The sequence below is a fragment of the Homo sapiens genome, chromosome 2, assembly GCF_000001405.40.
Source record: "Homo sapiens chromosome 2, GRCh38.p14 Primary Assembly".
Classification (NCBI taxonomy): Eukaryota; Metazoa; Chordata; class Mammalia; order Primates; family Hominidae; genus Homo; species Homo sapiens.
Window position 1 is genome coordinate 192,727,548 of NC_000002.12, and position 72,089 is coordinate 192,799,636.

At 33.9% G+C, this 72,089-nt stretch overlaps 1 long non-coding RNA gene and 1 pseudogene across 2 annotated transcripts, besides 2 other annotated features; both read left to right on the forward strand.

Moving 5' to 3' along the window:
- Positions 7,769-8,360: an enhancer, noted in NCBI's record as "NANOG hESC enhancer chr2:193600042-193600633 (GRCh37/hg19 assembly coordinates)". NCBI's record gives its function as "activates a minimal SCP1, AML or CMV promoter by ChIP-STARR-seq in naive H9 embryonic stem cells {active_cell/tissue: H9 hESC(naive)}" and the evidence as "EXISTENCE:reporter gene assay evidence [ECO:0000049][PMID:30033119]".
- Positions 22,298-49,352, forward strand: PCGEM1 (PCGEM1 prostate-specific transcript). 2 transcript variants are annotated; one of them, NR_152587.1, is made up of 4 exons: positions 22,298-22,481; positions 23,242-23,325; positions 26,177-26,298; positions 48,031-49,352. It is a non-coding gene; the product is annotated as a PCGEM1 prostate-specific transcript (long non-coding RNA). The 2 variants fall into 2 exon arrangements; NR_002769.1 differs by lacking the exon at positions 26,177-26,298.
- Positions 45,496-45,790: a silencer, noted in NCBI's record as "tiled region #3165; HepG2 Repressive DNase matched - State 8:EnhW, and K562 Repressive non-DNase unmatched - State 24:Quies". NCBI's record gives its function as "represses a minimal TATA promoter and a strong SV40 promoter by Sharpr-MPRA in HepG2 and K562 cells {active_cell/tissue: HepG2 | K562}" and the evidence as "EXISTENCE:reporter gene assay evidence [ECO:0000049][PMID:27701403]".
- On the forward strand, positions 46,651-46,922 carry RPS17P8 (ribosomal protein S17 pseudogene 8; annotated as a pseudogene).
- Positions 49,353-72,089: the final 22,737 nt, after the last annotated feature.

Here is a 72,089-nt window from a genome sequence, read left to right on the forward strand (position 1 = left end):
ATGAAAACAGTTGAATAAATTGCTAAATGGCAAGATAGGCTCCTTTAAGCAAAGACTATTGTATGTTTAATTAATTGACATGCAAAAATAATAACTGAGGAAGGATTTAGGGGGTCTTAAATAAATGACAGGTATTTTGCTAAGGAGACTGCACAACTTACCTTGTCCCCCAATCTCTCTTCACAATCTTTCCACTTGTAAAGAGCACATGTATTTTTCTGCTCTGTGCCATGCAGGAACAAGTGCCTCTGATCTTTCATAGGTGGGGAAATATATCTGATCCATCTTGTCTATATTTACATTGATTCTGACATCAAGCTGGGGAAAGGTGTGTTGTTTATTTCTCACACATAAAAACAAGAGGGAAAAGATCTTTCCTCCTCCCCGACAAGATAAATGCCCAAACAAAATCACTCTGCCCATGCTCATGCAATCCCAGGTTTACTGCTGAGACGCTGCCTTCAGCAAGGATGCAGCAATGCTGCTAAAGAAGAGTAGAAACATGGCAGCGGTGGTGACCATCCAGTATGGGGCGTGTCTGAAAGCTGGTAAAAGTGTCTGCTGCTTGCAGTGATGCAGTTTTGAGGGTGGTCTGCCACCTAGCCCATCTGGGTTCATGTCCTTCTGGATTTGACTGCTCAGCTTTGACATGTTCTCATTCTTTTGTTTTCAGTCTCTCCTTGCAATGATGTTGAGTTTTAAATCACTTTCTGCTCACACAATAAGGCTAAACCCAAGTGGTTTATGAAGAAAATAGGGTAATTTCAAAGAATGTAACTATAGTGTATGGTAGGCGGTATAATAGAGGATATTCACCAGTTGGTAATTATTTGTGAAATTTCAATTAAAGCAGTTAATCACAGAGAACAAAATAAATTTAGAAATTAGTGGGAATTTTGACCTAATTATCTCTACACTGAAATTAATCTCAAGAAAGCAATAAAACTAGATAAGTAAATTCAAAAAAAGTACCCTTTAACCAAATTTACTTCTATATATTTTAATGAATTTAGTCATAGAAGTTGGTGACAATTGCTATAATTGTACCTACAGGCCCTTTATTTATAACAATTTAACTGGGAAAAACATAAAAGGAAATATATCAGGAAAGTATAATTTTACATTGTTTAACTTAATACACAGTTAGCGTTTTGACAATTGAGAAGAATATTATTTAGTGTCAGAATGATATGACTCTGTTCAATGTCACCTTCAGTATTTGTGAATAAATACCCTATGATATATCTAGAACTTGTTATTTTCACTTATTTTCCACATTTGTACCTTATTAGATTTCTATCACCCTCAACTAATGCAACAGAATATCAGAAAGAGGCATTTCCAAACTCACAATACATTTTTCAAAAGAAATTGAAATGGTCGCTTGTTTAATTCATAAGTATGAAACATGAGGTGAAGTTTCAAAGGCAGTGGTAAACTTAAAGCAAGGAAAATATGAGGAATCCTCCAAGTTTTGACTCTGAAAATGTTTAAGTAATGCAAAATATTAAATGATTCACAAACAGTACCTTAACTTTCTTGTACTACTCATCAGTAGTGCTATTTAGGGCATGCTGTATTTATAAAAAAAACATCTATACTGAAGTTTAGCATTTCACTAGTTTTCTATCCAATGACTATATACTGAATTTAAACTAAAGATAAAGTATTTTAAACATTGGATAACAAAGAAATGACCATTTATTAATACAGATAAAACACGTAATTGTAGTATGTACAAAACTTCCATATGTAAGAAAACTCAAAATTGTAATCAGAGATAAGACAAATAGCGTATCCAGAACCTCTCTCTCTCCCCCAAAAGAATGGAAGGAAGGAAAGAAGGAAGGGAGGAAGGAAGGAAGGAAGGAAGGAAGGAAGGAAGGAAGGCAGGCAGGCAGGAAGGAAAGAAGGAAAGAAGGAAAGAAGGAAAGAAGGAAGGAAGGGCAAAAAGCTTAGACAGTTTCTGACAATATTCACTTCAGTCTGAGAGAACAAATAACCCCCTCTCCCCAGTGTACCCATTTAGAGATACAGATGGCAAGTAATACTCCAGATATGCTTTCCTCTTGGTTTTGCCTTCTGCAATCAATCTGATCAGTGCTGACGGGTACATTGGAGCAGGTTGTACTCCAAACAAAGGTGCCTAATTAGCTTGGCGGAATAATTGAAATCCACACTGTGTTCTACTTGCCAAGTCAGGAACCCTAAATGTGGGCTGTGTTAGTGTGGAGAGGTGGGCTTTCTAGAATCATACCTTTCTAGAATAACACCAGAGCAGTGGTGCTCCTGCGCTTTTCCACAGGCACACTGACTAGCAGTTTTGATATTGTCCATTGGATTATTATAAAGGAAATAATAAATGTGTAGCTCAATCATTTATCCCAGGCTAATTCATTAGTTAGGAACGTACTTTTTGAGCAATTGAGTCACAAATAAGTAGAAGTTCTGCTGTGCATAGGCAAGCAGAAAATATGGGTACTTTGACGGGTTCAATTTTTCATTCCTCTACCTCCAGAAATTCATGCTAATGTTCTGGGGTAATATCTAATAAGACTACAGTAAGCACACTGCTTGGTACAATTTTGTGCTGTGGACCTCAAACCTGACTTAGCCATATCAAGTCCCCTCCCTTAAGTTTCATATCGTCCTCTGTACAATACCATTAGTCCTCACAGCCATATGGGAAAAGAGAGAAGCATGATCCTTTGTTCTGAACACCTTCTAATCCTGTCTTATAACAGCTGCTCCTATAAATCACTAACCAAAGCGCCTTTCATGGAGCATTTGGTCTTTTCTTCCCACAAGTGGAACTTCTCGTTACCCTTCTTGCCTCCCCCAAAATACCTGCAGAGTGAATGCCCCCTGGTCCAAGATCAGCTTCTCAGGAAGGCCTTTCCTGAACATCCTTTCTAAAATTCCATTGCCTCAAAAACTCCCTATCCCACCCCGCTGCTTATTTTTCTCCTTATCACTTATCTTCTAAGGTACAAAATCATGTATTTGTTTATCTTTTTTATTGTCTCTGTCTCCCACTAGACTTGCTTACTACTGAAGCCTGAGGCATGGAAAAGTGCCTGGTATGAGAGGCACTCCAAGTATTTGTTAAATAAGTAAATAAATAAATAAATAAATTGTGAACTCTAACATTTGATGATCCTCAGAATTCACTCACACGCATTAAAAGAAACTGAGTTTTCCTAGATAATTTAGGCTGCATACTAAAATACTACTTCTTTTTACAGCTTTGTTTAAATTAGCATTATTAATAAGTAGAAGCATGAAGGCATATTTAACAAAAGTATTTCAATTACCCAGGAAGAAAAGGAAAACACAGCTGGACATACAGAACTAGCCTACCTTTAGAGCTAGCAAATGATAGTGTGTAGTATGGCTTGCTTGTTTTCAGGCCTTAGTATGGCTTGCCTGTTTTCAGGCCTTATCATTAAAAAAAAAAAAAAAAGTATCCCCATGTGTCAGGACAGGTGTGGTGCCTCATGCTGCTAATCCCAGCACTTTGGGAGGCCACAAAGGGAAGATCTTTTGAGGCCAGGAGTTCAAGACCAGCCTGGGTAACATACATCCTGTCTCAACCAAAAAATTAACAATTAGCCAGACATGGTGTCATGTGCTTATAGTTCCACCTACTCAAGAGGCTGAGATGGGAGGATTGCTTGAGCCCAAAAGTTTGAGGTTATGGTGAGCTATAATTGCACCACTGCACTCCAGCCTAGGTGGCAGAGCAAGACCATATCTCAATCAATCAATTGTGTGTATCATAAATTTTAAGTTAGCACTGATAATATTAGTGCTGTTGATACTAGAATTATTTTTTCTCGATCAATTATTTTATGAATTCTATTAGACCAACTTTTAGATATGCTTCATTATGATGTGGAAAAATTTGTTTATAAATCCCTCTACCCTGTTAAATTGAGTGCTTTGAGGTAAGTGTTAATGGTGTATACTCACCTGCCTACTAGCTCTATACCCTTTAGCAAGGCTCTATGTTTGTTAGAGTGTAATATGATGAGCATATTTTTAGTAAGAAAGAAGTATGCATATGTATCTCTAAGTTCTTCTTACCTACATACTCTATGTGTCTATCTATCTGTCTATCCATCTATCTATCTATTCATCTATAGCTGTAATTTTATCTATCTATAGATAGCTTTTTTTATATTAACATAAAAAAGTGAAAAAATATGTCCCCATTGCCCACTTTAGGACGCGTAAATATAGAAGGAGTGATTATTAACTTTATATGCCTCAAAATTGCTTGACATACTTCTGATGACATTATTTTTACTGAAAAATTATGTCTCCTGAGTTGAGAGATTAGAAGCATCTTTTTAACTGATTACTGCTTAGATAAATTTAGGCTAGAGTTTACAATTTTCACAGAGGAGAGGAAGCAGTTCTGTGTTAATCTTTTCAGAACACAGAAATCTTTGAAGATTCAGCCAATATTTTAACCACTAACATGCCAAACATTATCGGAAGTATAATAAGGCTAGAAACTTTGGATGCTCTTCCAGCCAAGAGTCTATTATGTCTATATCTTGCAATAGTTGTTATTTGTATATTCATAGACTTCTATAACTACATATATATATCTATATTTATCTGTCACAAAAATGCCTTTATTAATGATTGTTAGTATCTTTCAAGGTAGAAATAGCCAAATGACCAGAAACTAAAACATATTTTTTTTCTCTAATACACTCCATGACCCTTGAAAGGCTGTTACTCAAGCAATGTGCTAACATCAACTCTAGACCATGGCACTGACCTTACAAATCTTTAGCTGAAAAACATTTATATCTCTCATTTGAGAGTGCTAGGATGTAAGGTCTGCTATTATTTTTATCTAGTCATATATAGCCTGTCACATCATCATTGCATTTTGGGCCTTCTTAATGCGTATATTCATTTGCAACTAAAAAGTTTAGAAGAAAAGGCTAGCAATTCTCTTCTACCTCAAAGAATGAAAATCTAGGAAGTTTAACAAACTGATGCTATCATCCCTGTGTTCCTGGGGGCAATTGCAGCTCACACATGTAATTGTGTAGGATAGGCAATGAGAGCTAGCTACTAGAAATTGAGGTTCTGTTTTGTGATTTTTCTAGTTGAAATCATATGATCTTTAAGAATGGGCAAGTTTGAAAAAAATGGCCCATATATTCCTGGTGAAATTAATCAATACCTAATTATTTAGAAGCTGTAAATGCTATCTTTGGCTGACATGCTGACAAAATGTGTTTTCTTCTGTCAATAAAGGCCAAAGAATCAGAAATCTACCATAAAGAAGGTTATTACAGGGCACAAAAGTCTTAGCCTCATTCTCGGATTTAGCTATTTCATCAATTTAATAGTATTCCTGTCCCTTTAATAAGAAAAAAAAAAGAGCTTGACCCTTACAAATATAACTGGAAAATAGTGATACCTGAAACCACAGAAAATACAATACTCTAAAAATAACTTCAGTATTCAGTACATTAGCAAATCCTGAGATATGGAAAAAATAAATATCACCTATTACCCCTAAGAATATATTTAAAATGTCATGCATTGGTCTGCTTTGATATTTAAGTGTTTGTTTTTAATCTGAGAATCAGCTTTCATTGCTTATGGTGGATACTGATGAATCTCCTTCACACCCGAAGTGTAGTTCTTCAGTTGGCTGCTTGATGGCTCAGAGCTGAATCTTTCAGACTAAGAAAACCATCTCACTCAATGCTAAATTCTCTCTCTAAGAATAGTTCCTCCAATGGCTGTTCGCTACAAGGATATATAGGTTTTTCCCATCCCCTTTGCCTCACGGACAACGCTGAAGGGCCATTTGGGTTCCAGAACTCCCTGTGGAATCACCTGCTGTGGAATCCTTTGTTGTGAGTGCATCAGAGATTCACAGATGAACTCCTCCCTCTACCGAATCCTATTGTCTTTATTTCTCTTTATTTTATTATTATTATTTTTTGAGACAGAGTCTCGCTCTGTCGCCCAGACTGGAGTGCGATGGCGCGATCTTGTCTCACCGCAACCTCCGCTTCCTGGGTTCAAGCGATTCTCCTGCCTCAGCCTCCCGAGTAGCTGGGATTACAGGTGCCCGGCACCACGCCCGGCTAATTTTTGTATTTATTTCTCTTTAAGTTTTAATTTTAGGGTTCTTACCAATTAACCTCTTGCATGAAAATCTTTTATTCAGAGTTTTTCTACGACATCAGATCTAAGATACTGACGAAGCAAAAACCATGTACTTAGATTTTAAATTATATCCTACAGTTTTTTTTGATAAAATTACAGCACTGAGTAGCACTCTTCCTCATACCTACGTTCCTCACCATTTTCTTTTGTTATGCCTTAAACCATACACACTTTTATACTTAAATGTAAACTTAGACACTTTGCCTTAAATTTAGATTTCTTCATAATAGTGAAGAACAAACTATTAATAATTAGCCTGTCATAAATGTTTACTGCTTCTAAGGTCACTGAGTTTGTATTTTTTACCATAACTAGGAATTAATCTTTAGAGGCTTAGTTGAATTCAAGTTCTACTTGGAAAGAATCTCCGGTAAATATAGGCTCACATTTTATCTATATAGTGACCAACTGTCCAACTATCTTTCTATTTTTATACATCTGAGCATTAAATAAATATTTGTGTTGAGTTGCTTTTATAATAAAACTGTTGTGAAGACACCATTATACCATATATTACTTCAAATCTTTTCTTTCTTATATCTTTTATAATACTTTTCAGACTCCACTAGTTTTTATACTCCAAACAAACAAAATTACATTTATACCACTAGAGATTATATGGAAGCTTGCAAGTACAATTAAACATTGTTTACATATCTCACAGTAAAACTAGTTCATTAAACTCCTAAATTATAAACGTCATCAGCCTATGAATAACCAGATAAAAGAATATAATTCTAACATCATCTTTAAAACATTTTTCATGGCAAACAGAATACACAAGCTGAAAAAATGCATAAAACATAAACACATTGTAACAAACAGCTATAAAGAAAATACCTGGCCGGGCGTGGTGGCTCACGCCTGTAATCCCAACACTTTGGGAGGCCAAGGAGGGCGGATCACGAGGCCAGGAGTTCGAGACCAGCCTGGCCAATATGGTGAAACCCCATCTCTACTAAAAATACAAAAAAAAAAACAAAAAAAAAAAAACAGCTGAGCGTGGTGGCGCGTGTCTAGTTCCAGCTACCGGGAAGCCTGAGGCAGAAGAATCACTTGAACACGGGAGGTGGAGGTCGCAGGTCGCAGTGAGCCGTGATTGCACGACTGCACTCCAGCCTGGGTGACAGAGTGAGACTCCATCTCAAAAAAAAAAAAAAAAAAAAAAAGAAAAGAAAAAGAAAATACCTGCCTAAGCTACATGTCAAGAAGTAGAACAATCTGAGAGTCTCAGAAGCACCTGTTTGTGTCCCTATCTGATTTTGCAACCCTCCCTTCATCCTAAAAGAGACCAGTATCATTTCTTTCCTATTTAATTTTACTTCTACAAAGATGATTGGTTAATAATGTCTTATATACCTCCCAAACCACCATGTTGTTTAATTTAATTACCTTGAAGATTCTGATTTTTTAAAATTCAACTGTCATTGGACATTGGCATTTTGATGACCTCCTGAAACTAAAACTCAGTATGGTCCAACATAAGCTTTTACATTCTACCCAGTAAAGACCACCCTCTTATATTTTATTGATATATCTTTTCTTTTCATTGATAGCATCAACTCCCCCATTTCAAATTCTGAAGCCTGAATTTCTCCCTCTCCCTGATATACCTCTGTATAAGTTAAAGTTAAATCCTATTCTGTTTTCTTCTAAAATAATTTTAATAGTCTGTCTTTTTTTTTATGTATAGGACTACCTGATAAAGGACTTCCTTATGTCTACTGGACTGTTGCATTTGCCACTCACTTCTTCTCCCTGCTCTAACCTGAGCACTTTAGTCTCTTCCGTTCCTGGACTTAACAGACATTCTATGAATCACAATTCTAATAACGTTTCTCTCTTTAAATCTTTACTGCCTCCCTTTCACTTGATAATGTCCCAGACTTTCATTTGTCATACAAATGAACTCATGGGCTTGCCCAGTCTGGCCTCTCTCTCATTTCCTGACATTCCCTCCCCACGACTTTACACTATAACATTACCAATGGTATTACACTGTATTTCTTTGGGCAAACCATAGTGTTTGCTGACAACACTTACCTTTTCTCTTCACTCTCCCACACTCCCTTCCCACACATAGTCACATTTCTAGAAACTTTATTATTCACCAGGAAAGACTATCTCCCCATGGGACAGCCTTCATCCTGGAAGACTCCCCTCCATGCTATCTTTGTATCTTGGATACAAACTTCTATTTTTGCACGTATCACAATGTCATAACATATTCTAATGCATTTCAGTGACATGTTTCTCACTCCTAACAGCTGTGAACTTGAAATTAGGAGAAAATATTATGTATCTCTATATTTTCAGAGGTAACCATAATTCCTGGTGCACAGAAGATGCTCTTTCAATTCTTGTTCAATTGAATCTGTTCTTAAACTCTGTTTTCATGTCTTATTAATTCACATTTTATAATGACAGCACATGCGTATTTTCCTGAGCTTCATTTCTGCATTCTTTCATTGTTTTATTGAAAATCCTAAAGGGGGCCCTTATAAGGTTGCAAGTGCTCAGGATTATCAGCTCAAACAACTACTAAATGACCTATAGTCAAACCATGTACTTTTATATGACTAGAAGGATTTAGGCCTATATTTATAAACACACTTTATTTTCATATTGTCTATTTTATGTAAGCCATTATGGAAACAACTTTTATCAGCTTTAAAATGTGCCTGGAGAATATAAACCACAGGTTTTATCTAAGAGGTAAATATATATGGTCTATACAGATCATTAACATTTGCAAAATTGAGACAGTAAAGTCACATTTCCTTTGAACTTTCTCTGTTTTTGTCTAATTTATTTCCACAAATTACTCTTAGAAATGAGCTGTTTTAAACAGAAAATTTGAGACACGATTTTCTTTGTATCTTAATTCTACCTTTTTTCCTGATGTGAGAGAAAAACAAAACTTCTTATTTTTCTATATGCTGAAGAAAGATAAGGAGTAATGTTTATTTGTGTTTTTGCACTAAATTATTCTGACGTGGAGATCTTTTTTTCTTCAAGGTGAGTATTTTTCTTTTTTGTGAACTGTCATGCATACTGCAGCTTTCTACTTAACTCTTCTCTTTAGATTTGATTGCATAAAACCACTATTTTATTGTGAATATTATGATCAAGCCCTGCTAATTGATAAATTGTTTTTACTAGTTTGGCAAAATTATGAAAATAATAAACCTCATGGGAAGAGAATAAAACAGACTTTCAAAATCTTTTCTTGGTGTTCTGTTTTTCTTTAAAATACAGCATTAATATTGTATGGCAGTAAACTGTGTTATTCTAGTGCTGGTTTACTGCTGTAGTATTGGTAAGTATGTAAGAATTTCATATTCAATAGTGTTAAAAAGATTTCAATTTGTAGCTCATCTTTGGCTTATATTTAATGGTATTCTATGTTGTAAAGGGAGGAGACACAGAGTAATAAATAGGCTCCTTACCACATTTTGTGAATTCGTATTTACCTAGGGGGAGAATTTAGGCAAATATGTAGGACAAACAACAATACCTTTGCTCATGTTTAAGACAATGCATGAATGTTATGGGAGCTGAAGTTGTGAGAGAACAGTAGCCTTTCCTTCACTTTTGTTTCTTTCATCATATTTTATAGCAGTTTATATATTTAGATTACAGTGTTGGAATATATGTAGCTGTTTTTTGATGTCAATTTTGTAAAATTGACTGTCTATATCCCTCCCTCTCTCCCTTCCTCCATTTAACCTTTTCTTCCCTCCCTTATATTTATTGATTAATTATATTTATTTTTCCTAGAAAATATGGCTAAATATCTATAAATTTAGAGATAGGTGAATATATGTTTATAACTTGAGATATTCTCAAAATATAAAACAGAAATCCTTACCGAAGATGTGGCTAACAAGCATGCCATGCTTTTTTACTATATTTCTGTAAATATATGGTTGCTGAATAATTTCTTATGGCGTACCTCATTATTAAGTGTATTCACAATGTTGTACAACCATTATGACTATCCATTCCTAGAATTTGTTTATCATCCCAAACAGAAACTCCATACCCATTAAATGATAACTATTTCCCCTTCACCTCAGCCCTTATCCACCACCATTACACTTATGTCTCTATTAGTCTATTTCATATATCTCATAAGTGGAATCATACAATATTTGTCCTTTTTTTTGTTTTGCTAACTTCGATTAGTATAATTTTCTCCAGGTTCATCCATGTTGTAGTATGTGTTAGAATGTCCTTTCTTTCTAGGGCTGGTAATATTATATTGTATGTATATGGCATATTTTGTGTACTGATTCATCTGTTGATGGACATTTGGTTTGTTTCCACCTTTTCCAGAGTCTCACCCAAGCTTTTTTTCCATGCTTTGGATGGTCTATTTATGTCTCCGCATGGAATCTCTTGCCCAAGGATTTTAAGTTTTTAATCCCCTTATATCTTTAACAAGCAGTTTCTTCCCGATTTTCCACCTGCATTTTGAGTTATGTGAGCCAAAGATGAGCAAGTCAGTCCTTTAGGTGACTCTCAGGAGAGTTATAGCAGATACACACAATAATTTGCAAAGTTAGCTCTGTTCCCTCCAGTTCGAGGGAGAGAACTGGGGATCCTGGGCTACCGTCATTCGAGATCAAGACCAACATGTAACTAGAATGAGGGCAAGTAAAATACCACAACACTTTTCTACCATTTTAAAGATTTTTTTTTCTTGAGGTATTCTCGTGGTTGCTATGAACCTTTGATTGTTTTCCAGAGCTCTGACAAGGTTGGCTCAGACAACCTGTGATATTTTTATTGTTGTTTCTTTCCGTAGTCGAGTAAGACCTTAAACTTCCTATTCTGCCATTTTGTTCCATGCTTCATATTTTTTCAGCATTGTAACTTATCTGGAAACAGCTTATCCATACCACACACTTCCCAAAGCTGCATATAAAAATCAGGACTTTTCTCCCTGAACGTATAATAAGTTCCATTTTTCAATAATTTTTGATTCCCCCAATTCTTTCAACTATTAGTGACCCTTCATCTAGAATGTTTCTCAAATCTAATATTGTTTTTTAAAAAGTAAATCCTTCAATATTTTACCATTTTGCATTATTATAAATTACTCTCATATTTTCATTTTAAATATAGTTAATATTTGCAAACAAAAAATTAAATTATATTTCCTTAGTGGAGTAAGCATACAAGTATTATATTTTAAACATAAATAAAATAGATAAGACAAGCTATGAAAATGACAAGCAGATACTAAATTTTATATTGATATGAAAGAGTCTTGGAATTTCTAAAGAAGTCTTGAAAAAAAAGTTTGGAGTACTTAAACCTCTCCAATTTTAAAACTTACTACTTACAGCTACAGTGATGGTGTGGTGGTGGCATTAGGATAGGCTTATAGATCAATAGAATACATTTGAAGTTTCAGAAATATACTCATCTAGTTATGGTGAATTTTTTTTTTCTTTTTAGATGGAGTTTCACTCTTGTTGCCCAGGTTGGAGTGCAATGGTGCGATCTCGGCTCACTGCAACCTCCACCTCCTGGGTTCAAGTGATTCTTCTGCCTCAGCCTCCTGAGTAGCTGGGATTACAGGCACCCGCCACCATGCTCAGCTAAATTTTTTTGTATTTTTAGTAGAGATGGGTTTTCACCATGTTGGCCAGGCTGGTCTCGAACTCCTGACCTCAGGTGATCTGCCCACCTCAGCCTCCAAAAGTGCTGGGATTACAGGCCTTGAGCCACCGCGCCTGGCCAGTTACGGTGAATTTTTTTAAACAAGGTTGCTGCCACAATTCAATGGGGAAAAAACTTTTTTTATCAAATGATGCTCAGATAACTGGATAGCCACGTGCCAAAGCATGAAATTGGAACCTTCCCTTACACCATCTATATACATTTGCTCAAAATGGATTATGAGCCTAAATTTAAGAGCTAAAGCTATGGAATACTTAGAAGAAAATACAAGAGCAACTCTTTGTGACCTTAGGTTAGGCAATAGTTTCTTAGATATGACACCAAAAGCACGAGTGACAAAAGAAAAAAATGAATTGAACTACATCAAAATTGAAAACTTTTGTGCTTTAAGTGATATCATCAAGCAAATAAAAGGACAACCAACAGAATAGGAATAAATATTTGCAAATCATATGTTAGATAAAGCTGTCCAGATCACAAAAACACTCTTAGAGCTCAATGGTAAATAAAGAAATAATCCAATTAAAAAGTGGACAAAGAATTTGAATAGATATTTCTCTGAAGTGCTTACACAAATGACCTACAATCACAGGAAAATATGCTCAAAATAATTATTCACAGGGAAATGCAAATAAAGCCACAGTGAAATACTACTTCACATTAACAGTTTGGCACTCTGTAAAATTGTGAAACTTAGAGTTGCCATATGACCCAGCAATTCCACTCCTATGTATATATTCCAGAGAAATGATAACATATGTTCACACACACAAAACAAACACAAAGCTGGTTAAGGGTGGCTACTTTAGATAGGGTAAAAAGATTTCTCTGGGGAGCTAATATTTAAGCTGAAGGCATAGTACAGTGAGAAAGCTCAACATGTCATGTTCTGAAGGTAGAGTTTTACAGACTAAATGCAGTAAAATTATGTAACTCATGAGTGCATAGCATCTAAAATCATTTATTTAATGATTGGAAAAAATGTAATCTACATATAAAACAATGAACATATACTATTATTATCCCAGTTTTCTATTTCATTTAAGGATACTGAATTACACGGGATCAAATGCCATTTCCAAAATTATATAGGTTTTAGATCAATTATTCACAAAGTACACCATAGCAAAAGAGAGTATGCTGGTACTGTAACTGAACATTGTCATCCTCTGAATAGTTACTGACCAGCAAAATAAATAAAATATCAGAAAAGGGGAGTCTGAGCACTTCTAACACTTCCAACAACTGCAAATTTTCCAAGGAAATATTATTGTTCACCTGTATGAGACAATTTTGCAAATCTCATATTTAGTTTACCTAAACATAGCAATGTGCCTATTTTGCAAAAATATCTCAATGAAAATACTGTGCAGATGTTTTTATAAGCTGATTTTAAAGAGTTCATTAGGAAGCAATTGTATAATAACATCCCTTTAAAGAAACAAATGGCATTGTACGCACTGTCAAAGGGCTGAAGCATGAACACTGCTATAAAAAAGTTTTATTCTCAGAAGCTGGGTGAAAAACGTTACTCTTACATTTTTTCAGGAAGCTGTTAAGGTAATGAGCTCTTAAATAAGAAGGGAGCAGAATATGTAGAAGTGGAACTACAAATGGGCAGTTCCAGTTTCTCAATAACAAATTTATACCCTTAAAAATTGTACATATACATACTAGTTTTAAGGTGAATTAAAATTATAAAAGGGTAGACTTCTGGCATTTTCTGACAGCGTGCCCCACATAAATAAGGAGTGTGGAAAGGGCAAGTAATGAACAAGAATTAGTCATTGAGAGTAATCAGATTGATTTGTAATCATGGGAGTTTCAACAAAACGTCAATGACAGATGGAAAAAAAACATAAAATACAAGTTTGTTCTCCATTAAAAATAATCAGGCAAAATATTGAAAAAAATTTTGTCTTAAAGAAAATAAAAATATCAATACGAGGGGTAATGCTTACTATTACATTCAAAACAATGATGAAAGTGAGTTTTTATTATACATATTAATTTGAAATTTAATTAACTATCTACCATTAACAGAGTGTAATTTAACTCCATACCATGTTTTAGTTTCCAATGGGTAAACTAAATCTAAATAATTTTTAAAGAGAAAACAAAATTAAAAAGTACTTCCTCCATATATGGTTTTGGTACTTGAAAATGAATCTCATTCCATAAATTAAGGCGTGTATAAAAATTTAAATAAACTTAAATCCATCTTGCTATCCCACCATATTTCAGGAAATTTTATCTTATTTATTATTAGGGCTTCTGCTTGAGGTCTGCAAAGTTCTGATGGCTTAACTTGCATGAAAGGCCCTAGATGGCCCCTACCATTCATTCATATTGATGTCCATGCTGGTTATCAGTGAAATCCCCATCGCCCCTTCAGGCTGAATTGCCCTCCTGTCTCTAAATCACCCTCAAAGTTGTTAGAATCTTGAAAGAGACTTCTCTTTGGTTTATAGCTCCATAAGTCATTCTACACTCATTGTATGAGTCCCTGCTATCTCCCTGGGGCACTGCCACTGAGTTTTGCTTAAGTTTCTACAACCTGTGGTACAAACACCCTAAAACTTTTTCCAGCTTGGGAGAAAAAGATGACCTCCCATATGTGCCTATTGGCTCCCTCCTCTGGACACCTAATGGAAGCTCTAAATAGAGTTTAGCCTTTTTTTTTTTTTTTTTCCCCTAGAAGAAGAGGCTTTTGTTCCCAAACATTAATATTTCAGTTGGTCACATATACAAAAGTGATTCTTGAAATGTCTAAAGTATCATGCAGGGAGAGGCTATTATAAGGTTTTTCTGAAACATTTTAGAAATTAATGGTTATATGGATACTGAAATACGACTAAAGACTTTATATTGAGTTTGTATAACAAAATGAATAATTCTGTTATACACACATACACATGCACACAAATCAAACCTGAATTTAGAATATAGAGAAACAAACATATATTTGCCATCAAAGAATAAGCTCCATTTTGCTTCATTTATAGGAGACAAGTTGGTTTTATGAGAAAAGAAAATAAATAAAATGATTTGGTAAAGTCTCAAGAGTCTCAGATATGTGCTAATTTCTTTTCATGTTAAAATAAAAGATAAAATATTTTATGTCTATAAATATATTTGAAAATCAGAAATAACAAAATTTAAGATAAATATTGCACAAGAAAAATAATTTTAAACCTTTTAATGATGTTTCAAACATACATATTTATATAAATTGAATTGAAAGATGATCTTTAAACATAAATATATATGAATATTAATGATAATACTGTTAAGAAAATTACTTTTTTTTGCACTTAAGTATTAAAATAGTAGAGAAAAACAGAAAATTTATAAAATGATAAAAATGCAACGTAACTAATTTGAAAGAAAATATTCAAGGTAACTCTTGCATTTTAATTAAGCAAATAAGTTTTAGATGAATTTAAAAGATGATATTTTAAAATAATACAACTGTTTTATGAAGAAAACTGTTAAAAATATTTCATTACTTTTTAAATTAATTAATGTTACCTACATTAATACATTACTGAAAATTCTCCAGGGCTCATTAGTTCTTCTATTTCTATTTTCTTAAGATATAATATTGGAATTTAGAACTTAAGATCTGAGATATTTCTTGTTATCTAATATGAGCATTTAATTCTATAATATTTTAAAACTTTCATAAGTTAAAATTATACAAACATTGCTTTAGCTATGTCCTACAAATTCTACTGTCTTCTCAATTCATTTCTAACATCTTCTATAGGTAATCAATTTCATTATTTTCTTGTTTCTTATAGATATATTTTTTTCATAAAAATAACCCCCCCAAAATTATATTCTTTTTCTTGTTATGGAAGAATATAACATGCTATGGAGTCTCTATTTCTCCTCTTTTTTAAAAAATTTAAGAGTATATCCTGGAAATCACTCTATGTAAGTTTATATACATTTCCTTCTTCTAGTTTTATATTACCCAGCACTACATTGTGTGAATGCATCACATTTTAATTACTTTCCCAAATATGGGCAATGACATTGTTACCAATATTTTGTAATTGTGAACAAGACTGTGAGGAATAACCTTCTGCTTATGAAATTGTTTATTGTTGGAAGTGCGCCTTCACAGTAGACTTCTATTTAATGAGATTTCTGGGTTAAAAGGTAAGTTCACTTGAGGTTTGTTTGGTCCTCTGGAAATGTTTTGCCACTGCATTTTCACCAGGATTGTGTAAAAGTTGTTTATTTTATTTTTCTGTCTAATTGCATTTGCTAAAACCTCTAGTGAAATGTTAAATTGTGGCAGAAATAGTAGTCAGACTTTCCTGGATTGACTAAAAAATGTCTCTAATGTTTGTTATGCATTTAAGATACTGACTTTAGCACTAAAGTATTTCTCAATTATGTTTTTAGAAGACTTAAAAATTAAGAAATGGTTGTTAAAATTTATTGAAATTATTTGTAGCATGTATGGGAATAAGCATATGTTTTTCTCCTCAGAACTATTGATATATTATATAATATTAGTGCATTTTCTAATATCAAACCAACCTTGAATTACTGGATTTAATTTCACTTAGTCCTTAGTCATTTTGTATTTGTTATCTTATGCTCTCTTTTATGATATTATATTTAATATTTTTACAGGAATATTTTTTCATAATATTGGTCTAAACTTATTTATATTTTCTTTATCGGATTTAAGACACAATATTTTCCTTGTTGTATAAAAGATATTAGGATTGTTTTATTTTAGAAATGTTTGGGAACAATTTATAGTGTATCAGTACTATCTGCTCTTTGAAAGTTTGGCTAAATATCTTAACACAATCATATAAAGAAAAAAAACTTCATACAATAACCAAAACATATTTATCAGAGCAAAATGTTCATTTAGATACATACAATCCAAATAATCTATGAGCTGTGATTTTCCCAATAAATGATAAAATTAGCTAATCACAAAGATCATTTTAAAAGGGAGGTAATAGGTCAGGAAAGAGAAAATATGCTACCCTGCTAACTTTGAAGATTGAGGATGGGCCCATGAGCCAAGAAAAGTAGGTGGCCTATAGAAATGGAAAAAGGAAAGGACAAATTAATAGGTATCTGCTAAAGTCTCCAGAAGGAACACATCCCTAAGACTTCTGACTTCTAAACCTGTAACAATGACTATGACTGGTTTCAAATCATTGAATTGTGGTAATTTATTTTAACAGTAATAGGAAACAAATACAAATTTCCTGAATGGAGACCAACTAGATTGCGTATACATTTACCATTAGCTTCAAAAACTCTGTTGTGTAGTTAGGAAAACTGAAGGACTTGGTTTAGAAAGTGAGTGAATATATGCTGTAAAAAATGGTGTAATATTTTGTATAACTGGTTTTCTCTGAATTAGCCGGAAACATAAAAAATTCATCTAATATTTTCTTTAACTCTACTGAGGAAAGAATCATGGAGCTTACAGATCCTAGGACTTTGCAAGACAACACTGAAGGATTGTAGTTACAGTAAGCTTAAACAGGTGAAATTCTGAATTTGGTCCTCATTTGTTGCCAAGAAAACAGATAAAATCTTTTGTACATTCATATTGTTGTTGATGTTTTTTAATATTGCTTTTGCAACTGCACCTATAATTTTTAACATCCAGAATTTCAGAACTTAAGGTTTTATGTTTTTTGGAAATCAAACCACCTAAAAAGGCTAAATTAGATAGAAAAACATTGTTCACAAAGCAGCTCTTCAGTCATTATTTTGTTAAAGCTGATTTAGATATTTCTCAGAATTTTAAAGAGTAAATGAAAAATTAATAGTTATTCAAGCCCAATTTACAAGAAAAATAATTAAACTTTTTAAAAATTAGATTTCTATGAGCAATGTGATTATGTTTGAATAGACTCATAAAAGTGCTACATTTATTATAATATAATTTAGAAAACTGGTGGCACTTGTATATCTAGGTATCACACATACAAATATTTCCCAAGTCCTTTTTTTGACAAAACTTCAAAGCAAGTGCAGAACCAACTTTAAAGATTCCCTAGTGGCATAATTAACACTTCTAGATCTTCTTCTAATTAATCACTGGGGACACTTGACTAATGTGGATTTAACTGCTAATTCAAAAGTTTTCTTTAAACTATAGTACAACTTTAATTTTTTAAATAGTCTCTAGTTAGAATTGCATAGCTCAATACTAATAACTTTATTTTTGAAGAGGTGAATTCATGTTAACATTTTACCAAGTGAAATGTCAACACCCCTTAGAGCTATTGTGGCTACATCAATGTCTACTATCTCTGGAGTCATTTTTTAAAAATCAGAGTTAAAACTAGTATTAATCATGCATTTTTCAAAGATGTAAAAGAACATATCAATTCACAGTTGATTAGTTTTTCCTTCAGAATTAATAAAAGCGTCACCAAAGAGATAGTGCTACTTAAACTACATGTTTAAAAATTTGTGTTAATTTATTTGTAACTTGGTTAAAAAAATCCACATAGAATCATATTTCTAAAAGAGAATAAAACTAATTATAAAATATGACTTATTTTGTACTTTCCATCATTGTACATGTCTGAATATTAGATCAATATTTTTGTACTTAATGACTTTTAATCTACTATTCAAAGTAAGTTTATATGAGTAAACAGGAGATTGGTCCCTTATATCAATGACTTTCACACTTTTGAATATTCATTGATTCTATTTAGACTTTTATTTCAATTTTATATCCTTACACTGGTATATTCTGAGTCTTGAGGTTTAAGGTTACTCATAAGCAGAGGCAGGCATAAGTTTGCAGCAACAGGATTGTCAGTAACTTGAGAGCAAATCTAAATCCATCAATTTAAGGAATACAGAGCACCGACTATGTGGTGCTTACAAATCCTAAATCCTAGGACTTTGTGACTATGTGAAAGGCACTTTTCTAGGATTCGGAGAAACAATGGTTAAAAAAAAAAAACCCACACACACACAAAACAGAGCTCCTGCTTTTATGAATCTTATATTCTAGTGACTGAATAAGCAAAAGGACTCTCAGTAACAGGTTTGAAGAGAACTACCGACCTCTGCATTTTTTCATGGATTAGGGCTTGTATGGGCAATTCTTGCTCAAACCACACATAGATGATTATGGAATACTACTGTAATTCATAACATTAATCTACATTTCAAAATGAGTTGTAAGATAATTTATATAAAACAATTGCAGAAACAATCACCTGTGTGAAGTACTTCAAGAACAGAATAAAACAATGTAATTACTGTGAACCAGAACATAACTACTAGTATCTAAACATTACTGCAAATATTAAAATAGAAGGCTATTTATGGTTGAAATCTGCATTCTTCATTAAACCTTATACTGTTTTACTATTTTATGGAGATTTAAAGCTAGTTATATAAATTACTTCTGGATAAAGAATGGAATCATATGTTGCAAGCCCTATTATATAAGACAATAATCAAACAATACATAGACATTTATTTATAAATGTCTACTGTTAAAGATAGTGTTATTACTTACAAAGTATTTTTTAACCTTAGATTTAGATAGCATCTCAGTATTAAGTGGAATGAAATGAAAATTAATTATAATCATTCTGGGGATAAAATTACGTTTTTTATAATATCCGCAGTTTATACCCACAATAACATTAATTATCTGGAAAAATCTCATTAAAGACCCATGTTATTCAACGAAAGTGCCTTACCAGTCGTTCTGCTAACAACAGTTATTTAGCAGGTTACAAGTGTAAATAAAACACCTGAGTAAATTTTAGATCATAATGTGAAGGAATAATCCAAACAATGATGTCTAGTATTTTGTTGTATCAGTTGGCTGTCCTGCAATGATTCAACTGAGAACATTCTGTGCTTATTATCCAGTAAAGAAATGACACAGAAGAAATTTGAGGGCAAAGGGAAACTACATTATGCATAAAAGCAAAGCTTCACCCATGATAGAAAGAATTCCTAGGGCTTGGAAGAAGGATGAAAAATAAAGTAATGAAGCTGATAGGGTGTGAAAAGAGAGAGCTAACCCCAGTGGGACCTTGCCTTACATGAGTTAACATTCAGAGAGACTGCCCAACTAAAATTTTAGCAAGCACCACCCATCTCTTAGTCTGTGAATTGCATGAGTTTCAAGCTAGAGAACACACACCATTTAGTCTTCTTTTTATAAGCATCACACAGTGCCTTTACCAAAGTATTAGCGGAGTTAATTGGCTTTTCTTTTAGCATCTCTTCTTTCATGAACATTGAGCATAACTTCCATTGACCATTCAAAAGGGATGATACTTAGGCACGTCTTGAGACTTTGCTGTATTCATAATAAAATTATCCTGTGAGGACACCCCTCATTTCTGCTAAACTGCCACTAACACTTTTAAAGTTTCAGGTTGTTGGCAAGTATCTGAGATAAAGAGAGAGCCTATGTGCTTAGTCCACCAGTGATGGCAGAAAGGAATGGCTCATGAACCTGTCTACATGTGGAGCTAAATGGAACCAACTCAACATCATTCCCCCTCCCACTTGCCACACTAAAAATAAATAAATAAATAAAAGACTTATATTTCTGAGTCATGTTTAAAATTAATTAAAAGGATGTTTGTATGAGTCCATTATGGCATTAAACCAATTCCACAAAGTAGTCTAGGGAAAACCTCATGCTATCAGATCCCTCTTGCGTTCTGCAATTTCTGAAAAAAAGATGTTCATTGCAAAGTGATATGAGCACTGGAAAGGTACTAATTCCAATTTGATTCTAATTGGATGAGTGACATGGGTAAGCGATTCTAAGCATTTGTGTTTTTTTTAGTAGTATGGAATTTAATTAGTTCTCAGTATGTTAGTGAAGATTGAATGAAAACATGCATATGTTTCCATGTATTATAAATATTTTAAAATGCAAAAAATTATTCTAATGAATATATAAATATAAAGCATAACAATAATAATACAATACCACCCATAAAGTCATCATCTAATTTAAAAACTAAAACATTAACACTTGAATCTCCCCCATTGCAACATCTTTCCCGACTTGTGTGTTTTTTTCTTTTGCTTTTAAAATTTTTGTTTTATCATATGTCTGCATAAGATTATATAGCTTTCCTTGTTTTAAGCTTTTTAAATAATATATTGTAGTTATATTATTTGTGCTTTGCTTTTTTTACTTAACATTATGGTTCTAAAATTCAGTAATGTGTTGGGCATGTATAATTTGTTTATTTTTAATCTCTTTGACATTCGACTATATAAATTTCAGTTTGTTTATTGACTCCTTTGTCTATAGATACTCTGCTATTTCTGTTTTTGCTGTTACAAAAATAATGCTGTTTTAAATTTCATTTTGTATACTTTTTTGAGGCATGTGTATGAGTTATTCTAAGGTAAAAAAATAAGAAAAAATTGCTGGGTTATAAGATTGTCACATGCTCGAATTTACAAGATAATGCCAAATCATTTTTCAAAGTAATTATACCTATTTATACTACCGGTATGAGTATATTGGTGCCCACATAGTTGCTTGTTCTGCCAAAGTTTGGTATGATCGAACAATAATTTTTGCCCATCAAATGGCATAAAATAAAATCTCAGTGTGCTTTTAATTTGCATTTTCTATGTTTAAGAATTGTTTCTTTTTTAACCATTTATAATTTACTTTTGCTGAAATGCTTGCTTATTATTTTTGCTCCCCATTTTTTCCTATTGGATTGCTTTTCTCATTAATTTATAAGAATTTTATATGGTTTAGATACTAATTATTATATTACTGAAAATACCTTTATCAGTTTGTTGTGTACTTTCTACTTTATGTCTTGTGATGGATAAAAGTTTTAAATTGTATTGTGTTGAAGTTAACATTTTTAAATTTTATAATCAGCATCTTTAATAATCTCTTTATAAAATTTTCCTTTACATAGATGTCATAAAGATACATCTCTATAATTTCTTATTTTTTTGGCATATGTTCATTAAGTCATTTTATCATTTTTTAGTAATAAATTGCAGTTATTTATGAAACAAATAATTTTTAAAATTATATATGCTTTCTTTAAAAATTGATCTTAGCATGCTTCACTATGAAGCTTGAGGCTTCACTGCACGTTGTACTGAAATTATGTATAAAACAGTGGTTCTGAAAATCTCTGAGTTCATGACACCTTTAGTGTCTCAGGTTTTTTTGCTTTTGTTCTTGTTTTTTCTCACAAAGCACCTAAGTTAAATAAAAACAAAGCACAAAGCTATCAGCTTCATGTATTAAGTAGTAAGCTCCCATGTTAACAGTTGTAACTTGCCTGGTGCCCAATAGATGTCACTCTGTTTTCCTAGAAACTTTAAAATATCCCTCAGTGCTCCTGTTAATTCATGGTAGTGCCCCAAGGCACTCTGGCACCCAGTTTTGGAACTGCAGTTTTAAAAGTCATAAATTGAATGAAAATGATAGCAAAGGTGGAGGTTTTTAAAGAGCTATTTATAGGTCCCTGGACAGCATCTTTTTTCAATTAGGCAGCAACCTTTTTGCCCTATGCCGTAACCTGTGTCTGCAACTTCCTCTAATTGGGGTGAGTAAGAGATTTTGTTATGTATATAATAGCTAAGAATATAGTAATAATGGCTTAAATCATGGTTATTTTTAAACTACTAACATTTAGAAGACAAAATAAAAATGCTTTGAAAAGTATAGAGGTTTTAGTGTAATTAGCAGGGAATAATGAAATGATTTGATAGGGCTACTCAGTTTTGTATAACTTTGGTGCTTTAAGTCTGAATGCAGAGCATGGATGTTGTGATCCAGCCTTTATATGTTTTCCCTGAAGAAGATTTAATTTATTTGGCCTTTTGAGAAACACATTTGGCATTGTAATATGTTTTGCTTCCAGGTTCTATCTCCAAGGATAATTTGACAAAATCACACATAAATTTATTTTCAGGGCACACAGTTTCCCTTTTAGGGAACTCACAGAGGTAGAGAGTAATACAATAATCACATTTGAATATTCAGTAAGTGAGGTCCTCATAGATCTTATGTGTATGTCACCATGTATATAATTTTGTTAATCACTAGATGTATGAGACAAGAAATTTGAGGAACCTTAACTAGAGATTAAAATAGGGATTTAAATCAAAGAAACATTTAAATGCCTCCTTTATTATTTAAATACCTGCATGGTGAATCATTGAAAAAAAAATAAAAAGCATACAACTTGGGAATATTCTAAACCAAGAAGAATTTGTTATTCTGGTTGATTTTTTTTTTTCAGGCTCCCACAGGCAACTTACCTTTATCTCTTTGTGATTTTTATTTCTTGTTAAAATATACAGAAATAGTTAAGCAGATTCATAGAGCTGAATGATAAAATTGTACTACGAGATGCACTGGGACTCAACGTGACCTTATCAAGTGAGGTGAGCCATTCATTAATTCAGATAATGGAACTTATTATCATAATCTTTTGCTTATGCTATTGTTGAGCTTAACTACTTATTCATATTTGCATATGCATATTGAGATAATATCATTTCATTAATTTCAGTACTGAACACTAATCTCCTAAGAGTAATTGTGAAAGTTTCAGATTGCACTATTTTTAACTATATATCTGTATGTTATCTTCATATATGCTTGAATAACTTATAAGCAATTGAAACTTTCAATTACAGTATACTATTGAAGCAAATCAACTAATATATACACATATCCATTAGCAATAGTAGATAATTTTTGTAAATGTCCAGCACAGTTCTTCATATGTAGAGGATGTTCAAATTGGCTAAGTTCCTTTTCTCTCTTAATTATTAGTATTTTTCCTACTGCTCTTTGTATAATTATTCCTTCCTCTTTAGCTCCAATCCTTACAATCTATTCTTAACATAGCAACTGGAAGAAAGTTTTTAAACATAAACCAGATGATGTCACTCCACCCCACAAAACTTCCACTATTCTCTGTCACACATAGAAAGAAAGAAAAAAAATATTGAAAACCTACAAAGACTTGCTATGATCTGGTCCAGGCTCTCCCTAAAATTTCATGTAATTTCCAGCCACTAGGCCTTTCTGGCTCTCCTTCAATCTCATTAGCCTTTTCACTACTACAAGTTAGACTGGGTTTTGGCCGAGGTATTTCTTTTTTTCATATTTTGCCTTTGCCTAGATTGCTCTTCCAATAGATATTCACAATTGCATCATCATTTCTATATACGTGCTAAAAGGTTTCCTTGTCCAAAATAGCTTCAGTGACCACCTGATCTAGAATAGTCTCGATCAAAAGTTTCTTTTCCTTTTCCTCACCACTTGATATTTATATCAAACATTTATTTGTGTAATTTATGTGTTTGTTTGTTTTCTGTACTAGCATTATGATGACCATACTATTTGATGCCCCCCAAAAAATACTTTCGAGAATGACAGGGAAAGCTAAAATAATTAAATTATATAATTTTGACATAGGCACTATTGACAAAAAGCAATTGATGTTATGATAGTGTTAGATCTATGAAATAGTACTATTTAAAAGTAATTCTCTGAAATACAATTTTCTAAAACTAAAAGCAGCATATGTACATGAAACACCAAAAAACTTCCTTATATTTATCACTGGAAGATTTAAAATAGTATAAGTAGTAACTTATTTAATATATTTTTGATTATTTAATTAATTTTATAGTATCCAACTCTAATATAATGCCAGTGGTATTTGTTCAAAATATTTTAATGTTGTCTATTTATTTTTAATTTGCCTAAAAATTATCTTAAATGAAAATTTTTGGTTAATAAATTTGAAAATACTGAAACCCTCATCTCAGTCTCTGTGGATCCTAAAGTTTTTAGTTGAGAAAATAATTTTTCTCTAGAGAATGAAGTAGCTTGTAAGCTTGGAGAAATTTCTGCTAAATAAATGATATTATCAACTCTATTTTCTTCAATACGAAATATATAAATATTTCAGCTCATATATTTTTGCAGGTGCTATGCTTTTGCTTCCAATCATAATTTCTGACAAATATTTTGGAAGTCAAAACTTGTCTTCTATTTTGTTATTTAAAATTATATAGACTACTTTTGTAAACCTTTATACTATCAAATCATAGGCAATTTCAGTTTGATTTCATTCTGGTGCAGAATATAAGTTTATCCAAGTAAAACTGGAGTCACTTCAAAAGATTCCTCCCACTGACTGAGATATTCCAAAGCCAACTTTGCAAAATTTCAGAATTAAATATTATACTTCTTTGTACCTTCATTTTATTTGTTCAATTTTTCTTTGTGTTTGTAGAAAATTTTAATATTTTTCTGTTTTCAAGTTTTGATTTTAATTTACTACTTTATAATTTTTAAAGGTAAGTTTTGTGAGGCTATATTCATTATGTGTTTTGAATAAAGACATACAATTAATTTTGAGAACTGCAATAAAAATTATAAGACTATTAAAAATGCAGTAAGTGTACTACACTTAGGCTGCTAAAAATGCAGTATCAGTAGACTACATTTAGGCTGCTTAAAGTTAGTTCTTCTAAGTACCATATACTTTAAAATTTTAGCTAATGATGGAGAACAAAGACAGAAAGACTGTGTTACCATATTCTAGTTGGCCATTTTGTTTTGTTTTGAGAGACGTCACATCAGCCTTATCATAAAAATTATTTGGTTTTACCATTTTGACTGTGAGCAAAATATACAGCATAATATACAAAATAAAATATATGTACATCTTCACAACTTCTTGTTTAGGATGCAATTATATATATATATATATATATATTTATTATTATACTTTAAGTTCTAGGGTACATGTGCACCACGTGCAGGTTTGTTACATATGTATACATGTGCCATGTTGGTGTGCTGCACCCATTAACTCGTCATTTACATTAGGTGTATCTCCTAATGCTATCCCTCCCCTCTCTCCCCACCCCACAACAAGCCCCGGTGTGTGATGTTCCCCTTCCTGTGTCCATGTGTTCTCATTGTTCAATTCCCACCTATGAGTGAGAACACGCAGTGTTTGCTTTTTTGTCCTTGCAATAGTTTGCTGAGAATGATGGTTTCCAGCTTCATCCATGTCCCTACAAAGGACATGAACTCATCATTTTTTATGGCTGCATAGTATTCCATGGTGTATATGTGCCACATTTTCTTAATCCAGTCTGTCATTGTTGTTGGACATTTGGGTTGCAATTTTGAGTTTCATGTGTAGCATGTATAGCACAACCAATTAAGATTTCTTTCTTTCTCTCTTTTTTTTTTTTTTTTTTTGAGATGGAGTCTTGCCCTGTCTCCAAGGCTGGAGCCCAATGGTGTGATCTTGGCTCACTGCAACCTCCACCTCCCAGGTTCAAACGTTTCTCCTGCCTCAGCCTCCCAAGTAACTGGGATTACAGGTACCCACCACCATGCCCAGCTAATTTTTTGTATTTTTAGTAGAGATGGGGTTTCACCATGGTGGCCAGGCTTAGTCTCAAACTCCTGGCCTCATGTCTGCCTGCCTTGGCCTCCCAAAGTGCTGAAATTACAGGTGTGAGCCACTGTGCCCGGCCAACATTTCTTAACCTAGTAGTTTAGTTTTTATAGTTTTATTACCGCAGTGAACGCTACACCAAAAATTTCATTTGAATTATTAACATAAAAAGAAATAATTTTGTATTAAACTTTTAAACTGAATTTTCAATAGCATTCACAATCATATTAAATGTTTCACCTTTTACAGAATAAACTTCCATGAGCTTTATTTGTTAACATTTATTGATACACACAATTAATAAAGCATGTAAGTAATAAACTGAAATTACTTAACTGGTTGAGAAATTTTTTTTTTGCTAGGAGAACCAACACATTAAGAGCAGTATCTTCAATTTTCATACATGAACAAGAAAACTTCGAAGCAAAAATGAATATATTTAATTTAGAACAATGATTTTTATTTGAAAAGTCACATTGCACAGAGTGATATATAAATGAATTTTCTGAAGATATATGTGTTAAATCAGGGCTTTCAGGCACAGTCTGCTTAAAACTTTGGAAAGAGATACTATTTTTTTTCAGTGCATTTGTATCTTCTAATTTTCTCATAGTAATATCACAGGGTCCCCATAGGTGATGCTGAATATGGGCAACTGGTTTTTTTTGTTTTTTTTTTTTTACCTGTTGTCTTAGCATTCCCTAAAACAGGGGTCACCAAATCCCAGGCCACCTAGTGGTTCTGGTCCATGGCCTGTTAGGAACGAGGCCACACAGCAGGAGGTGAACGGCAGGTGAGCAAGAATTACCACCTGAGCTCCACCTCCTGTCAGATCAGTGGTGACATTAGATTTTCATGAGTGTGAATCCTACTGTGAACTGTGCATGTGAGAGATCTAAGTTACACGTTCCTTATGAGAATCTAATGCCTGATGATCTGAGGTGGAACAGTTTCATCCTGAAACCATCCGCCTGCCCTGTCCATGGAAAAATCGTTTTCCACAAAACCAGTTCCTTCTGCCAAAAAGGTTGGGGACTGTTGCCCTAAAACACAAACCCTAGGCAAAATTTTTACAGTAACTATTTTATTGATTGTGCAACCCAAGAAATTCTTGAGGTTGGGAAGAGGATGAGAAGTTAGTAGGGGAAGGAGGGACAACAAATATAAGGAGTGGCATTGTTAGACAGGTCAGAACTTTGAGACAATTGCTCTGTCTAGTGAGCCATCTTCAAAGGGGTTGCTTCTCTGACTGTTTACCTTGGGAGAAGCAGGGAGAAAAATAATATCTAAATAATATCTAAATAACACTGAAGGCTTGTCTCATGCCTTCAGTGTTCACCCCAGACAGCATTAATTACTGCAGCATCTTATACTTCAGCAGTATTCAGGAACCCAGGGAAAGAAAAGGAAGGACTTCCAATGTAGGTTGAAAGTGAGGCACCCATAGGGCATATCCAGCAAGGTTTTCAGTCTGTTGAAATGAGAGTGGGCACAGAATGGGAATATTACCAGCCACTGAGTGCCACCCAATTTAGAAAGCAAAGCAAGTGTGCAGAGATGGGTAATGCATAATCTGAATTTGGTACAATCCATTCATAGTGCAGGTCAGATCTGCTCACACTGTACTACGATATTCAATTCTCACCTTCGATTCTTCCCTGAGAAGAAGCATAAAAATTTAATCTTTAAGTATTATTGTTAACTGCTGCCTCCTTAAACAAACAGCACACAGACAACTTTATATTATGTTATCCAATGAAGTTACAGCTGGCCACCTTCAGCTATAATTTTGGGTCTTGCTGAATGGGGTGATCCAGACCTTGGATTTAGGGGTTATTATTCCTAAGTTACTTTGAGCTTCTGGACATGTGTTCTATGCGGTTAACATTTTTTTATTATCACTGAATACAAAAGCACCAAGACATATCCCAGTGAATCTACTGGGTTCCAGACATATTTCTTTTTGCCCTCACTATGTAGTAGCAACTATAGCTTCTCATGATTATCAAGATCGATGACTCCCACTAGTACATTCCATCTGCACCAGGATTAGGAGCTCAAGGTAGTTCATACATTTCTTCTCCACTTGGAAAATAACATCTCTAAACTAGCAAAGTCTAAGGCAGGGTGGAAAGCACTATATTTTGAGCATGGGAATATGTTAAAAATAACTGGGAATAATGGCAAGCAGGGGATCCCACTTCTACTCCTTACCTCCCAGACCTATGCTTCAGTGCATATAGTGTACACTAGAAGACAACACCCTGGGATTTTTTCTCTGAGCTGGCTCCTTAACTGAGTCTTCATTCTATCAGTGTAGTAGAATACTAGTAGTAAGCCCCACGAATCTTGTGATTACCTATGCATCAACATACCTCCTTTGTGATAAAGCAGGCTCCTTGTTCTAAAGCAATCCCACATGAAATGCTCTGTTGAGATATCAGGCATTTTTTAAGCCCTTAAATGATGGTGTTGATTGAAAAACTGTGCAAAAAAAGGCAAACTCATATCCAGAATGTGCATTTGTTCTGATAAGGACAATCCTTATTCCCTTTCTGGTGGAAGGGGTCTTATTTCATAGCTCTGTCACCAAGAGGCTGCTTAAACTCCCGAAAAGTAGTGTCACATGGAAGACTCTGCAATGGATATGCACTGCTCTCAGACTGGACATTCAGCAATGGTAGCAATAGATCAGCCTTGGTGAAGACGAATACATGAATACATGTCATTAGCCTCATGCATAGCCTTAATCCTTCTGCTATGACCACCCTGGTCATGTGCTCATTGTGCAAGCATTGCAATAGTCATCCTGTCTACCTTGTTGAAGAGATGCTCCCTGGAGATGGGTTCTCTCTGGTAGAAATTAATACTAGTTACACTTATCTGCATGTGTTGTGCCCACTCCTATAGGATCTTCCATATACTTCCTTCCCAGAGTTCTTTAGCCCCGACTTATTAGTCTTTTTCATTTGAGGACTCTGACCATTGAGTCTGGCCACTGCCACAACCCAGGAATCAACATATTATCTGTACCTTTTGTCATCTCCCATTTCATGCAAAATGAATGACTGAGTTGACTGCTTAAAACTCTGCTCACCAGGAGAAGTTCCCTTTGTTGCTGTCTCTAAGGCCAACCCTGAGTGGGGCTGAAATGTGGTAGTGGTCTACTTCAAGTTTGCACCAACATTTTGGGCTGTCTCTTCTGTTAATCAGATCAGTTTCTTCCCTTCTTTGATGTTGCACACGAGGAACTTCCTGTTGCACATTTTGCCTTCTATGATTGAATGTCATTTACTAATTTATAATATTTATTGCTTTTCCCTTCTATGATTGTATGTCATTTGCTTATTTATAATATTTATTGCTTTTCCCTTTAAAACATAATGTAAGCTCTATGAGGGTTACTTTTTCAATTTTTTATTAACTGATAGGTCTTGCTTGCCTAAAAGGACCTGGCATATAGTGCTGCATACATTCAATAAATGTTTGGTAAAAGAAAGAATAAATGAACTCTCTCTATCTCCTTTCCCTGCTTCAATTTTGTTCATAGTATGATTCACTATGCAACATTATACATTATAATATGTTTTTTTTTCAGTCTTTCCCTCCTCCACTAAAATATAAAACACACAAGAGGTTGTCTGCTTTGTTTAAAGCATTATCCCCAACACCTATAGAAGAGCCTGCTTTGACAAATACTTTTTGCATTAATTAGCAAATAGACAAGGTTTTTCTCATTCCCTGTCACCAGGTAACACCTAATGCCCTGTAGGTTATATAACAGGCGCTCAGTGAAAAAGTTGTGATACAAAATAAATGCACCAAAATTTTGCCTCTGGCCCAGAGGTGGCCTCTCTCAATACTACTCTGATCTTTCAGAAGTAGAATTGACAAGAACTAACAAGATAACTTTGCCTCCTTAAACTTGTTCCTCAGGAAGTTTCAAAGGAAAATTCAAATAATTTATCAACCAAAAAAGACTAGAAATTCTCATTTTTTTTACACACATAGCTTTTATTTTGAATCCTGTCGATTTATAGTGTAAGGCTTCCGTGATTCCTATTACCTTATTTCATTGGGAAAAAGAAACAAAACAAAACAGAAAAAACTGGAAGCCAATATCTTCTGAAGTGATGTGGGAAGCTAGGAGGCTCCTTTGTTACCTTTACTTCACCTCACATGTATAAAGAATTCCATTCTTAAAGGACATCACATTTTTTAAAACACTGTTGTATTTTATTATATGCATATCTGGAATAGAAAATCTGACAAGAGGGCAGCCCTGAACAATTTTCCCTATCATTACGTAGAAGATGAATATGGAGTTAATTTTCACTTTTGACACATTATATTGAGATTTTAAAATTCATTCTGTCTAAGTTGGGTTTGGAAGAAGTCTAATCTCACAGTTTCATTTGAGGACAGCTCTATGAATATTTGTGAAAAATGAATATTTTATTTGCCTTGAAAACTATGATTCAATTTGATGAAATGAAAAAAATTTATGGATAATGTTTAATCACGACTGTCATATAAGAGCTAAGCTGTCAGCAGGATGCTATGACACCTAGAGTTAGTTACTTCCAGCTGAGAGAGGATCCACACAGCCTCTAATAGCTTAGGAAGCTGTGACTTGATATTCTGGCTCATTTAATAGATTCATTGTGCTTCATGTTCTATATGAAATTCTGTTTGAAACCAGCCTAAATATGTTTTAATGTTTAATGTCATTATATTCTTTATACATCTACTTTTTAAAATGAATGCAGAAATATTTTTCCAAAATTTAAAAAGGCATTAATTGACATGAACATCATTTTTATCATGAAGCTTAAAGAGATGGTTTGTTAAGTTAATCAATATGTGATCACTATGATAATGTTATATACTCAGTCTTTTGCTGGGAACTATAGAGTTATCAACAATATATGGTTCATGTCCTCTACTCCTGAGGAATTCCTAAGTGGAGAGAGAAAAACTATGTAACCCTACAGTGTAATGTATGGAACATACTTACTTGTGAATGTATGTGGCAAAGACTAGGAACAGTAGCACTGATTTTAAGTACAATAATTAAATAAAAGTGATTATTTTGCTTTTTTTTCTCCTTAATGTCTAGGAACTTTTGGTATTCTTCCCTTCCATTTATTAAGCTACATGCTCATTATTTCCTTGTTTCTTAGCAATAGCCAGACTTTAATCCAATTGGTCATTTACTACTTTCAATTCAATGTGATTCTTTTACTCTTCTCCTACTCAATATTTTTCAATATTTTGACAAAAATTTAGACAATATGCCTATTAACTTTGTAGATGCTACAAAACACAGTAATTTTTACATTTTATAACAAAAATCAAATTTAAAAATGAACAAGCAGTTTGCAGAGATTTAAATAGCAAATGCACATTTAACAAGTATAAGAGTAAGTTTGGTACTTGGTTACAAAATACCAATTTCACATGTAAATAAAGGATTTTTTAACAATAGCATTGTGAAAAAGAATTGAACCTGAGACCTCATATTCAGTTTAAGACTATGTGATATTTTGTCCAAGAAAAAAATAAATATGTTATGCAAATGGAAACTGAGTGTTTAGAATACCGAGGAAGATAATTCTGTTCTACTATAGACTGCATACGTTATACCTGAATTCTTATGTTTGGATATGGACTCCCTACTTTCAAAACACAGGAATATAGTATTATTCATTTAGAGGCTCGATATTATTATTATAAAATGCATGGTTGAAGAAAATATAAGTATACAGGTTGAAAAAGAAAATTAGAAAACACTCTAAGCACTGAACTACAATTTTAGACCTGAATAAGGAAAACTTTTTTCAAGAGCCAGAAATATTCAAAAACTGAGTTGGCTACTGGAAGAAAATACTAATGTAGTGGTCTTGGGGTTTTCAAACATGCACCAGAAAACCAAATACTAGATCTGTATTGTAGAAGAGATTTGGGCAATGTTTAGTTAGTTGAAATAAATGTCCTTAAGTATGAAATTCAGTGAGTCTATCATATCTTTTATACATATACATATGTATCTTTTAATTGCCCCCAACCAACAATAAATATGTCAGTTCTCATATCAAAACTGCAATCACTTCTTCATCTATTTGCTTTTTATTATTTTTGCATAACATTTTTAAACTGTGGTTTTCAAAACTATAGTTACAGGGTAGAACACTAATACACTTCTCTCTTCCAAAACCCCCTTTGTAATTTATTATGTGAAGTTTGTTTTCCTTATAATACACAGTCTTTGAAACTTAGTTTCCACACTTATTTATTTATATTAACACTTGAGTCATGCTAACTCTCTAATCACTGGTATTCAAACCCAAAATTTAAATTGTTGCTTTTCTTAGCCTATTTCACCTCCCCAAGTCCTCTGTCTCTATATTCAACCACCCTTCAAGACCTATCTTCAATTGTATAATTTCCAGAAAGACTTTGGGGATACTGACACTAAATTTTTTTCTCATTTTTGAATCTCTACCATGCTTAATAAAACATTATTACCACGCTATTTACTTTCATGTGCAGATCCTTGAGTAAAAAATTATCCCTGAACTTCATGTCCAGAGACCTGGGTTCTACTTATGACTGTACTTCCATTTAGCTGTGTAGCCTCAATAAAGCATTGAAACTTTCTGTATGACAGGAACTTTATCCATACAATGCAGATATATTTCAATTATAATAAATATTGAATGAATCTTTTTGCCTCAGGATCATTCTTATATTGTTGACTTGTTTAATTATTATAATATAAATTCATCATGAGAAGAGTGGTCTTCCATTGCCTTGTTTCCCCATAATACTTATCATTTAACTATTCACAAAATGTCCACTTGCATACTTTCAATAAGCACAAGGTCAAATAAATTTAAAACTAACAAGTATTTTATAGTTTCATTCACTCTTTTTATTTGCTGACACTTTGATATATTTTCATTCCTCAAAATAATTTCAGTATCTTGACTTTTAAATATTTTTTCAGGATATTAATGAGATGTCTCAATCTTAAATATTGTTTTCCTTATAAATGCTGTGTAAAGAATATATTTTATGCATCTTAAAATTATCCTTACAGTATAAACAAAGGTTTATTTCCCTAAACTTATGACCAAACTGAGCAAATAAGAGAAATGCAATGCACTATTTTGCTCATTGATCACATGAATTGTCTCCAGCTTTGAATCTCTGTCCTCATTTATTTTTTATTTTTACTTATTTACTTTTGAGACAGGGTCTGTGGGTCTTGCTGTCACCCAGGATGGAGTGCAGTGGCACGATCATAGCTCACTGCAGCCTCAAATTCCTGGGTTCAAGTGATCCTTCTGCCTTGGCCTCAGAGTAGCTGGCACATGGGACCACAGACACACACCACCACTCCCTGCTGATTTTTTTTTTATTTGTTTGATTTTTAGTAAGAGACAAGTTCTCACTATGTTGATCAGGCTGATCTCAAACCCATTAGCTGAAGCAATCCTCCTGCCTCAGCCTCCAGGTGCTGGGATTACAGGCATGAGCCACTGCACCCAGCCTGGCCTTACTTTTTAATTCAGAAATTAAATACACCACTTTGAAACAAGATAATATATCAACCTCTAGTAACAGATTTCTTCTGAAAAGGTGTTCCTAACAAAACCTGGAAATGACCATACCCTGGCACCTGCTGAGGGGCTCTGCCTGTCAATGGCATGGCTTCAACTGGAAGTCAATGATAACAGATATGTCATTATCCCTATGTGATATCCAGGATCTAACCCTGTCCATTCTAGTTGCTTCTGATGTTCCACCTTAGAATAATTGAATTCTAATGGATAATGACCAATTACTTTTCACTCATTAGTTTGAGAAGTGGTGTCCTCACTCACATGAAACGGAGAGCTTGCATGCTTATGTTCAATAAACTAACAGGCATGGCTACCAGTCACCACTACTAAGGAGGAGTCTTTGTCAAATTAGAAGTACTATTTCAGGGATTTGTGCATGTAGATTCACTGTTGAAAGAAAATGATCTATTGTCATTCCAGACATCCCATCTTGCTTCTGCATAATATTTTCAGACTACAGAAAAGAATAAAGAGAAGATAGATCTCTTTAGTGTGTTGTTCTTTTACAGCTGCCCAATGCTAAAGCAGATTTCAAAAGTTGCAGGCTATCCTTTTTTTTCCCAAACATAATTAGAGCACTTAGCCAAACATGTATGCATATTGTAGCTGTTGACTATTGCCGAAAACACAAAATTTCAGAGGCACAAAATTTCATTGGCATACAAAATAAACATTTGCTTTTTATCCATCCATGGTCAACTGGGACAGCTCATTCAAATCCCACTCTTGGAATGGTGCCACAATTCCACTGGATGGCTCTACTTTCAGGTCTGAGTCCACCTGAGCTTGGTTAGGGAGGCTTGGCTTCACGTAAGTTCATTATTCCTGAAGGGATAGCAGCTACCCCAGGGTATCTTTTCTCACAACGATAACAGAGCAAGAGGGAAGAATGAGATGTCTTTGAAGGCTTAGACTAAAAACTGGTGCACTTTCACTTCCAGCAATATTTTTTGTTTAAAAAGAAATCAAATCAAACAGCAGTGAAGTAAAGGGACAGGAACATGTACTCCAACTTTAGTGGGAGGAAGTTAAAGTGTGTGTATATGGTGTTTCTTAAAGTTTAAAGATCCTTTTGATAAAAACAACAAATCATAAAAACACTCTAGTAGATGAAAGACAGAATTCTTTTACTGACAACTCCAAATTTTTCAGGCAGGGCCACCTAGGGAGTTGCATCCAGAGAAAGGGTAACAGCAAGCTGAAGCTATGGTGGGGCAATTTATATAACAAGTAGAGTGGATTCAACTAGCTTCCCAGGATCCTTGTGCATTGGCTAACTTGAACAATTTCTCAGGCTCCAGGGCTTAGGGAGTGTGTCTAGTTGCCTGATACCTGGCCCTGGGGCAACTGAGGAGCCTACATAGTGGCCAAGAGTTTGAAAGCTCAATAAGGGGAGTGATTGGCTTGGGGAGTGGACTTAATCAGCTGCCAAGAAGGGAAACTGACTACCCTCTAGCCTGGGCCTCAAAACTGGGTCCAGACAGTGATTAAACAACAGCAGAAACTGTTACAATCTACCGCTTAAAGTCTTGACATCAGTTTTGAGCTTATTTGGCATATTTCAATGGCCAAATAGTAGCAAAGACTTTCACAGAGTAGAGTATAAATTGTCCAAAGAGCATAGAAGACATTTTATTATGGGAGTAAATAGGAGAAAAACATATAGAAGAATAAAGAGTCCTTGTAGGCCAGTCCATCACCAAGATCTCCATTTTATGGCATTACTAAGAAAACAGAGCTGGAATTTCTGGGGTCCCTAACAAGATCTTGGTGGAGTTGTAAAATGTTTTAAAAGTACCAATTATGTGGTTTTATGATAATAATATCTTGATGTATCCTTGGGTCAAGGTGGTAGTTCCAGTAGTTACCTTGTAGAGGGTATACAGTTAGTAAAGCATATGTAAAGGTTAGTGATATTTGTTTGAAACCAAGTGAAGAGGTGGTTGTGGTCATGTTCAGAAATGCAGAGTGGGAGGTCGTGGTGGTGAGTTGAAGTGGGAAGAGTAGGGAGAAGGCACTGGGAAATGGGAAGTTCACTCCCCAAGGGAGTCAATGGGTGGACTGATATGAGGTAGTTTCCTTTCTGGGGAAAGTAGTAATCTTCTTTAATGTTTAGAAAGGCACAGATGCTAGTAACTGCTACAAGTTCTTCCTTAAGGCATAGGAGTTTAGGAGTGTATGTTTTTACAGAGAGCCATGAGTACACACAGAGGTCAGATATATGTAACTTTCAAAATAGCCAAGGGAATTGGGAACAATATTTAAAATTAGTGTTACATATGTTGGGCCTTGAATTAAAAAATTAAATTATGGGGCAAGATACAGATGCATTTAGGAATTCATTTGTCATTTTGTAACTTATATAGGAGTTCTTTGATAGGCCCATTTAGGTCTCCCAATTAAATTAGCTGTCTGGGACCTATCCCAGAGAGAAAAGTTCCATTGAATGCCTTTTGTAAGAGCCCACTATTGTGTATTCTGAAATGTGAAATGTGTGGCTTAGTCACTGTCAGTAATGTCTGACACGTCAAAGGGAATAAGAAGTATCCCAGGAAGACTCTGTATTGTGGCCTTAGTATAAATAGCAACATGTGTAACCTTGATATATATTTTGGATACTTGTGAAGCAAGAGATTCTCAAAGTTCTTTACTCTGAAGGGGACAACTCTCAGGCAATGTTTCAAAAGTTTGCAAAAATGTGGAGATGGAGCCATTTGCTGACTATGATATCTAGTGTTAAGATGACTACCTAGTTTGGGCAAGCGACATGACCCTTGGGTTTCATTCTTTATCTGGAACATTCTGGGTAAAAAATGGAAAGCAGCAATATTTCCCTGTGCTCCATCATGTATGACAGTGACAATGCTATTGTACACTCTACAAACTCCCACTGCTGTTCACTCAGTTAATCATAAGTGGCTCTCAGATATCTAAAGGGCTTGGAAGAGGGGTAAACTTCTCCAACACCATGGCATCTGGCAAGCGACTGAGGACATTGGAGGCCATCCCCTCTTGCAAGTGGAATATGCCAGAGGGCTGAGATTTACTCCATTCTACATCGAGAAGTCCTTTGTAGCTGTGCCCAACTTGTCTGGTTCTGCTTCTGTGACTCAAAACATAATTGGCAGCTTGATATGAAGAGTCACAGACTTAAGGTCTGTAAAAGCCTCTATTTCCAGGAGATACCAGTATGTGGCCAGCATGTTCCTCTCTAATGGAGACTAGCACAAGAATGAGTAGGATTGGCCAATTTGCATAATTTCATTGGCTCAGGGACATAAAGGCTGTCACTAATTGTCTGATAGCTGGCCCTAGAGTGATTTAGGCAGGTGCTTACTGGTCTCAAGTGTGAAAATACAGTAAGGCAAATACTTAGCTGTTCGAAAGGGGGAACTGACCAGCCTCTAGTCAAAACCACAAAACTGGGTCAAGATAGCGTTTCAAATAAACTACATAGGGGTATGAGTGAACATTTGGAGCCAAAAAATCAATCTGTTATACATAGGCACTACTACAAAGATTCTTCAGTATCCAAATTATTATAATTTAAGCTGAAGAGTGTGTTGGGGATGGTGGTAGAATAAACTCACCAAATAACTAATAACTAATGGCTACTAGGTAACAGAAACTATGTGAAACACTGAGCTGAAAATGACTGCTGCTTAACAATGAGATCTTTCCTGTTTTTCATAGCCCCTTTGAAAATATTTTATTGCTAAATCTTGTATACTATACCGACAATTAACAGGCTTTAAATATACATAATTATAGCCACTTTTAAAGTAATAGCTTAATTGATAGCAGTAATATGTTTCCAAAATCTATCTAAACTATGCTTTCTTGGCCCCTTTTTTTTTTCTATTTTGACTTTTTAAAACTTCTGTATTCAGTCCCTCAATCTAAACAACTATTACCTCAGTAGACTTGCAACCAGGTCTTTATGTTCTTGTAATTTGAAACTTTTAAATTTTAACAACTATTTGGAAAATCATCATCTCCTTTATTTGTTTATGATGAGTTACTTAATATAAATTTGTTTATATTTTATCATAATCACATATCAAAATGACTTTGTTTTATTCTCCTTTTCACTTAATAATGTTTATTTCATTTTTTTCCCTTACTAAATTAATTGAAAATTCTAGGCTTTTATTTACTGAGCATAGTTTGATGATTATATCATTACATGTATCCATGTTTATTTGTATTATGAAAAATTACACGAAGTCTGTAGCATGTGTTTACTTTTGAAGTAGGAAGTATGGGAAATGACAAGTCTTTGCTTGCTTTATAACATGTTATATTACCATGTGTCTAAGGACATATCTTCCTTTCGTTCTATCAGAGACAGATCTTTCTTTAATTCTACAGGCTTAGTCAAATGTCATAACTTCCAGTAATTCTGGTAAGTACACCAACCTATCCACCAGTTCTTGATAGTTCACCCAATTTTCTATTTTTAAATAAAATGATGAGTTAAATATATTTCCAAACAAATAAAGCATTTATATATTTCAGTTTAAACAAAGCATTTATTTGTGGTGAAAAAGAAAGATGATGATGTATCTGGAATTCTAGCTGTTCTTAACAACGTGGGACGAAGGAAACTTTCAGTACATGGGTTTAATTGTCGATACAAAGATGGGCTGCTCAGTCCTTCAAGGAGGGACTTACAAACCAGCTTGAAACTCCTGCAGGGTCTGCCTCAACCACAGACAACCTATTAGAGGTCACACATGTGTCAGGGCAGCTCCATCTGGTGAATGAATGAGACAGAGAACAAAGGCCTTTGCCATTTTGACCTTAAGAGGGTCACTTCCGCAGGCAATACTCCATAACTCGTTGCTAGCTTTTCTGATGTTTTGTCAAATCTGCATTTTTGTTTGACTCTTCCTTAGCCTGATACTGATTTCTGACATCTCTCTTCACATGTAGTGAGTCCTAATAAACATCCTGTACCCCATACTTTGCTTCTATTTCCAGAGAACACAATTGGTGACATATCAAAGTAGGAACATTCTGGACTCTATGATTATAGTCCTAATTCATATCTTGAATTTCAAGCATTAGCAACTTCAGGAAACCCAAGTGGTTCAGCATATTTTCACTATAAATCAAATATGTAAAGTCGATGTACAATCACTGGCCCTTGTTGGAATTATTTAGAAAGTCCAAAGTCTCTTAGAAAGCAGAAAATATATCTATGGATTTCTGCTTATTAATGCATTCATTTAAATATCTGAGCATTATTCATTCACTCACTCACTCATTCTTTCAAACAAATTTTATTCCCAGCTGTATGCTGGCTGTCTTGTTAAGTGCAGGGATACAGAGATAAATACATGATCTCTGTCATTAAGGCACCTAATGATGACAGAGATAAATATAATACATAATTTCGAAAGCACGTGTATTAGAATTAGTTTTAGTGTTTTATCCATTTTTGTTTCTGTTTTTGTTTGGCTGCTGTAACAAATTACCACAAGAATAGTGGCTTAAGACAACACAAATTTATTGCTTGCAATTCTGGAGGGATGGAAGTCCAAATTCATTCTCACCCGGCTAAAGTTAACAATTTTGTGGGGCTGGTTCTTTCTAGAGGCCTTGAGAGAATCTGTTTTCTTGTCTTTTCCAATATTCAGTAGCTGTCTGCATTCGTTAGTCAATAGCCTCTTCCTCTTATTCCTCCAGTCTTTCTTTCACTTCACGTCTCTTATTACTTACCCTGACCCTCTTGCCTTCTGCTCATATGGACTCTTGTGACTACATTGGGCCTACCTAGATAACCAGGATGATCTCCAAAACCCAAGAGCCTTAATTTAAGCACAGCTGCAATGTCCCCTTTACCATGAAAGGCAAAACTTATAGATTCTGAAGATTAGAACATTAACCTTGGGGGCCATTATTCAGCCTACCACACTACTTAACTATGTGGGTAGAGACAAGGGCAGGTACGAAGTCAGAATATTGCTGCTAAGAGCATCCTAAGGTATTGAGGAAGGTGCTGAATAGTAGGTCAGTAAACTTTGCCAAAACATAGCTTTTAAGTAGAGTGTTGAAAGATAACTAAATGTTTGTTAGTGAAGGGTACAGCAGAGGTGAAGTGTACCTTCTAGGATGAGAGAGTAGCTTCTGCCAAGGCATGGAAATGACAGGAAATATAAGTATTCATGGAATTCTAGCTGTCAGCCACAAGACACATACTTTTCTTACACTTTATTTCTGAAAAATAGCATGTTTCTTACAATTAATGAGTATATTTAATATAGTCATTAATTATTCCTAAATATTTTATGTTTTCTATTAAAATATGAATATAATGTAATTTAATAAACTTGGTTTATATGATGCTAAGAAAATACTGAGAGATGAGACCAAAGAACAAAATATGTGTCAAACTCATTACAGGTTGTAACCATGATAAGGAACTTTTAAACCATACTGGCGATCACACAAAGTTTTTGATTTTCTTGAAGAAGTTATTTCACATAGTTTGATTTTAGTTTTAGAGAAATCACATTGACTGCATGGAAGAAAAGTATGGGAGAGGAGCAATAGTATAGACAGAGAAAAGAGATGTTTGCCATAATCTGGCAAATATTGAACCCTGAAGGAAGAAGGTGGTAGGCTGTTGATTGAGAGGCGGTGAGACATAGAATGACCAATTTTGGTAAATGATTTGTTGTAGGTAGTGGGAAGATAAGAAAAGGTACAGTAATTTCAACGGCTCCCTGATTTGGGCAATTAGGAGAATGATTGTACTTTTTGTTGAGAAAAGAATTGAGGGACAGATGTTTTTTCAGAGAGGAATGGGTGAATAACAATATGTATGCATTGTATTTAGTTTTTGAGGCATGTGTGAAATATATAAGTTTAAATATTCATCAGTATTTGTATATAAGTGTATGAAGCCCAGGAATGGGTTTTTAGATGAAGATACAGATTGAGCAATCATTCAGTGGTAAGTTAAATCTAAAATGAAAAGCAAACAAACAAAAACTCTTCTATGTACTGTCAACATTTTGACACCAAATATGTGGGTTTTCCAACCAACCAATTATGACATTGGGTGCTCAGAGTTAACACAGATCCCATAGGTTAGGGGCTCAGACCCCCAAGACTGCCAACCCCCCCATACACAATTCAGATGCCAACTGAAATTTCAGGGTGTCATCTGTGCTTCTGACCAACTATCTCTAAATCAAGCGTTTCCATGACCTCCTCCTTGGGTTGAATAATTTCATAAAACAACTCACAGAAATCAGGATAAAAGCTTACTTGCTAGCTTATCAGTTTATTACAAAAGGATACAACTCAGGAATAGTCGGATGGAAGAAAATCATACGGCAAGGTGTCCAGGAGAGGTGTGGAGCTTCCATGCCTTCTCCCAGCACCTCCACAGGTTTGCCAACCCGGAAGCTCTCTAAATTCTCTGAACCCTGTGCTTTTGGGTATTTACAGAGCCTTAATTCTTAGACAATATTGATTAAAACCATTGACCTTTGGTGAATAGGTTCCCATAGTCTCTCTTCCCTCCCAGAAGGTCAGGGGTTGGGGCTAAAATTTCCAACCCTTTAATCACAAGATTGGTTCTCCTGGCAACCAGTCACCATCCTGAGGCTATCCTGGAACCCTCAGCTACTAGTCATCTCATTAGCATACAATAAAACACTTATTATTTTGGAGAGTCCAAGGATTTTAGGTATTTTGTGTCAGATAATGGAGACAAAGACCAAATATATATACTTCTTAATATATCACAAAATCACAAAACCTTAAGCAGTGACGACACAATATGAAAGAATGGCATGAACATTTCACTTTGCTTATTTGGGCTGTTCTGGGGTCAGCTTTCTCTCATTTTGGAGGACTGTCCAATTTTGTGTATTAATATGAGATGCAGTGTTCTGCTTCTCACCATGGTAGTATAACTTGGACTAACTTTTAGTTCTCTGCCCACTGATGACCTAAGTTTTGGGAATGTGACTTGGGCTCAGCCAATCAGTTGCTCCCACACAAAACTTTAATCTGGAGTTAGAGGCACAAAGAAGAAGGGTTAGGGCTCATTTATAAGAAATTTGTTGTGTTCAGTGAGAGCAGCACCAGGACCGTAGTGTGAGATTTCTACCGTGGTAGGGGCAGAGTCCTAACCAGACTGTTAAATACTTATTTCCTGACCTACTTTTAATTTTTTACCTCTTTTCAAAGTCTGATCGTATAGTTGGTCATTAATTCTCAAATTCTTAACATTATTCTCATAAAAACCCTTTACTGCCTCATCTAGCTATAGTTGACTTTTCTTCTTACAATCATGATTCATAAAGAAGACGTATAGAATGAAAAAAGAAATAGGAGGAGAAATTAGAAAAAAAAATTGATGGTTACAGATAATACGAAGAACCTCATATTTGATGGTTACTATCAGTCTGAGCCTTTATGTTTTCCAGTAAGAATCTTTTACTTTTAACCTAACAATTGTGAATTGCCATACTTCCTTCAAACAAAACAGCTTCACATGCAAAAAACAAGCAATGATAGTCTTGGAATTTTCCAAGCTGGTTTGATGAAAAAGTATAACTGGCACTACTGATTTTATTGCTTAGGAATGGATTAATCTCTTTATAAGTTTGCTTTCACTGCCCATGCATATATTGACAAAAGGGGGTGTTTTATTCAGTTTAATAAAGAATTTTATATGTGCTTCTGTGTGTATATAAGTACAAAAAGGCTTACTTAATGTATTTATATTTTTCCAATTCTGAAAGACCTTTATGGACTATAAATATTGATTAAAGTGATATTTTTTCTCAGAAAAAGATTGCTTAACTATACCCATAAAATGGCAATTTGACGGAGTGTATGGATCTTCTGCAAATACTGCTACACAGGATTAATTTTAAAATGTAATCCAGCTCATATATCATTAAAACTTTTTCTTCAATAGTAAAAAGGTCCCATTTTCACATTACAAAGATCAAAACACATAATTTTCATATTGTTTTAAATGGAAATGAAAGATTTCCTAGATAAAATATAAAGAATACAAAATTGGAATATGAATTATTTCATGTTTATGAAAGCATCAAAACATAATATGAATTTTCTAGTTTAGTAGATCATGTTGAGATTTTTGCCCACAAATAAACTTTTGGGTTATTTAATACAAGTATATGAACATCTAATCATTCCTTTATTCACTTCTGCCAATTTTATTTTGTGCCTTCCATGTGGCAGTAACTGCATTAAGTATAGAATGATACATATATAGAGATTTTTCTAGTGAAGGGCTCAAGGTTTGAGTTGATGGTAGAAATTGATTCAGTTATAAATAGGTATAAGGCAAAATAGAGAATGAATGTATAGTCAGAAAATTTTAAAAAATAGAGTAAGAAACTGTAATATAAAACTTAAATAGTTAAATGGATTTTATTAGTCTATAAAGTCAAGGATTTGTCTATTTAGAAAAGGAGCAGGCTATACCATTTATCAATATTTTCCTACTTTAATTTCAAAATAATTCACATTTATTAGAGTGGATATAATATATTCGCACAAAGGAAACTTAACATGAGGAGAACTCCTTAAGAATTATAAAGTATTATTCAATCACAAACCTAAATGACCTAAAACGTAAAGTGCAGAGAAAGCAAAAGGCAGGTGACCTAGAAGGTAATAATACTTAAGGGAAATATTCTGTCAGTTTCTAGGTGCCCTTGAATGCTCACACTCTTATGTTTTTGCCGTGAGCAATAAGCTGGAGACTCTATTTTTTGTTCTTTCTATCAAAATAAGACTGATTTTCTACGTTATAATTCCCATTGCCTTAGAATTTCATTACTTGAGTTATAGTAGTTAAGCAAGTCTTTTAATTATAGCATAAAATGCTCTAGTTACAATAGTTTAGGGAATATATTAATCACTCACTGACATTTACATATTTAAATGTCTTGTGCTCCACATACAATTCTAAAAAGAGAAAAGAGGTTTTTTAACATTTCTTAACTGAGTTACTTTAAATAAGGTGATTTTAAGAGCAGTATCTGTTTATATCAAGCATCAAACATTTTGGTGGTGACAAGTTATATGAATGTATTTAGAATAAAGGTTAAATGCCAATTTCATTTTTCAGATTTAATAAGTAGATTTCAAGTATAAAAAATTATTATTGAATAAAGCCACATATTTTAAAAGTCTACTTAATATCTCCACTGAGAGTCTATATTTAAGTGGAGAACTAAATACTTAGATTTCACAATAAACAAACAATGCTTTACATTTGATTCTTAATTCTAATATAGTTAAAATTAAATGTAATATAAAAGCTGTATAAATATTTTTAAGTTTACATAATGAGGCAAATGAAATTGAGTATTGTGTATGCATGTAAATGTACACGTGTTTTGGTTGCTGTTTATTTTTTGTTTTTCTTCAAAATCAATAGACAAATATCAAAGCTTTCAGATTCATTGATGTGATAACATTTGATATTTCACTTCAATGTGTAAATAATTTGACTGCAAATTTATACGTGTGTTTTATTCAAGGGTTTTCTGATTTTTAAAAAAATCTTGCTGGGCCACAAATATTGCCAGGCTTTGTCACAATTTTTTGTTTGTTTGTTTTGTTTTTTGTTTTTGAGACGGAGTCTTGCTCTGTTGCCAGACTGAAGTGCAGTGGCGTGATCTTGGCTTACTGCAACCTCCACCTCCCGGGTTCAAGCGATTCTCCTGCCTCAGCCATCCGAGTAGCTGGGACTATAGGCGTGCACCACCATGCCCAGCTAATTTTTGTATTTTTAGTAGAGACGGGGTTTCACCACGGTGGCCAGGATGGTCTCAATTTCTTGACCTCATGATTCACCCGCCTTGGCCTCCCAAAGTGCTGGGATTACAGGTGTGAACCACCAAGCCCGGCCTGTCACAAGTTTTTAGTGTTCTATTTTAATACAGAAATTAGATAAATCCAAAGAGAAAGACATTTCATATGTGGTAGAGTTGTCGGAAGAAATGAGAGTCTTATAAATAACTTTAAAAATTGTGAAGAAATAAAGACAAAATAGTCCTATGCAGTTTGATTTAAATATATTCTTAATAAGAGCTACTTTTGTGAAAACCAGAATATTGAAACATGTAGATATGGATCTTCATTAGTGACTGACATAATATATTGTTATTGTTACTATTTTATTGTATCAGCCAACTAATATTGAGTGCTTTGTGTATCCTAAGCACTATGCTAAACACTGTACCAGTATTACCTGATATAATCATATTAATATTTATTATTTCACTTTTCATATGAAAAAATTGAAGCACAGATTAAGACACTCCGAAATCATACCTCTATTGATTATCAGCACCAGGATTTGAATTGAGGCACTCTGATCCAGAGAAGCTTTTGTTTCCATGAAGCTTATGTTGGGGAAAAATAATCAAATTGCCTGTACTCAGTTGTATAAATATAGGTTGGTTGTAGATGATTCTGGCTGATTCAACAGAAAAGAAATTTATTCAAAGGATATCACACAGTTTTCATAACAGTTAAGAATACAGAGGAAACAGGGCACCAGGGTAAGTACAGACCAAAGTCCAAAACCACTGCCAAAGTTGCAGCAAGGAGAACAGCACAAATTTGCTTGCTGTCACCCGCCACTAGATGCTTTTGTTTGGAGCCTTGAACTTGACTTACACTGCCACTGACATCAGCACCAGTGCTCTCTGTGTACTAGGAGGTGGACCTTGTGACCGTTGCTGAACTCAAAAGTCAGATGTTTCTGCTGTGAAATAGATACCTAATACAGAACCTGCTTCCTCATTCATTCCCTCCCAAATCATATGCTTGTAGTGTGGCTAGAGTTTCTGTTTCTCCTTGGTCCAGGCAGAATTTATGAAGCTTGCTATTTATCGCCTTAAAGATTAGAAGAATATTCATAAGGTATTAGATTGCCATAAGGTTGAACAAATCAACATTCAACTTCAAGGATTCAACATTGTTTTGTTTTCTTTTGGGATACCTCTGCAGCAGTTCAAATCTTATTTCTGCCCTTGGACAACCAGGTTTATAAATATTGCAGATTCTCCACTGACTGCTTTGATCCTATCTTCTATATTTATGTATACTAATTAGCATATAATAAAAGATTATGTTACAGAATCTCAAAATTAGTAATTATGAATTGAGATGGTGTTATACAGTACACTAACATCCAGAGACTTGTTTATTCCAAGGAAAATATTTAGAGATATTAAATGATATTTCTATCCTTTAGACATATACATTTTTTAGCTTACAGCCTGCTTTAGGCAAGCAACAGACTCTCAGGATCTGCTCCTACCAGGGTCTGAACATTTCCTCCCAGTTTTTAAAGAAACAAATTCAAATAACATTGTAACCTCCAGAGGAAAGTTCAAGCTCTTTTATAGTATTGTTTAAACAGTACAGCTGAGGAAACTAAAGACAGAGAAGTTAAATGCCTTGGCACTTAGTCTAGATTTACAATAAACTCCTCTCTACTTAGGACCCACTAACAGGGGCTGCATTTACACCAAAACCATGAAGGTGGCCCAAGTCATCACTGAGAAGTAGTACAAGCACCGAGGGAATGACTTCAACAGGAACAAGAAAGCGTGGAAGGAGATCCTAGCAGGAAGCTCCACAAGAAGATAGCATGTTACGTCTTGCATTGGATGAAGCAGGTTCAGAGAGACCTAGTGACAGCTATCTCCGTCAAGGTGCAGAAGGAGAGATCATTGAAGTAGATTTTCATGCAAAAAAAAAAATGTTGAAGTCTTTGGACTTCGGGAGTCTGTCCAAACTGCAGGTCACTCAGCCTACAGTTGGGATGAATTTCAAAACACCAGTTGGAGCCGGTTGAATCTTTCTGCTATGCTGTAATATTTTCAGTAAACCCAGAACAACAACAACAACAAAACACAATGGAGGAGAAGCAGCCAAGTCTCTTGGTTTACAGAGTAGCTCCTAATACCCCTTGCTGTCTGTCTCAGTGCCCAATGGGAAGATAGTCAAAACAATATTCACACCTGTGATTCATCTCTCTACATGCAGTGTGTGTGAATCTTTATATACTGCATATTAAGGATCTGTCTTTACAGATAAAAACTAAAGCATTGAAGGAACTCCTTGTTTTGACTTATCAAAGTCCTTAAGAAAATACTAGAAAATTATAGCCATTGTTTCAAATTTTAGCTTTATATTATCACTTGAAATGTGATGAAATGTGGCTGATAGATAATAATTCACTGATAACCTACAGACAATTCCCATCTTAAAATGGACCATTGGATTGAAGAATTAAATAAAATTGAGGGTTTTCCTTACATGTTTTGTCTAAAGAGCGAAGTAGAAACAACTGTTCATAGATCTTCATTGAGGATTCGCATGTGAAGTAAGTACTCCTAAACATAAACAGTGACTTATCAACCAGTTCCATAAATCATGAACAAAATATTTGTCCCAGAGAGACTATTTTTCCACCACATCTCTTGTAATAAACACAGAGCCAGTTCAGTTAAAATAGTTTAAGGGTGGACGGTTCAGGGCTTGCTGAGTGGCACTCAGTAAGAAAACCCAGCAGAACATTTACTTCTCTCTTTATTCCAGAGCATCAATGGCCAAGGCTGGAAGATCCCAGAACACTGAACAGACATTTGGTCTCTTATGGCCTGCCAATTTTCACAGTGGGTTCCAACGCTTTGGGTCAAACCAAAATAGACCTGTTAGAAAAATGTCGGTTGGAATACGCTAACAATAAGACAGAATAAATGTGATTATTTGGCCTCATTTTTATAGGACTTGAGTAATTTTATTATAACATTCTTGAGGGCTGGAAAATCTGAATGTTAGGACACCAAATATCTCCAGAAAACAAGTTTTATATTTCTAATCCTGCATAATAAACCTGGGGCCACTGCAGGCCTCATTAATAAAAACCTAATGGTATAACAATAATGAGGAGGAAATGCCAATGCCGCACAAATCTGTTGAGACTAAAATATTTCTCACCCCAGCAGGCTTGGTGCATTTGACACTTCATGATATCAGCCAAAGTGGAACTAAAAACAGCTCCTGGAAGAGGACTATGACATCATCAGGTTGGGAGTCTCCAGGGACAGCGGACCCTTTGGAAAAGGACTAGAAAGTGTGAAATCTATTAGTCTTCGATATGAAATTCTCTGTCTCTGTAAAAGCATTTCATATTTACAAGACACAGGCCTACTCCTAGGGCAGCAAAAAGTGGCAACAGGCAAGCAGAGGGAAAAGAGATCATGAGGCATTTCAGAGTGCACTGTCTTTTCATATATTTCTCAATGCCGTATGTTTGGTTTTATTTTGGCCAAGCATAACAATCTGCTCAAGAAAAAAAAATCTGGAGAAAACAAAGGTGCCTTTGCCAATGTTATGTTTCTTTTTGACAAGCCCTGAGATTTCTGAGGGGAATTCACATAAATGGGATCAGGTCATTCATTTACGTTGTGTGCAAATATGATTTAAAGATACAACCTTTGCAGAGAGCATGCTTTCCTAAGGGTAGGCACGTGGAGGACTAAGGGTAAAGCATTCTTCAAGATCAGTTAATCAAGAAAGGTGCTCTTTGCATTCTGAAATGCCCTTGTTGCAAATATTGGTTATATTGATTAAATTTACACTTAATGGAAACAACCTTTAACTTACAGATGAACAAACCCACAAAAGCAAAAAATCAAAAGCCCTACCTATGATTTCATATTTTCTGTGTAACTGGATTAAAGGATTCCTGCTTGCTTTTGGGCATAAATGATAATGGAATATTTCCAGGTATTGTTTAAAATGAGGGCCCATCTACAAATTCTTAGCAATACTTTGGATAATTCTAAAATTCAGCTGGACATTGTCTAATTGTTTTTTATATACATCTTTGCTAGAATTTCAAATTTTAAGTATGTGAATTTAGTTAATTAGCTGTGCTGATCAATTCAAAAACATTACTTTCCTAAATTTTAGACTATGAAGGTCATAAATTCAACAAATATATCTACACATACAATTATAGATTGTTTTTCATTATAATGTCTTCATCTTAACAGAATTGTCTTTGTGATTGTTTTTAGAAAACTGAGAGTTTTAATTCATAATTACTTGATCAAAAAATTGTGGGAACAATCCAGCATTAATTGTATGTGATTGTTTTTATGTACATAAGGAGTCTTAAGCTTGGTGCCTTGAAGTCTTTTGTACTTAGTCCCATGTTTAAAATTACTACTTTATATCTAAAGCATTTATGTTTTTCAATTCAATTTACATGATGCTAATTATGGCAATTATAACAAATATTAAAGATTTCGAAATAGAATATGTGAATTGTTCACATACATAGAAATGAAAAGTTCATTTCGTAAAGCAAGATGCTGGGTGAAAGAGTGCTTTTGATTGAAAGATCACTAGATTAGTAGAGGGCAAGACTTCTAGTCCCTAATCTACCCTTAATAGCCATGTGGTCACGTGTAAGTCAGTGAACCCATCTCATTCTCCTCATACTTTTTTCATCTCTAAAATGAGGGTATAATTTAAGCTCTTCATTTTTTTTTTTTTTTGAGATAGAGTTTTGCTCTTGTCACCCAGGTTGGAGTGCAATGGCACGATCTCAGCTCACTGCAACCCTCTGCTTCCTCGGTTCAAGTGATTCTCCTGCTTCAGCCTCCCAAGTAGCCGGGATTACAGGTGCCCGCCACCACATCTGGCTAATTTTTTGTATTTTCACCATGTTGGCCAGGCTGGTCTCGAACCCCTACCTCAGGTGATCCCTCGCCTCGGCCTCTCAAAGTGCTGGGATTACAGGTGTGAGCCACCACGCCCAGCCCAATATCAGTTTTTCTTTTTTAACACAAGGCTAACACAATCAAAATACTAGCTAGGGGAGAAAAAAAAAATAAGGCACTGTTTATGTGTAACAGGCTCTTGTTGCAATCACTGGGCAGACAATAAACAGTAAGAATCAATCCTTTTCATATATCCTTCTTGCAGAATACATAAAATCCCACAAATGGCTATCTTCCTTTTTATGATATTTGGAGAATTGTAGCTAAGTGACAGATATTTTGCTTGGGTGTATAGACCACAAAGGACTGTGTTTGATGATGGTTTGCATAAAATTATACCTTAGTTTTTACTTTGTATGTTACATGTTAGATTTAGAGTATGAAAATTAGTAGGGAGGATTATTAACAAAGAACAGGGCAAGAGGAGTAGAATTAAACCTCTTCTAATACCTGTGCACAAGTAGGCTTTTCAGAAACTCTACAACCCTACATAAACTGGATAGTTAGAAAAGCACACTCCCAAGGAAGGCGGTTATGTTTTGCAGTTTGAATCAGAAGAATAGAGCTATAGCAATCTTCATTCTATAGTAACATTAAAGAGCCTGGTTTATATTATAGCAGTCATTAAGATTTAAAAATTTACATCTTGCCGTTCTTCTTACTCACAGATTTTCGAGAGGTAATGTAATGATCCACGAGGTGAGAATCACTGCCTTTTATAATGCGATTAAATTGCATGAACAAAGTTTCCAACAAATAACAGTAATAAAAAGAAACATGTATTAGCACTTAATAAGCCAGGTGCTGTACGACGTGTGTTACATGCTTTCAATCCATGAACTGGTAAACTGGTACTAGTATCTCTATTGGACATGTGAGGAAACCAAATGGAGTTGATAAACAGTAGAGTTAAAAATTACTCTTCATATATTATATTGCCTCAATCTCACAGACATCTCTGCTACCAAAAGCTATCATATCTAGATATGCGGCATAAGGATGACCTTGGGGCACACTAGAATTCTTTGAGAGAATTCTGGCAGAGAAAACAAATATTTATTCCTACAATAAAACCCAGCATTTTACAGGTTTTATTTTTAACTATGAAGTATTGTTATCTGTATCTTTCATATAAGTGTGCCCGGAATTTATTTCTTCTGGTGGGTTCTTGGTCTCGCTGACTCCAAGAATGAAACCGCAGACCCTTGAGGTGAGTGTCACAGTTCTTAAAGATGGTGTGTTCAGAGTTTGTTCCTTCAGATGTTCAGATGTGTCCGGAGTTTCTCCCTTATGGTGAGTTCGTGGTCTCGCTGACTTCAACAATGAAGCCGCAGACCTTTGCAGTGAGTGTGTGACAGTTCTTAAAGGCAGTGCGTCCAGAGTTGTTTGTTCCTCCCGGTAGGTTCGTGGTCTCGCTGATGTCAGGAATGAAGCTGCAGACCCTCGCGGTAAGTGTTACAGCTCATAAAGGTAGTGCAAACCCAAACAGTGAGCAGTAGCAAGATTTATTATGAAGAGCAAAAGAACAAAGCTTCCCCACCATAGAAACGGACCAGAATTGGTTGCTGCTGCTGTGGTAGCCAGCTTTTATTCCCTTATTTGGCCACACCCACATCCTGCTGATTGGCCCATTTTACAGAATGCTGATTGGTCCATTTTATAGCGTGCTGATTGGTGCGTTTTTACAGAGTGCTGATTGGTGCATTTACAATCCTTTAGCTAGACACAGAGTGCTGATTGGTGCCTTTATAATCCTTTAGCTAGACACAAAAGTTCTACAAGTCCCCACCCAACCCAGAAGCTCCGCTGGCTTCACCTCTCGTAAGGAAATTGAGGTTCAAACAAGTTTCAAAGTGCTAAAACTACAGTTTCTCATTCTCTGCAACTGGATTTCCACTCATGTGTTTGAATCCCAGGCTCTAAGACTTAACTTGCCATTCTGTGACTTTATGTTCCTGCAATTTACACAAAGCTACTATCTGTCACATCTCTGGTGTTAACTTCAGACTAAACTTCTTTTTGATTCACAATGACCACACACTTTTTGGTTGAGGTTTTGCTATCGGTTTATTGTACTGGTTAATAGAGAGCTTCTTCCAGAAATTTGAGTAGATGGAAGAGGAAGTAGCACATTCCTAAAAATGTACCATGCCTTTCAAGTCACAAGCATCCCTATCACATGGCTGTCAAGGGTGGCTCAGAATAGGTAGAGTTAAGAATTTAAAGTAAATTGGTGTAAGCGATGAAAGCTTCATCTAAAAGCTTATATTACATCAACTGAAATGTAAAATAATTGGAACATTTTCCAGGCATCCCTGTTATTTATTTGTCTCTCTTTCCTTGCTTGCCTACTTCAAAAGTCATATGGCATGGTGACTAGAACTGTCCTGCCAAAGAGTTTGTCAATATAAGATTCCTTTCTTTGTAAACATTCTACCTTGGGGCTTCATTTATAATCAAAAGGAGTACTGTAACCTGTCAAAAAAAAGCTACCTGTGACAATATATTATGTGATGGTTACCTGCAGTAAGGTGGTGGCAATAAATAAATAAATAATCACAGAATGAAACCGAGCAGAACTGTCAGAGAAATGGTCAGAATTCACACTCTGAAGAACACGGCTATACAGTAATAATCATAATAAATAGCCACTCAATCCAAAACATCACTGGGCGACTTGTCACATATATAATCAGTGGAGATGTGATTGAAGCACAAGGCTTAAGTGAATGTCTAGAGAGCTAATTGATTCATTTTTATGGAAATTTTACTTATTTTAAATGTCATCCCTGACCATCTTGAACTTTTACTTGAAGATTTATTTTTTTTTTTAAATCACTGTTTATTAGATTTAGGTATTCTGGTCTTTGTTTTTCTTTTTTATCTATGTATGATTTTTATTTTTTTATGCAGTGTCCTTAAGCTTCATCAATGAGAAGAAATGTATTAAAATCCATTTATTCTTACCCTAATTCTTATAAAATAAGATTAATTTTTATAAGATGAAGTCACTCTTATGACTCATTCTCTATTATTTTTAAAACAAACAATATTTTTCCTCAAAATGTAATGCATTATTTGATCTGTTATTGGCAATATTACTGTGCCCTGGTCATTTTGGTAAGATAATCAATCATTAGTTTATGGAAATAATACAAGTGAAACATATATCATTGATTTTTTTTACTGTAGCAAAACTTTTCCTGTGCATAGCTACAGTTATTCTGTTTAAAAATATTTAATAGTCATTTTCCCTCCTTCTACATGTGTCTTGATTTCACTATATATGTCTAAACTTGACTTACATTTATTTTAGCATACTGCTATTATACACAAACTATAATGAGTCTTAAAATTATCAGGTGAGTTAAGTGTCCTGTGTTTAAATATTTTCTAGGAAATTAACCCAGGGAATTGAGGTGGATAATGAATTTAATGATGTTATCTAGGAAAATAGAAATGATATCTTAGAAGAAGAAACTACTCTATATCATGCATATACATATGTAGCACAAAAGCAGTAATTCATTTAAAAAGGATAAATATTGTGACATGTAAAACTACATATGGTACTTTATAAAGTTATTAATTTTATTTTAGAAAATATGAAAATGCATAGTTCTAAATGGTGTGTGCATCTAATTTAAAAATGGTCAAAGTTATCAAGATTATATATAGATATGTAGCTTTACAAGTAGCATAATTCATTGAAACATCTTGAAATTCCATGTACTGTCAATACATTAAATAAAAATTGTAAAAGATGTTACAATAGTTAAACAAATAAGAATAAGCTCAAGAGTCACTCACCTCCAATTTGCATCTACAGCTTTATTTCTTCTCCTTTGGTTAACTGAACTTTCTCAAAGATTAGTTCCTCATTTACTGTCTTGACTTCTGCTGTTTTCCTTCTATTAGAAAAAACCTATGCTTATGTTTTTCTCATTACGACATGAATTAGTCTACATGGACAATTTTGAGAACAATGTTGAAAAGTGTAAAGAAAAAGAACCATTAAAAGGCCACCCATCCCACTCTATCCAGTGTTAATGACAATAGGATATGTAACAGATATTATCAAATATATTAATAGAAATCCAACTTCCTGCTGGATATTTCTCATTTGATTTTTGGCCATTTCTCAAAGTAAAATATCTGATTCTGAACTCATTATTAGTTCTGTCCAAATTACAATTCATGAAAGATGAACTTTTTATTCATTTTGCAACCCATCATCCTCAAGGCAGAAACCTGTATTTCACTACTTTCTTTACGTTTCCTGCTATATAATCAATACCTCTTTTCACTTTCTGCTGCTACTGCATTCGTTCTAGGCTTATCACTTCTTGCATAAACTTTTTAATTAGTTCCAAACAATCATTATTACTCTTCTGGACAGTATTTCCAGATTTTCCCAGTGAAAATTAGTTCTGCCCTAGTATATGTTACATGTTTTATAAAACTTACTACATTGTGGTAAATATGTATGCTATAATTTTATTGCACACTAGAATGTGAGGTCTACATTAAAAAAAGGGAAAATGCCTTTTACATTATCCAAAATCATAGCTCAGTGCCTGGGACATACATATTAAGTGAGTAATAGATTTATGTTGAATGAATTAAAACATCGATGGGAAGGTGAATAGTTTGGAATTCATGTGAGGTCATGTAAAGAAAATAATGCATTGGAATAAAAAAGAAGAGGTTTAACAGAGCAGATGTTAGATGTATGAACTAAGATGACAATAGTAAATTCAGGTTGGTGGGCAGAAATACTAAAATTGACACAGAGGTAAATAATCTGAAAAGCAACATACCCTACTAAAAAGGAAAATTGTAAATTCACATATTCGTTAATTCAATCCATTTTTATTGTGTATTTATCGAGTGCCAAGCAATATTCTAAGTGTTGAGAATGACTTAAAATAAAAGTCTGCCATGCATGGAAGTTATTAACACATTCCAATTAGCATAAAACTGAAAATTAACCAACAAATGAATACGTATGATGCCCCATGACATAATGCTATGGAGGAAAATAAAGTGCTATGGAGAAAAATAAAAATAAACAATTTGCACTAAATACAGAATGATCAGGAAGAGTCTTTCTGATAGGTGACATTTGAGCAGAATACTGAAGGATGTGAGAGAATGAGCTTTGACAAAACATTGAAAAAAATTTTCTGTGGGGAACAGCAAATTGCAATGCCGTGAATGGAGAGTCATTTGGGATGTTCATGGAAAAGAGCAGGGGTCTGTTGTGGCTGGAGCTGGAGATAGAGAATGAGTGTAGGAGACTGGTGGAGAACCACAATCTTATACAGCCCTAAAGGTAATTGTAAGGTTTTTGGAGTCTGAATGAAAAACGGTTCTCTCATTTAAAGGCAGTGAAGTGGCAGGTTCTGACTTTCCCTTTAAGAGGCTGACCCTAGGAGCTCTGTGGAGAATAAATTTTAGGATACTGAGTTTGGAAACAGGGAGAGTAATTGGAAGGTATCCTAACAAATCAGAAAGGAGATGGTGTTTCAAACAAGTGGTAGCAAGGAGGTGCAAAGAAACTATTAGATTTGGGATATACTGTAAAAGTAGAGCTGCTAGAGTTTGCTGGTCAATTGTATGTGGAATGGAAGAAAAAGGAGGGAAAAAAGATAGCTCTAGTATTTTTAACCTGCGCATCTGGAAAAATACTGTTTCCATTTATTCCCAGTTTAGAAGGAGCAGATTCGGGTAAGGATGATCAAGTTGTTGGTTTTGGATTCCTATGAGATACCAAAATAGAGATGTTGAAAGTACTGTTAGTGGCTGGGCACGGTGGCTCATGCCTGCAATCCCAGCACTTAGGGAGGCTAAGGCAAGAGGATCACTGGAGCTCACAAATTTAAGGCCAGCCTGGGCAACACAGAGAAACCCCATCTCTACAAAAAGTACAAAAATTAGCAGGGCATGGTGGTATGTGCCTGTAGTCCCAGCTACTCAGGAAGCTAAGGTGGAAGGATTGCTTGGACCTGAGAAGTGGAGGTTGCAGTGAGCTGAAATCACGTGACTGCACTCCAACCTGGACAATAGAGTCAGATTTTGTCTCAAAAGAAAAGAGAAAAAAAATGCAGTTAGAAATACAAGCCTGGTTATAGGAGAGACATTGGGGCTAAAGACCTTTGACAGATTTCAGCATATACCTGAATAAATAAAAGCAGAAGAAAGTAAAGGAAAAGCTAAAAATAAACTAGAGTAGACAGGAATGTACAAGGTCTAGGACAGGTGTTGGCAAACCATAGGTTGAAGGCAAAATCCACTACTTGTTTTTGTAAATAAAGTTCTACTGGAACGCAAACAAGTTAATTTGTTTCCATATTGTCTATGGCTGATTTCACCCTAGAATTGCAAAGTTAAATAGTTGCAACAGAGATTTTATGGCCCACCAAGCATAAACCATTTATTATCTGGTCATTTACGGAAAAAATTTACTGACCCCTGACTCAGGGGAAGGTAGTTAACATAATAAAAGTTGGATTAATTTTTACCATGGTTTTCCCAGTACAGCCCTGGTTTATACCTACTATCCCAGCTTTTGGAACAAATACATGACTTTCTCCCTCCCTCCCTCCCTCCCTCCCGCCCTTCCTTCCTTCCTTCCTTCCTTCCTTCCTTCCTTCCTTCCTTCCTTCCTTCCTTCCTTCCTTCCTTCTTTCTTCTTTTTTTTCTTTCTTTTATTTAGATAGAGTCTCACTCTGTCACCCAGACTGGAGTGCAATGGCATGACCTCAGCTCACTGCAAGCTCTGCCTCTCTGGTTCAAGTGATTCTCCTGCTTCAGCATCCTGAGTCGCTGGGATTACAGGTGCATGCCACCACACCCAGCTAATTTTTGGATTTTTAGTAGAAATGGGGTTTCACCATTTTGGCCAGGCTGGTCTCGAACTCCTGAACTCAGGTGATCTGCCCACCTTGGCTTCCCAAAATGCTGGGATTACAGGCCTGAGCCACTGTGCTGGGCCTAGACTTTTTCAATTTCCAGTGGGTTTTTGGGCAATATACTATATAATCACCCAAACTAAGATTAAAATAAGAAAAATTACACCTAGAACACAACGCTTAGTACTATACCAATATATTTTATCTTGGCTAAATGGCAAAAAAAATGTAAAATCATATGTAATAATAATTTTAATAGACTGAATTAATGAATAATTTTATTAAATTTAGTCAAGTGTTGACAGTGTCTGTGTGCTATATCATAACAGAAAAGAAGGAAAAGCACTATAAATGAAGTCACACAATAAGGAAAATTAATAAGCCTAAAGTTTTTACCCTGGAAAGCTCCTATCACTTTGGTACTGTGATGTAGCAACAGAGAATAAAATCAAGAAGATTGTAAATATATTAGATAGACCCAGTCGTTCGGTTACAACTTAGAGTAACTTGAACTATATGAATTAGCCTTCATTTTATTAAAATTCAAAATCGCAGTCTTCTATTTCAAATTATTCTTGTTATATTATGTAGGACAAATTGAGAATTCTGTGTGTGTTAATGGGTTTCATTTATGAATTTCCCTTCAAACTGTTAACCCCAGAAAATAATTTCTACTTCCAATGCGAATATATTTGTATTAATTTTGTATTATATTTTAAGACAGAAATGGGAGGTAAGCTAAGCAAAATTTGAAGTTTTAAAATATGTAATAATTTCATATTTTTACCTATACATATTTTTAAACTTTGGGGCATAGGTTGTGTTAGGTAGTTAAATAGATGTTAGCAACTGGGAGAGGTAAGAAGAGTGAAGAAAGGCTATCACTAACATAGTCCCTGGCACACCTAAGTTCAGTGATAGAACTGCCCTAACTCCACCCTAATGGATAAAGTCTGTGGTAAAGTCTGTAGCCAGCACATCCCGAAGGTGGAGAATCTAGGACGCAAGTAGAAAGCCCCTAAAATGGCGCATGCGCAGTAACACAAAACCATGCCTCCAGGTCACCCCAAGTTCATAATACCATCATTATAATAGAATTTACATGTGGTTTTTTTCCCCCCACAGCCCATCCTCCTGTGGGTTTTTTCTTAAAGAATTATGGGTAAGAACATGCTCAGTTTTAGTTATATAACCATAAACTGCCAATCAAATGATATCATCTTGTCATTCAGACACAGCCCAAACCTTAACTCCCTTCCCCAGAACCCCATAAAAGCCCCCTGAGTTTTGTAAAGCAGGGCTGATTTCCCTTCACAGGAATCAGTCTGCAGTCCTTCTGAGAGTTTATTACTGTGCTTCAATAAACTTTGCTTTGAGCTTGCACTTTGGTGTTAGTTTGCAATTCTTTTCTCACTATCGCAAGAACCGAGATTGCTGGTCCAGAGCTCCAACTCTGTTGATCTCCTTGGTTAAAGAATCTGCCCAATGCAGAATTCCAGGAACAGTTTGAATAAAAAATATGTTAAATAAATATGGCCATATTTATTTAAAAGTTTTGAAGGAAAAAGAGCAATGTTTTTTAGAAAATCATAAATAGTTTTAAATGTCATGAACCAAATAATATGAAATTTTACTCAGTCCATCAAAGGCAATCGAATCTATAGCAAACTAATTGACCTTAAGCTATGATTTCCCAAAAGATATTTACAAAGCAGTTCACAGTATGAACTGGCATAGACACTAATAAATGTTACTTTTCAAAAACTTACGTTGAAGACTATTTTATTCAAAATGAATTGTGAAAGTTCTGTAAGTCAAGCAAATCAGATCAATTCTGCAGCATCATTCCATGCAGCATTGCCTGCTGGGCCCGTGGTGTAGGAGCTGTACAGGAGAGCTAGAGGATAAGCTGTTTAATGTTATAATATCATGAGTTTACATTACTTGAATTATTTGGCAAGAAGCAGAAAGGGAAAATGATAGTGTTGGTCCAAAAAGACAACTAAAATAATGAGTATGTGAAAGAGAGTGATGGTCCATGGAACACTTTATGAGATATGTCTAGTAATTTTAAAGTAATTAAATATTATAAGACAAAAATTATTAAAGAGCAATTACCTTTCCCTGGGTTGTACAGTTTTTCATATTAAATAATTTACATTTGAATTCAATTAGATAGAACAAGACTTTTGAAAACATTAAGGTTAGCTTTTAAAATTTATGTGAATCTGCACTTTGGCAGCATTATACTTTTGTGTACTTCTATTAAATTTGTTAAAGTCATATTAAACCCTTGTGTATGTATAATTGAGTTTTTTCCCTAGTGAAAAATATTTCCTGTCCTAATGAAGGTGAAATAAGGCTTTTTAAGTAAAACTCACAGAACATTTCTATTTTTGTTCTGCTTTGTTTTCTCAAAAAGAGTATGTTTTTAGTTATATTCACTGTCTAATTTTCATTTACTGTACTCTTCCTTGTTGATACATTTAGTTGCAATTTTGGTGATGGGCATATTTCAATATAAAAGGGTAAACTGGAATTGGATGTGTGAGTTAGTAAAGAATCTAGAAGTAAATTAAATATGTAAAACTCATGTTTACATATAATATAAATAACCATATGGAGCACATAATAGAAAAAATATATTAAGGTAGCATAAATAACCATAAAGAATGATACAAAATACATGTGTAGAAATATTGATTATTTGAAAAATTATCCAGGTATATAAAAATATTTTTAGTAGTATATAAAATGATATGACATGATTTGTTGTAGATTGTCTCAAAGGCTTCCTGAGAGGTTAATTTTTAATTTGGTTGTAAATTTTACTTGTTAAAAACTGATAAGATTTTTTTTAGAAAGAAGTATAATGAGGTGAAAACTTTGCACATTGATTATTAAAATTATTTATAAAAACTACAATAAACAAACAAATTCTACTAATGAAAAAAGAGGAAAATTAGTAACAGATAATTGATAGTTCTGAAAGAGTACTATCAATTGGTACATGTGAAAATTTAGTATATATATGAATATGTTTCATAAGTTAATAGCAAATGGTTTGGGAACAAATCATTCCCTAATTATTATAGAACAAGTAGTTCATATTCTTACTAAAAAGACATTTTAAATAACTTCATATATTAATGTAGGAAAAAAACCATCATTATCACGAAAAAACATACAGAGCGCCTGGACCAGTGTGAACATGTAAAGAGCTGAAAAGAAATCAAGCTTGCCCTTACAACAAGAAAGAACAACACAAGCTGAAAATCAATGACTTTTCTTTGAGAGAACTGAAATCACAAGCCACTATGGCAAAATTTGAAAAGATAGGCATCTACCTTAAAACACAAGACCTGAGCATTTGCTTACCTGGGGCAGAAGGCACCCAAAGCCCTATAAACTAGTAGGGCATTAAAGAAGCACATTTGACAAGTTGCTGGAGGATGAGAGTGGGCTGGTGTCAGTGAGAAGGTCTCCTGGGGACCACGCTCACTGACAGTCCTCACACTTTCATAACTTTCCTCCAGGAATCCCTCCAGGTTCTTACAGGGCAGATAGAAAGAATCCAGAGAAAACTTCTCCAATGTTCAGGATGGGGAAGAGAAGAGCAACCACCATGAAATCCACCACAACTCCTCTCCTAGAACAAAAGCTTTACTTTGTAGGGAAAGGACATCACAGAAAGGTACAGGTAAAATACTGCGGCTAGGAGATGGGAACTTCACCCAACACCAGCCTCCCTTTCTCAACTAAGGAGGGGAGAGAACCTTAATTTCTTTTATTTCTGGGAACAGAATAGGAAAAGTGGAAGACATCTGCTGAAACTAGGTAAGGTATTGGGAGGAATGGAGAGCAAGTTCCACCTCTGGAAGAGGGGCAGAAACTTTATTTAAAATTTCTATGGAAAATGACATTGCTATTTTAATAAGAATAGCATAGAATCTGTAAATGGCTTTGGGCGGTATGGTCATTTTAACAACATTCTTCCAATCCATGAGGGTGTAATATTTTTCCATTTATTTGTATCGTGTCTGATTTCTTTCAGCAATGTTTGGTAGTTCTCCTTGTAGATATCTTTCACCTCATTGATTAGATGTAATCCTAGGTATTTTATATTTTTTTGTGGTATTGTGTTCTTGTTTTGGCTCTTAACTAAAATGTTACTGGTATATAGAAATGCTACCGATTTTTGTACATAGATTTGGTATCCTAAAACTTTACTGAAATAGTTCACCAGTTCTAGGAACTTTTTGGCAGTCATTAGAATTTTCTAGGGTAGAATCATGTTTTCAGTGAAGAAAGATAGTTTTGAGGTATGTTCCTTTAATACCTAGCAGCACATCAAAAAGTTAATTCACCACACTGAAGTAGGCTTTGTTACTGGGATACAAGTTTGGTTCAACATACACAATCAATAAATGTGATTCAACAGAATCAAAAAGAAAAAGATAATGATCTCCTTAATAGACACAAAGCCTTTGATAAAATTCAACATCCATTCAAAATAAAAACCAATTACTTTTAAAATAATTATTAGAAAATTATTTGTCCCAAATCATTTGCCATTAACCTATGAAACATATTTGTATATGCCCTGAATTCTTGCGTGTACTAAGTTCTCTTTCTGAATTATCAGTTATGTTTGTTGTTGGGAAGTGGCCATTTCATGGCCTCTGTCAGTGGATAAGTGATGATATTTCAGCAGCCTAACATGAGTGATACTGAGTTGGTTGGCAGAGTCATGGCTCCTTAAAATATTCACATCCTAATCTCCATAACTGATGGATCTCTTAGGTTACATTGCAGAGATGAAATTAACATTACAGATGGGTAAATTACTTAATCAGATGGCCTTAAAATAAAGAGATTACTCTGGAATAAGTTGGTGGGGCCAATTTAACTACAAGAGTTCTTAAACGGGGACAAAGGAGGCAGAAGAGTCAGAACCAGAAAGAAGACATCTTGAGAAAGACTTGGCTGACCACTGCTGTCTTTGAAATGGGCTAGGGCCAGGAGCCAAGGTACGCAGGTAGCCTGTATAAGCTGGAAATGGTGAGAAAACTAATTTTACTCTAGAATCTCCAGAATAGAATACAGCCCTGCTGACACTAATTTTACCCTAGTGAGACACATTTTGGACTTCTGACTTGCAGAAGTTTAAGATAATAAATCTGTGTTATTTTAAACCACAGAGTTTGTGGTAACTTGGTACACTACCAGTAAGAAATTAATTTACTGATTTATTTCACTTTGAAAACAAACAAAACAGATTTAGAAATGGATGTCCTTTCTCTAGTATCTCTTCCTCTTGTTTGATGACCTTGGAATTCATGTGTTGATGATTTGGTATGGACTCTTGGACTTGGTATGAATGGGAAATACACATCTATTTTGTTAGGCCATTAAGATTAATAAATTGCCTCAATTGATGAAATCTCCAGTAGAGTCATAGCTTTGCTAATATCAATTAGGAAAATCATACTGTAAAATGAATAAGTTCAAAATAGAAAACATCCCAGCCAAATATCTTTAATAAGTAAAACAATAACATCTTATATATGAAATAGTTATCAAGTTTGTGAGCCCAAAATATTTTAAGTAAACATAAAAGTCTTTTATGTAGAAGTCACATGAGAGAGGAAAGTTAAGATCTCAGTAAAGTTAAAACCAATAAGGAATATAAGTGACTGATTATAAAAGTATGATACATACTCCTAAAGTACTAATAATTTAATATTAGAAATTTATAGAGACTGTGTTGCTTATATATTAACTTTAACAATTGATTTGTTAACTTTACCCAGATTACTAAAGTTTAAGGTTAAGATTATTTTAATGATACATTTCCTAGAACCAAACATTATTATTATTACACATTAGTCTTCAAATTATAAGCTGGTCCTCAGACAGTATTAAATAATCAAATCTGTACTATCATAAATAATGCAGAATCTTCTCTTATATTCAAAATTATTTTAGGCTTAACAGGCACTATAAGTTGTTTTGGGAAAGGTTTTGTTTCTAACAATTTTGATATTTAAATATGAATAGTTTATATCCCATTCCTTATTGTTCATCAATGTGTAAAATAAACATTCACGTTTTCACTGTGCTGTCATTTCCAAGTAGAAGAGAATAGTTTTAGGCAACATATGACCAAGTCAATGGAAAAGCTTTAACTTACCGTTTGATATAGAATGATACTATACGAATATTAAAACTACAGATATCACTACATCATTGAAAGCTGTCTCAAATAAGTAAAACCAAAATTTGCAATACTTTTTTTTTCCCTTATAACTCCCAGGCCATAAATAGTCATTTCACAGAACCAGCTAATAGAAATATTAACAAATATAGTAAACTAGAGAGTATCTTCTTTTTCCCAGTTTTAACAGGCAGCAGAATATATTTAAGAGATATGTGTGGGCATCTTTTGATGCTTGGGTAGGAGAGAGTAAAATGAAGTATGACAGACAGAGAAAAAATAGGGTTGCAAAGAGATCACACACCCAAGCATCATGCTCTGGGGTCACTATTACAGGACTACCAAATTCACATCTGCATGGAAATGTGTCATTTGTAAACAGCAGACATAGGGAAGCAATGTCTGCAAAGCAATATTGCCAGAGGACCCTTCAGTTTCAACTTAGGTACATAGAAAGCTTAAAGCTACCTGCTAGAAAACACCTAAAACTAGCTAGATTAGATGAAAGAGTTTATGGGGTTAAACTAAAAGGTCTGATATTATAAAGAAAAAATGTTCAAATTCACTGTGAAGATTTTATAAATGTAACAAACAGACAAAATATGCCATAGTTCTTTCATCTCTAATCGTTTAATTGTAGAGTAAATTATGTTGTTCTGTTTTCAGCATTTAATTTTTAAATTAGCTCTTGGCTGCAATGTCCTTGATTACAGAACTTAATTAGCTGAGCCCGTTGAAAGGAATTATGCTATATACAGGGTACATGATCACATGACAAAGCTTAATACAAGCAATCAGAGTCATAGGGAAGCCTGGTTGACTGGTTCTAAAAGGTGAAAGAACAGTTGCAAAACAGTCTGGATTTAAAAACAGAAGATTCAAGGGAGAAAGAGCAACAATAAAATTAGATAAGTCTGTATTCAATTTAGGCAAATATTATGACTGAATGTAAGAATAGAGTATAGAAAAAATGACTTATTATTTATGTTTTTTGTATTAGTTCACCAGTATAAAGAGTGAACAACATGAATATTCCTTAATGACAAAATTGAACAAAAACATTCTGATTTTTAAAAAATTTTCTAATCTACTAGCTTCTTAAAAAAAGACCATTTTACCCACGTTGTGTAAACTTCTTTGTGTTTCCACTAGTCAGTAATGCTAGCTTCTGATCTTTTATAATGCAAATTATATACATACATACAAATTTTCTATAGTAAATTACATCTAAGCCAGAAGTGGCATTTTAACAATATCCTATAAAGTGGATGAGTTCACAGAGCTAATTACATCAAAGAATTTTTTTTTCTCTCCCACAACTTTATGGAAACTTTGAGATCTTAGCTAAATGTATATATTCAACACAATTTCCAAGAGAATATCATAAATTTAAGGCAATCAAGAAATTGTGTAATGTTAAAATGTTTATTTTGGATAGCTTGCGTGAAATAAAAGAATAGTTACTATAGAAAAAATAGATTTGAGCACTATGAGAGGGTGGAGTTGGTACACTGGCAGTTATTTCTCCAAATTAGTTTTTAAGTTTGTTATTTATGTAACATGAGGTAGTCACCTATTCCTGCAAAAGTAAACAACCTCTTTTTCTATTCGGCGAAAAAAAAAGACATGCATTTGTTGCTCACATCACATGAAGGCTGTAGGCCATCTGTGGGGCAGGTCAACTGAGCTCAGCCATGCTCAACTGGGTTCTGTTGGGCTGGACTTAATTCTACGCTAAAACTCATTGTTTACAAACACAGGTAGGAATAATAGCCACTATCTGGGAAACATATTTTCACGGTGAAGGAAAAGAAAAAAAGAAGGAGACCCTAATGATACAATTTCATTTAATTCTTCTACTGGGAGGCAGCAAACTTTAATCTTGCTAACATACCATTGGCCAAAGCATGTCATATGTCCAAACCAAAGTTTAAGGAAGTGGGAGAAAGCAATTTTTCCAAAGAACGCATAGACAATTCCCATGAATATAGTCATGGATGTATTTTTTTAATAAAGACAGAGTAAAGAGTTGGGAAAAATAATCCAATGTGCCACAAGGATCAGCATTGTAGTGTATTAGAAATAAAAGATAATATGCTTCTAATAATCATAATTATATCAGGAGGCGAGAAGAAGAATGTTGAAACCACACAGAAAGTCACATCTTGATTGACTGGTTGTCTTGCCATACTTATTGGCTCTCTAATTTCCTTTAACTAGAATGTGAGCACAATGAAGGCAAGTCTTTCCTCTGTTTTGTTTGCCTTTGTATAACCTGGCATGTCATAGGCACTCAATAAACCTTGACTGACTTAAGAGACGTGAAGAGCACATTTAGAGAGAAATGTTACTGGAGAAAAAATTATGGCAGAATCTAAAGCAAGAAGCCAAAACATGTCTAGAGAGGATGTCTCTTTTTTTATATACTTTTTACATGTTATAAAAATTTCCAAATGAGAGGGTAGGGTAAAATAATAGCAAAGCCTATTGAAGTATAAAATAGGGAAGAAGTGCTTGTATCGTCTGGATTTCTACAAGATGGTTTACAAATAACACTTTATGTAATCACACATTTGTAGGAGAATTAAGATGTTATAATAGGATGACCTTCATCTTTCTAGTAAACTATTAGAAGTCTCATTAGATTCGGCTAAATTTAAAACTATACAGTAAATGTAGAATAGTGCATAAATTGTAGGAGTACATTTTAATCATCTTCTTAAAGAGAACACCTCCATGTAAACATCCCACCACATCGAGAAAGAGAACTTTAGGAGAACGTTAGAAACCTTATCATGATCCCTCCATATTACTATTTTTTCTGATAACCATTATCCCGACTTCTCAGTCACTAAGTGAGTTTTGATTATTTTTGAACTTTGTATAAATACAGAACAAATTATACAGTGTCTGACCCTCTCACTTGAAATAATGTGTAAGAGGAATATATTGTGTTTTAAGTGGCAGTAGTTCATTCATTTTTCTTGCTGTACAGTACAATACAGTAATATACTATTTATTATGAATATTTTGTTTGTTGATCTGAACATTTGGATGCATGTTATTTGATGCACATATGTACATTTCAGGGGTCTAATTTTAAGAGTGATATTGTTTGGTTATACAAGTGTGCATGTGCATATACAAATTTAGAGTATATGAATATCTACATTTTTGGTAGAAAATGTCCAAACATATTCCAAAGTGCTTCTACCAATTTATATTGCTAGCAACAGTGAATGAGAGGTACTGTTTTTTATATCTTAAAATTGGACTATTTAAAAAACTAGTTTGATGAGTATTTAATAATATTAGTTAGCTCTTAATACATAGAAAGTTACCCCAACATTTATTGGCCTTAAACTACAACCAATTATTTGGCTTGAATCTATAAGTCTCATCAGGTCAGTCTTAGTGATTCTGGTCTCAGCTAGGCTAATGCTTTTGCAGCTAGCTGTCAGTTTGAGCTGGTTGATCTGGGATCCCCTCAGCTGGGACAGTGACAGACCAAATTCAAGTCTGGGGAAATGAACTCTAGTTTTTGATGGGGGGCTTTAAAAAATATCATTGTAAAGTAGCATGAATATAAGAATGAAAATAATTACAACTACCTTTACAAACAGCCTACAATAGTACTTTTATCTAACGGTAGCTTTACTTTGCGTTTCCCTTGTGGATAACAGTTGAACAACTTTTCATATTTTTATAGGCCTTTGAATAACCCCTTTATGAAATGCCTGTTCAAATCTCTTAACCATTTTTGAAACAGATTACCTGTCTTTTCTTTGATGTATAAAAATTTCCTTTATTTTCAGATAAGAATATGAATCTATTATTAATGCTCTAATTTTGACATATATATATTTTTCTTTTTAGTAGTGCTAAATTTTAACATTAAAATGTACCAATATTTTCATTTTGTGGTAGAATTTTTTCTCTTTCTATTTAACTAAAAAATTTCTTATCATAGGCCCAAGTTTTATCTTTAATTCAACAATAAAATATAAAATTCACCCGGAAGTAATTTTATACATGATGTGAAACAGTGGTATAGTTTGCTTAAACATTTTTTATAGTGATATTGCAATTGACTCATAATATTTTAATGAAAATACCTCTCTTTGGCTTTATTTGGACACTACTATGATGGTCAATATTTGTCATAAAATGTTGATATTACATAGGACCCTTTTAGATTATTTATGGAGTTCCATTGATGTATATGTCTTTTCTATGGCAAGACTACACTGTCTCCATTAGTTTAACATAGCAATATATTTGTTATCCAAAGTAGCAAGTCCTCCCTCATTTTTTCATTCTCTTTATTCTCCTTATATTATTTCTTCAACAATTTTTGTTATTCTTGGTATTTTGCTTTCATACATAAATTTTAGACTTGGCTTTTTAATTGCCAGAAAAATAGTTTCTTGAAATTTTAATTCAGATTGCATCCAAACTAGAGAACAATTTCAAAACAATGTTTTTTTCTTAGTTTTTCCAGACTTTTCTTCTACAAATTTAGTCTCTCTATTTACTTAGCTTTTTACAAAAACTTTTCTTAATAATGTTAGTTTTCTGTGAATAAGTCCTTGTGTCTTCCTTAGTATTTTGTGTTTCTAGTTGACACTTGAATGGTATATACTTTTTCACTATATATTTCCTGTAGGATATAGAACTGCACTTGATTTTGTATATATTGAATTTATCCAGCTAGCTTGATAAATTTACTTTTTAATCTTACTGTCTTTGTGGATATTATTTTCAACTTTTGACATATATAATTCTCACCTGCAGATGTGGAGAGTCATTTCATCTTTTCAATTCATTAACTCCCTTTTGTGCTGCTTTTAAATGTATCCATTCAGTTCTAAAATCACCAGATTTTAAAATATATTTTTGTTTCCTGAAAATACATATTGCCAATCTTTTTTATGATGTTTATTATTTAATAGTGTAAAAAACATAGCTATCTTAAAGTTCGATTATGATAACTCCTTTTAAGTCCCTTGTGTTTCTGATTCTGCTTCTATTAACCTATTTTCATGAAATTGTTTTAGGTTGTGTTGTCTTATTTTTGCATGAATAACTACGTTTTAAAATTTTATTCCATATATCATATATGAAACAGTGCTGTGGTAAATAAAATTTATTTTATAATTTTTTGATGAGAGATCATTTATTTTAATCCCTGCAAATTGGCCAGGCTAGAACCATCTGCAATCTAAAATCACCTTCAAATATATTGAAATGATTCTAGAAATGGGCTTTAGCCCCTTATTAGCTCATATTATTTTCAGGTTATTCTCACTACTACAGTGTAAATTTTTCAGGTTCCAATTCAAAACCTGGTGGATTATTGGTCCTGAATCCTCTTCCAGCCTTGAGCTCCAAAATGTAACTTTTGGATCTTGTGAGTTTATTGTGAAAGAATGTTCTAAACTCTCATCTCTGATATTGAAAGAGGCAAATATCTTTAGGCATAAGCAACCTCTAAGTCTTACTTCTCTCTCTGAGATACTGCCCTCTCCCAGATCCTGGTCCCACAATTCTTCACTGCTTTAATAGTTCTCTAATTCCTTGAAATGTACCCCAGTGTGCGCATGTGTCTGTGTATTCTTGGGCATTTCTGGTTGTTCTTTGGGATGGTTGTTCAAACACCACTCAAACTACCACTTAATTATCAAAACTATGTTTGTATGAGGTATTAACCCTTATTCCAGATACTGAAGTACATTCAGAGAAGTTTTGGAACTTGTCCAAAATTATGTAGTTAATAAAAAATGGGTCCCAGATTTGAACTCAAGTATATTAGGTCATAAAACTCATGTACTAAGTAAGCATTCTGGACAATCTCTGGTTTATAGCCTACCACAACAGGGTAGATTATAAATACATTAATTTTAAATATTTTTATTTACTGCATTTATCTATAAGTATTAAAACTAACCCATATTTCATGCAAATGTGCAAATATATTGCACTCTAGTTTAGATGTAAGTCAGCTACTGTAAGATAATAAATATTTCTGGAATAAATTCATATTCTCATAATTGCATTTGAATTCCTACTATAAAGGAATATTATATGTACTTGTTTGGGGATATGGTATACTTTTCTCATTAGGCCATGTGCATGTCTTTTGTATTTGACAAGGCAGTCCCAGATAAAAGTCTCTATTAAGTAGCATTATGACTTCCCATCTTATTCACTTTTCTAGTAAGATATGTGTATGTTTGCATGTCAACATTTATCTTATGTCTGTATAAATATATATTTTATATATACATATATATTATTTCAAGACTTTTGAATTACATAATGAGTTTTATTCTCTGACTTATCATGCTTATTTTATGAAGTGCAAAGCACATTTATTGTCAATTTGATCTTCATTTGTCTACCTATAATCCTATAATATAGGGGAAGACACCATAAATACTTGGCCTATTGTAAAACTACTTCACCAGTAGTTTTCAGAATTTAGGGTTATTCCTAGTTTATCTACATTAGAGACAGAATCAATTATTCTAGATATATAATCAATCTTTATTGCACAGAAAATGCAGAATTGCACCTTCATGGGAGAATTTTGTGGTTTGTAGAACAACAGAGACAGTTTTAATGAAAATGTAGACTCCAGGCAACAGATGTATAAATATCATACCATCATAGAGAGGGAAATTGAGTATTGTAATGAAAACCTGCTATATACAAGCTTTATTTTTCCTAGTAGATTACAATACTAGTTCAGTGCCACCTTTTATTTGCAGGTAAAGTGACTACTTTCTACAAATGTAGTAAGGTATTTGGACCATTTCTAATAGAGCCGCCACTTTCAGACAGAATGATGAAATGGTTTCATATCACTTCATAGAAAAAATAGGTAGAATGCATTAAACATTGCATTAGATATAGTTTTATTCACAAACTACTGTAAGTTAATGAGCTCCTGGAGGTCAAAGGCCATAATTTATTTATGCATTTTATTTCAAATTATAATTGGTTAGTAATATTTCACGTTAATTAATATGAATTATTAATTAATAAACATTTCTTAAGTATATCTTATCGCCAGGTTCTGTCCTAGATATTTTAAAGAGGATGTTCATATTGAACTTTACTCACAAAACAATCAATTTAAGTATGTATCAGTTTCTTCATTCTACAGCCTAGAAAGATAAACTGATATACTAGTCACACTGACTTTGGAAAAATTAAAGTTTTGGTCTAAGTTTCAGATATAAAATCTATTTCCATTTTACTAATAATCACTTAGAAAAATTTAACTGGTTTTTATTGCCATATGATATTATGAGAAATAATATTTCTAAGTATATCTTGTTTTCAGAAAATATTTATAGCCTTACCATAGAGCTAATAACATTGGAGCACAGGCTATCCCAGAAATATAAGAATATCAGATATTTGTTTACTCCTAAGAAAAACCATACACTGTTTAAATTCCTATTTACAAAGTTATATATATATATATGTATATAAGTAAGCCTAAAATATGAGGCTTACTTTATTTTCCGGTTTAAGTTATAATCTTGATATGAATTATCTACCTGTTTGTGACTCGGTTGGTCAAGATATAATTATTTCTCAACACTAAGTTTTATAGCGAATATGCCAATTGATTTAGCATTGGCTTTTAAGGCTCTTACCAGTTTTTAATATTTTATTAACAGAAGGTAATGGTTGTGTGAGTGGTTGTGATATCTATAGACTGAAGGGTGCTGCATCAATAATATTATTGCTAATAGTTTTAACTAAACTGAAATCTTACAATCCAAATAAGGCCACCACCAAAACTCCATTAGGAGAAAACTCTCTTGCAGCTTATTTACTATTCCTGTTAGCGGTGTTTATGTTTTTTTGTTGTTGCTGTTATTGTTGTGGTGGTGGTGGTGGTTGTTATTTTCCTGGCCCTTTTGCTCAACATTCTTCAAACACTATAAACCTGAGAATTGTAAAATATGTCTAAATCATGCACCAGTTCTGATCAGAGGACTGTACAATCAAGCATAATAATAGTGTGCCTAAACATACAGCAATTAGATATTGGCAAGCTTGAGAGAACACACCCAGCATTTAAAAGTCAAGTTATTATCAGAACCCACACGCTTTTCATCAACACATGCAAAGCACACCTGTGGTTTGTCAGTAATTTTCTTAGACAAGAAGATTGAGCACAAAATGATGCTATTTTTCACAAATACATGGCTTGCATATCCTCCTGTGCTTATTCAGTACATTTTTAAAAGACTGAGATGGATTTAAAATAAATATTATTTTTTCGTTTTAAATATAGAGTTACTTTATAAATGTAAGACATCATTACTGCAAAAACTGTTACAGAGTTTATTTTTAAATTTTTGAATTATTTTATTAAAACCCAGAAAACCTGGTATTAATTACTTTATCTACAAAAGATACATTTCACTGATTGACACTTGAAATATAAGATTAACAAATATCAACACATAAACAGTTTAAAAATTATCAATATTTTAATATTTATTATTACTATGGAAGGTAAGTGTATGAGTTTTCAAGGTTTTTAAAACATTTACAATAGAGCCAATAAACTAGTCAAAAATTAATATATTTTTAGAAAGTTTATAAACACTCAGAATAATAAGTTTTTATAAAATTGCATAGACATTATCCTGGTATTTCAAATTTACTTTCTTTCCCCCCAGAATATTCCTAAAATGATCAAGTCTAACATTCATTTCATTAGGCTGTAAGCAAAGATTTCTATGCTTACTCAGGCCACAGGAGACCTAGAATTCATTGTGTTCTTTGCAAGATAATGTAAAATGTTAATTGATAAAAATGACTAAATATAAAATTTAATAATATTTACATTTAATGTTTTAATAGATTCTAGATCACAAATAGCAATATAGGGTGAAGCAGGGAGAGATAAAATATTAAACTTCACTTTTAAAAGTCTTTTGCACTTCTGTATTTAGCCATGACAGAGTGACAAAGATCACACCTGACCTCCTACCGTAAACAACTATAAAGCTGAATAAAACATACAAAATGCTTTCAGAGTTTGGATTCAGTCAGTGTATAACTGATCCCTTGGAGAAGGCAGACAAATGAAGTGAGTTTTAGAATCACATCAC